We start from the raw sequence: 72,089 nt of genomic DNA on the forward strand, positions 1-72,089 counted from the left end.
TGCAACATTAAATATAGGCTTTTGGCAGAATTTATATTCTGTAAAGGAAAGACTAAACCTCTACCATAATAATTCTACTCCAATCATGTCTTGGGTATTGACAAGATTGGAAGGTACCGATGTTCCTTTCAGAGAGCAGCTAAAATAAAGTGACCAGTTCTTCTAAACCTGGATTCCAGAATGAGAAATAATGAAGAAAAAGAATACGGGCTACTAAATAAATACTTTAAAAGGACACTTATGTTTTCAAATTTGTATAATGTCTAGATCAATAGGAGTACAAACCACTAACACCGGTTTTCCAGACATGCACAGCTGTTAGGAATGTGTGGGACTATCAATTTTTGTTTCAGTATTGCAATCCAGAAGCATCTTTGACTGCTAATCCAACCCCTAAAACAGTGGGGTTTTTTTTTTGTTATTTGTTTGTTTTTCTTTTTTTGTGTGTGTGTGTGTTTTTTTTGGGGGGTGGAGTGGGGGGAATTATTTGTTTATTCTTTTTCCAGTGTAGGAAAGTTTTAGAAGTTTTCAGTAACTGTCATTTAAAAAATGAATGTAATAAACTAAGTTCTTGTGTAAAGCCCAAGATAATTCAATTCATTTATTTAAAAGAATTTGAATCCAATAAGAACCATTACTTGTAGGCTGGATGATTCTACACAATGCTACATAATTTGTTTAATCTTTTTCATTTTTAAATTGACAGCTTTGGCATTTAATAGACTGACAAAAATGCAGGGCTGAATTTAGATACCACTAACAAGTGATATTCATTAGACGAGAAGAAGGGATGTAAACTAAATTAGTTGAAGTATTATATTTTTAATATTTGAAATGTTATCCAGCACTAAGAAAATTATTTTAAAACTTAACCGGGGTCCTAAAATAAATCTATTAGTGTCTGAAATTATCTTGTCCACTTTGCTCTTGGGAAACAAGAAAAAAAAAAAGTAGCGTTTTTAACTGAAAGAATACAGGGCAAGAATTGGAATCAATGGACATTTCCTATTTTTCTTACCTATTTCCTTGAGGCATTCATGTAGTTTAGACAAGTTGTAGAAGAAATGTTTAATAAGGTTTTTTTATAGATATAATTCTAGTGTTTAATTGTTTGCATGTAGTTAGAAAGTAAGAAAATATGTTTTGTTGTTGGACATCTCAGGATTCTTTCTTGGGCAATAGAATGAAGTGCCCCGAGTTGAGTAGAGGAATTCAGGCTTCGACAACCAATAGACCTTGGTTCACGTCTTATTTTTGCTACTTGCTGTAATTGTTTGTTACTTGGGAAGTTACTTGCCCACTGCCATGAGTCTTATGGTCTTATAAAAGATGGGACAGTGGATCAACTTTATAGGCCCAGGTACGGAATTTGTGTCCTTTGTCTGGCCTAGGGCCCAACTGGAGGTATCTGCTGAGGTTATTGCCTCAAATGCTGGATATGCTTCCCCCTCAGTGAGAGAGATCAGCTGTGGGACACAGGGAAAGAGCCTACCTCCTGACTTTTGTGTTTTCTGTTCCGTCCTGTGATCCCCTGCATCTCTACAGCTGTGGATGCCAGCTGCGTTTCCACTGCCGCAGATGCAGGCCGCGTCTCCACTCTGCTCCCTTCCCTCTTCCCCTGCTCGCCCAATTTACCCACCTTCAAGTAATCCTTGCACGAGTTTCTTAGCAGTTCTGCAGTGAGCAGAGAGTCCTTTGATGGGTTATAGATATCCTGTTTGTGATAAGATCTGGAGGAGAACTCAAAAAGTGCTCCCCGCTGCCGCCATTCCTATGACGTCACTTGAGAACAATTTCTTGAATGCCAAATATGAGCCTCTACATGCAGAGGTCCTTGAGTTCTCAGATACAGCAGTTTCCAGGAGCTAGCAGTGCCCTAGCCAGTAATTCTCCTCACTGACTCCCCAATACTGTGGGGCTTAAAAAATTAATTACTTTGCTCTCACCTTTTAAGTGTGTTGTCAGAGAGTGTTTAGGCATTCCAGGATGTAAGAACAAAGCCTCGTGAACAAAGCCAAGCAGGCCAAGCATTTATTAGAAGAAAGTATAGTCCCAAAATGCAGTACATAAGTGCAGGTAGAAAGTGACTCACTTTTTGTCTTTCTATAATAGGTTAAAGGCATTTGATTCTGTAACTCTTTGTGACCTTGATAAATTCTTTGAGCTCTAACTTTCAGTTTCTGCATTTAGAAACTAAAAAAATTGAACAAATAGTTATCTAGATAATGTTCAAATTAACTTTGATTTAAAATAGTATAATTATGTTGTCTATAAACACTAAAAGTGTTTCCGTAATAGCTGGTTCTCTCATGCTGTCCTGCTATATGTATATTCCATGTTAGCACATTGTATAGAATTATAAGGAGTGAAATAAATGTATGAGAATTTAGTCCATTCCTTAAGAAAAATGATTATAAGATCTATAGTTATATGCTAAATGGTCTCTCAATACTTAGGAAAGTTTTCCTAATTTTTTTTCTGCATAATTTCAGTTCAGTTTTCCTAATTCCTTGCTTAGTAAAAAACAAACAAACAAACAAACAAACAAACAAAAAAAAGACTAGCAGTAATAACTAATATTTATTTAGTACTCTGTGCCCTTGTAAAGTGTATTTACCTACCATATTCCATTTGATAGTTCAGTAATATTTTGTGGTAAACATGATCACAATTTGCAAAATCAAATTTAAACAAAACAAAAAACAACCCTGCAGTGTATCTTGTTTCATTCATATACTTGAAGACTACTAGAAATACACTAAATTTTCTCCTTGAGAGAGCGTTCCAGTAACAGGCCATTTCTGAAAGCTAAATTTTTTGGCAATTGCTTTTGAACTTAATTAGCAGATGTTTTCCTGAACATAAGTATAATGACAAACTTGAATCATAGGTGAATTTTAGAGAAGAAAATACATCATTTTAAATCAAAATACTCGAGGACATTTATGATAAGCAGTTTGTAATATTTCCTTTTACTCTTAGAAAACTTTTGTGTTAAATTTCAAAAATACTTTGTGTGAGTTCATGTGTGTGTATGTGTGAAAAATGTGTGTATTTGAAAAAATTCAAACTCATCACTCATCTGAAGAAAGAAAATTAACAGTAACTTTGAAATTCCCTGGGTTGTCCAAGGTCTTCCTCTGTTCCCAAATAAATAATACTACTCTGAATATTATGTATCTTGCTGCATTTTGTCTTTGTAGTCTACCCAACCTCACATATGAACATATGTCAGGCAAAGATTGTTTGGTTTTGCATGATTTTGAACCTTATACCCTATTATCCCGAAAATAAGACCTAGCCAAACCATCAGCTCTAATGCTTCTTTTGGAGAAAAAATTAATATAAAACCCGGTATTATATTATATTATATTATATTATATTATATTATATTATATTATATATTATATTATAATTATATTAAGACCAGGTCTTACATTATAGTAAAATAAGACCGGTCTTATATTAATTTTTGTTTCAAAAGACACACTAGACCTGATGGTCCAGCCAGTTCTCACTTTCCGGGAAACACGATATAAATGAAACCATACTGTATTTTTCTAAACCTGCCTTTTTCTTTCAATTTTACGTTCAAAAGTTTTGTCAATGTGATGTCTGTGGCTATATGTCACTCATTTTCACTACCATATAATATTTTGCTGATAAAATACTAATACTTATAAATGTATTCATCTGTAGATTAATTATATATTTAGACCTACACATATTTTCATAATTGAGATCAAAGTATATCCATAATTAATATGACTTTTTACCACTTACATTTTAAGATTATTCTGCATGTTAATTAAAAACTCCTTGTGAAAAGAATTTTAATGACCATATGACTTTATTTATGTATCATAATTTCCTTAAGCCATTCTCTAATGATAGAACTTGATTTTCCTCCAGTTTTTTTTTCTCTAACAAGGGTAGCATTATAAATATCTTCACATTAAAAATTTTCATTAATGTTTAATTTCTTATTATTTCCTGAGGATAGATTCCCAGAAATAGAAATATTGATTCAAAGGAATAAGTATTTTTATGGCATTTTAATACCTATTGTAAATTGCATTTGTAAGAGACTGAAATTAATTTTATTTCTATAACTTCTATATGAAAATAGGCTTTGGACTGCATCCACTCATTCATGGATATTTTCAAAAACAACAAAAAAATGCGAACAAAAATGTCAATTTGTTAGGCAAAAATTTGTATTATATTGCAATTTTCATGTGTATTAGTAAAAAGAATTGTAATTTATTATTTGTTTTCTCCTCTTATAAAATACATACACATATAATTTTCCCTTTTAATCCTACTATATACTTCTTCTACATATATATTATATATTATATCATATATATGTCATATATATATAATATATACATATCCTTTTTTTAAAAAAGGAGGCAGGACTGCTATTCTTCAGTGACTCATTTAATCATGCAGATGGTGCCAACCATAAAATGGTTTGTTTGCTTGAATTGAATTGATTACTTTCTTGTGAAAGAACCCAGGGAAAATGAATTCTAAGTGATGTGGTTTGTCCAATTCCCAGAAGCATAATCATTTCAGTAGGAAGAGTTATTTTTGATGATGGAGTTTTCAGAAGAAAATATTTATATATCTGAAAAGTCAGTTTTCACATGCAAATTTACTCTTCTACATTATATAAAGAGTCCAGTTGTGGAATTGCCTCATATTTTTTCATCACTGACATTTCAATATCCTTTTATTTCTTTCTAATCTCTTTTGCTGTTCTACTCAGCTTATGCAAACCAACAAACATTGGACCCAGACCAAATTTAAAAAGATATTTATTTACTTAACGTTTTCTCCCCTTCTACAAATGAATAAGAATTGCTATAGAAAGTCCAAACATATGTGTTAAATCTTAGCATTACATCCAAGACACTCAATTTTCTTTTCTAATGACTTCTTTCATATTCCTACGCATTTAAAACTACTCCTATTTCTACTTACTCAGTGTAATGATCTCTTTCTAATCATAATTAGTTTTATTACTTTTCTTTTCACAGATATTCATTAACAAACAGGTTTTTAAGCATGTTCAAACAGATGATACATTTCAGTATTTTATTGATGTTTAGCTCAAGGACATTGGATTGGAGTCCGCCCTGTATCACCTTGAATTAAAAGTCCATCTTTACCAATTTTTAGCTGTGTGATATAATAGTTATAAAACACTGGGTACTTCTCTGAGCTTCATTATTGTGAGGATGCAATGATGTAATTATAAGAAGAGTTATCACAATGAATGGCAAAGTGGAAGCACCCACTAACTTGGCAATAGTGTCATATAAACAATTTTAGTATATTTTATTTGCCATATTTTGGGGGAGGGGACCACACACACACACACACACACACACACACACACACACAAACAACAACAACAAAATCAAACCTCCAAACAACAAATAGTTTATTTAAAGAAATACCAATGATGCCAAAAACATGTACACATATTTTAAGGAAGAAAAAAAACAAACTGTACTAAAATTGTAATACTCAATATATATCGATAACAAAAGATGAATACAAGTCATGTGTATACATGTTTATGGCATCCCCTGTATGTGCCGATTTTAGTTGCTAGATTACTGGAGTGACTGTTTTCTGGATATTTATTTTTCTGTTGTCATTAGAATAAACCCTAAGGAAATGGTTTCCAATGTGTGTTCCATAGATTTTGAAAATTCTGCAGACTTAACTTGGGGCCTCATAGTAACAAAGACCAAATGGGTAGGATTCTGTCTCTTCTCTGCCAGAGCAACTCCACTTTTGTGTTTGTTATGTAGAGAGAGTATTTTGTCATTTGTAGGAGGCTGCTATTTTGCCTCCAGATGTCAAAACTTGTCTGAGATTGGTCTCTCAATTTTCACCCTATCCGAGATTTTGGAAGATGAGCAGGGGAAGCCATACAATGCTTGGATCCCATGCAGAATGGAAACCCAGGGCCCCTTGATGAAAAAAGAAGGATTTTAAGACAGTGACAGCAGAGCATTAAACCAAGTGTGGGGTCTTCTAAGTGCAGGGCCCAGTGGGACTGCACAGGTTGCACACCCATGAAGCAGCCCCGAATTGGGACAGAAATGGTTCCAAGCAGGCACACAAGTATAGAATCCTACTGCTGGGGCTTCCACAAAGTTCGTAGGAAGGGAGGCAGCAAGTTGTCAAGTGCTCATCAGAATCTGCGGGTTCCTCCTCCCCACTGTTGCCACCAGTGCTGCTGAGCTTCTCAGCCATTAACCAACGTGCCAGCAGCATTTACAGGAATCATACCCCATAGCCCTCATCTGATAGAAAACAATAAAATAGTAAACCAGCTTTCACACGTCACTAGGAGAAAGTCAAATATTTGAATGGCTGTTTATAGATTACATATATTCTTAAAGTGCTCTCAGCTTTATTTAAAAAAATTAACAAAATACTTTAAAACACTCAGTTAAAACAGGGGAAATTGACTGTGGAGGCATCTATCCCCTAGTAGAGTCACCTGAGCATGCGTGTCCAGCAGACAGCTGCTTCATGGTTATTTATTTATTTATTTTTAATGCAGGCGTAGTTATAAGTCTTGTGTAGTACATTGGACTGAAGGCCCAGCAGTGTCAAAGCTACAGCTCTAATGAAGCACAGCACACATGAGGAAGTTAAAGCTTTGATTTTGTGTCTCCACCTTAACTTCAGATAAATGTTCTTGTGGCAAAACAAAACAGACAAACAAATCACAGTTTCTTTCCTAGTCAAGAGTTAATTTTTTCAGCCTCTTTCTCCTGGGTCTATTTCAAGGATGTCATATCTAAAAGATTTTCATATCTCACTATCTATAAGCTTTGATTTAGGAGACTTACTCTTTGAGATATCAGGCAGCCAGATGTCAGCTAGGGTATCTTCCGATTTCTCTTTGATGGGCTATTCCCTTGCAATGTGGAAGCAGTATTGCAAGGCATCTTCTTTGTCAGGGGGCTCTCATAGACATACCACAAAATTAAAACAATGACCACTTAAAACTAGTTAGAGAGTTACAGCATTACAACATCTGACATAAAGTCCGAACTCCGTTATTTATTGATCTGGATGCTGTGCTGCTCTGGCCAGATCTCCCTTCAGGACTGATATCAGCTCAAGCTTGCATCCGAGTTCCTCCCTGGGAATTGCCCTGGCCTAGGAGAGCAGTCTTCCCAGGGAAGCCTGCCTTTGTTGACTAGCACACACGGTGTATGAAGGCTGATCCTCTCACCCTAGCTGGAGACACCTGTGAAGGCTATACCAACTTGAAAGCTTCCTGTAGAGTTGGCTGAGGCTTTTGTTGTAGCTGTATCGCAGACTCTCCCTCAGCCCAATCCTGCTTTCTTCCCTTTTTCTCACAGGTGTTAATTCCAACAGCAGGAACAGCTACATAATTTGTGGCACCTAGTGCAAAATGAAAATACAGGCCCCTTGTTCAAAAACCAGGAATAAAAGTTCCAATAGAAGTACTAAAATATTAAGCTTTTACCTTTTTCCCCATGATCTCTCTCAACTTGCCTGTTTTTTTTTGTTTTTGTTTTGTTTTGTTCTTTTAATTTGCTACTTGATGTCATTCTAAGTAAGGAAAAATTAAGCATTTAACTTACTAGCATGAATGCCATTGTTCACCTTCATATTGAACAATGCTTGCTTTAAATGCAAACATGAGAACATTTCACTTTACGAAGAATCACTGAAATTACACAATTCACTTTTTCATGCCTCATGCGTGCATGGATATATGTTCTTCCTTTGTGCTCACTTTATATATTTATATACCTTTCTGCAAAGAATTTGGTCCATAGGAATTACATAGGAGAAAGTGAAGGAATAATTTAGATAATCATGGGTTGGGAATTATGGAAAGCTCAAACTGTTGTTCTGAAAAATCTTTTTTTTCCCACTTTTCTTTCCTGAAAAATCTTTATTAGCTGTGATTCCATACTAAGAGAAGCTTCCCCAGAGAGCAGAAATATTGGTTACCTTTTAAAAATTCCATGCCAGCATATAGTATTATTTATAAAAAACATTTAAGACATCTAACACATTTTGATTGAGCATAATATTTAGGTAATATGAGCAGTAATGGAAACAGTAAGCATTTGTATCAAAGTAATCCAATTTGGAGAATAGAAATTTTAATTATTTATGGGCTAGATAAATGAAATTGGGAACCTATTTTTTATGAGGTAATATTCACCTTTGTGAAGTTTTTTTTCAAGTCTCAAAAATAATGATCTGTATGCAGTATCATTTATCACCAGTTATAAGAATCAGAAAGTTAGGGGAATTTTCACAATTTCAATGCTACATACTTTATTCCAAGGCATATTTTTAGTGTATATATAACATTTCTATTATACTTCATTAACAGAACGAGAAATATATTTATCAGAAGCATTACTATAATAACTTTAGTGGAAATAAAATATAGGAATAGAATCTTTTGAGAAATATTTTAAGTTATATTATTTAGGAGGAAGTATTGATATCCACAACTTAATTATCTAAGAGAGGCAATAAAGTACAATAATTCTATTTATAGATCGGTACTACTTATTACTGGATTAATTAATTAAGTTCATAGTTATGTGCTTTTTTTTACTAAATTCAACAAAGATGTTATGTTTGAGCTTATCTCTAAAGTAAAAAATGTTCTGCATTTTGTTGGTTAGAAAAGAGTATCCTTTTCTGAGGTGTTTCACCACCAATGTGCAGTTTGCACACCCATGAAATCTCTTGGAAGAAGGCAAGCCTGAACATACTAACATTTTAGTGCCTTTTATCTTCCCTTTATGTTAAATTTTAATGATAGTTTTCAGTACCCAAACAGTCTTACTTTACCTAGTCTATAAACAATTATCTTTCATACTAGAATCACAATCAGGACCCTAATTACCTTAGTAATAGATGTTTGTTTCATAGTTAGAAACATTAACATGGTTTCTTTAGCTTCAAGTTAACATAAAAAGGAAAATTTTCAGGAAATTATTATTTAGTTTTAACTTAATGCTTTCTTTAGCAGACAGCATTTGCAGTTTCTTAATATGGTATCATTGCTCTTTCCAGAATATTAATCCTGTTTATTGTTACTTTTTGATTTCTAGGTTTACCCATTTTTTAAGTTGTACTGCCTTAATATAGCAGGAGATCCTCCAGGCAAAGGTTACTGCAAGAGAATAGAAGTCATCCCAAATCTATCCATTTCTCTGTCTTTGATGAATCTTGGTTCTTAGGCTACTCATCTACAAAAATAGACTTATTTGTGGATAGGTAAACAAGACAAAACTCAAATCTTTAAAAATGAATTTGTAGGAATAGCCATGAAAATTTTGATTCAGTGCCATGTAGAAGGTCATGTTTAATGACAGAACAAGTGAAGGAAAAGCAAGATGGGCTAGGACCAAGGCTGGGACCAACTGATAGAGCAGATCTATAAACTATTAATATATCTACATCTGTATCTATACCTATATATGTCTATGTCTATACCTAAAGTCATTGCCATGGAGAACAGTAAGTATAGGATGAGACGTTTGTGAATATTATGCATATACAGAGCCAAGCCAAGGTAGGGGATATCTAATCAGACAGGAGTATAGCAGATAGGTTGTTGAAATCCACCCACTTTACTTCCCTCCATCTGTGAGATGTCAGAAGCAGAAGCTGGACATTAACAAAACTTCCATAATGGGCAATATAGAATAGAGATTGGAAAAACCAAGATTAAGAACAAAATCTTACATTCAATATAGGTAGAACATTTTATTAAACATATAATCAATATAATCAGGGTTAGATTACACTCAACGACTTAGGAAGTACAAAGATGGGATGATCATGTGGTTTCTTATAGATGGCCATATAGAAATATAGCAAATCTTGTTTGGTTCAAGAACTTAATAAACCTAATGGTCCTCAATGGCCTTACATTACATTCTGGATTTGGAATAGGCCACTTATCCTTCTTAAATAGATTTAATCTATCTTATAATGAAAAAAAAAATTGCTGCACACAAGATATGAAATGTTTGCAATGCATTTACTTATAATTAGAAATTGACAGCAATTGCTACATATTTATATGGAGCTTTAGAAATAGAAATTTATTTCATTTGATTCTGACAATACCTGTTTATGAAAAGGAGAAGTGGTATTGTATTTCTATTTTGTAGATAAATAAATGTTTCAGAAATAATGTCCCCAACAAATTTCATATGCCTAATTTGAAAGGAAGCCAAGCTTAAATACAAGGAATATATCTTCTGATCACTGGTTAAATACTACTTGTACAAAGCAAACTTACATTCATTAAAGCTACCAGATTCCCTCCAGTCACTCACTTTTTCCTTACTACTAACCTGATTTTTATTTTGTTTCATTAAAGCTATATAGGATAAATATAACTTACTATTGAATTGTCTTAAAATAAAATAGCAATAATAATCATTCCAGTGGTAGTATGAAAGTAAGGGAACACTCTAGATGAGGCATCAACAATCTTTTAATTCTGTAAAGGGCCAGAGAAAAATAGTATGAATTTTTGTTAACCACATGGTCTCTGTTACAACTATTCAATTCTACATAGACAATGCATAAACAAAAAAGCATGGCTGTGTTCCAATAACATTTAATTACCAAAACAGACCTTTGCTCTAGATGATTAAGTAGGCAATTTTTCTTATTGACTGTCAAAATACCTAAATACTCCTAAATGCAAGGAACTCTCTGGTCTGCTTTCATCCTTTAAGAATGATTTTAATGTCATATACATATATTCAGTATATTCAGTAGCTTCTACCCAGAAACCAAGAACATTGCATGAAAAAATAAGACTGAAATCAGATCACATAGGAAGAAATGAAAAATATTTCTGAGACAGCATATGTACTTTAAATATATATATATATAGATAGATAGATAGATAGATAGATAGATAGATAGATATACTTACAGTATATCTTTTATTAACTATTGTTTGAATTTCAAATTAGATTCTGGAATAATATAATAGTGAACTATTTACATTTTATAAATGGAAAGAATATACTTGAAATACTTAGATGTTGGCAAATTATAATAACAGATCAATTTAAAAAATGTTTCCATGAAATATATGTGTATGCTTACAGTCTTGAGATTAATTTAATTCTTTATTTTGTTATTCTAATTTTCATATTTCTCCAGGGTTATCTTTAATTCCTGAGAAATACTTTAATTCCCCCAGAGATTTTAACAGTTATGGCGCAAAATAGTCCTTAAATAATTACTTAATTTTTTGAACTTATGTAACTATTTGAAATCATCATCTTGACCATATAGCTGGAAAAAGTTGATGCAATTTAGAAATGAATCACCTTTACCTATGACACCAGACATATCACAACAGAAAGGCTTTCAGTATATCCAAGCAAAATGGGAGAGCATATATGTGTGTACGAGGTGTGATCAAAAATTACGGTGAATGTTTAAATTTAAAAAAAATTATTACAGTAAGGGACACATTGCCACTAATCCCCCTCAAAATATTCCCTCTCATTTAGAACACACTTATTCCATTGTTCTTGCCACTTTCTGAAGCAGTTCTGGAAAAACTCTTTTGTGAGTGTCTTTAGTTGCAGTGTCATGGCTGCCTCAATGTCCTGAATCATTTTGACTTTGGGGAAGAGCCAGAAGTAGCACGGTGCCAGATCCAGTGAATAAGGTGGATAAGCACACACCATAATGTTTTTATTTGACAGAAATTGCTGTACCAGAAGTGCCATGTGACACGGAACACTGTCATGATGAAGGATGATTTACGGCACACTTTAAAACACACCTTCTCTCAACCGTAGCTCACACCTGACTGACTGCACTGAACAATTTGAGACTTGTCACACACTGTTACTGAGGTTCGACCAGCTGCTTCCAGTATTGGAGATCCCTGCCTTTTCATTGATGGCACTTGGCAGCATCATTCATTATCTTTTGTGATCACACTTTGTGTGTGTGTGTGTGTATGAAAATCCACGAAGATTTTCTACATTCTTAAAAATGCTAAGATACTTTGATGACTAGTTCTCTACTTAGTCTAATTTAAACACTCTGTCTCACAATATACTCAAAATCATATACATAATTTTTTTTATAATGTATAAATTTTTTATAATTAAAGTTTACTGGGGTGACAATGGTTTGTAAAGTTAAATAAGTTTCAAGTGTACAACTCTGCAATATATCATCTATATATCACATCACATATATAATTCAATAATTTATATTGAATCTAGTAAAGTAGATGTATATGACATAGTGAGAACACAGAAAATCCTTATCAGTGCACCATCATACGAGATCTGACAATTAAGTTCTCGAAATTGTTGCAACGATGCTGTTAACATTTTTGGATATCAGAGGGATTATTCATTATGAATTTGTACCAACGGGACAAACAGTTAACAAAGTTTACTATTTGGAAGTGCTGAAAAGGCTGCATGAAAAAGTTAGATGACCTGAACTTTTCGCCAACAATTCATGGCTCTTGCATCACGACAATGCACCAGCTTACACGGAATTATCTGTGAGGGCGTTTTTAACTAGTAAACAAATTACTAACTATATTGGAACACTCTCCCTACTCACCTGATCTGGCCCCCAATGACTTCTTGCTTTACCCAAAGATAAAGGAAATATTGAAAGGAAGACATTTTGATGACATTCAGGACATCAGCGGTAATATGATGACAGCTCTGATGGCCATTCCAGAGAAAAAGTTCCAAAATTGTTTTGAAGGGTGGACTAGGTGCTGGCATCAGTGCATAGCTTCCCAAAGGGAGTACTTTGAAGATGACTCTAGTGATATTCAGCAATGAGGTATGTAGCACTTTTTCTAGGATGAGTTCTAGAACTTCATTGTCCGACCTCATATATCTAATTTTTTATAGGGCCTTTTCCACATATGTAAAAAAAGCAAGCAATAAATCATGAATAATATTTTTATTTATATATTTTCTTCTGATTTTAAATTAACTTGTGCACACTTTAAATATGTTGAATACAGCATAAAGAAAAATAGTTATTTAAAATATAATATAAAATATATCTATAATCTTACTGTAGGAAACATTGATTTTTGTTTGGTTGGTTTTTCTGCATAGAAGCCATTGTCCTTTTTTTCTGGTAAAACTTCCACAATTTTTCTATGGAAAATCACAACTCCCCACTTTTTATTTCATATGGTAAAGGAGCAAGCATTTAACCTAGCCTAAGTTAATCAGGTTTATTCTTTTCCCAATTCACACTTATTGGTTCAATAATACAGAGGCTACCCAACTGGAATAAAGAAGGGTCAAGCTCTGGACTGGTGTTGGAAATATTGGGAAATAGGTGTTTTTTGTTTTGTTTTGTTTTTTATGTTTTTATTTTTTATGGTATCTGTTAACAATTAGTATATGATCTTGTGTGCTGCCAACACACAGTGTTTGAGAATGAAGTCAAGAGAAGACAAAGAACTATGCACTGATGACACAATTGAATTTTTCAGTTATGTCAGCTAATAAAGCTGACCCTCTCTTACACACTTAGCATTTTGTTTGCTTGTTTATTTGTTATTTGCTTAAGCACGTTCAAAACTTTTTGTCACTTAAAACCAAAAGGATCTTGGCTCGGGTACCTGGAATCTACTAATGATTATTATAAATATATTTATTATTAAGTTTTTCACCAAAGTATATGATAATTTAAGACAATAAGAAAGTAAATTATATGGGTTCATTTTTTATCCTATATAGCTTTAATTAAACAACACGGCATTTGATAGAAAAACATAGGTGAATTTACAAGAACTTTTTGTTATCAGAAGAATAAAAATATCAATCTATCCTTCAATTTAGTACAGAAAAGATAAAAAAAATAGAACAGAGAACAATAGACATAAAGCACAGCAAAGAAATAATCAAGAAGATAGAAAAAGATCAAACTTATCAATGGTAAAATAATATAAATGGTTTAACATTTCTCATAAAAGGGAAATACTCCATAATAGAGACATTTCATTTTATTAGTTTTGAAAAGAAAAAGAATCATCAGTGTCATTAGGGCTTCAATGAATTTATCATTCCTACCCTACTACAGGGAACTGAAATTGTTTTAACCTTTCCAGAAGACATTTGGTGAAGGATATTGTGATCTAGAGGTTTGATATCTGTTTTATTTTACATCTCATTCTCCTTTTTCTCTGAATTTGGGGACAACTCCTAAAGGTTATACTCTATGCTACAGATTTAATTTTGATCAGTATTATTTCTAATATTTATGAGCATGTGTCCAGAATACCAAAGTGCAGAACTCTGAAGGACACTGAATATTTAATAAATTTATATCCACAAAAAAACAGAAAATGAATTTCATGCAGTGTATTGTAAATAACTTTATTTTGATGCTACAATTTTAGACACATGATTTATGTGAATAAAATACATTAATCCATTATCTTAAATAACTAATTCATACGATGCATTTTTACTCAAAACAAAAATTATATGTATTGGTTAATTTGAGATGTGGTTGGCTTGAGATATGTGCCATTCACAGAATAAAGTTAAATAAGCCACTATTTTAATTTGTGTGAGGTTTATGCGAACTTATCAGAACATTTTAACATAACAAATTAAAAAAAAATAGTTACTACATTTTTAATTAGCCTGTGAAACATTTTCTACTAAAATACTTTTACATATTTTTTTCTTTTAATTTTTTGGCAGGTAGATATAATTATCGTTACATTGGTATGCAAGCTTGAGAGCTTCCTAGGTGAAATCTGAAACTCGCCTCCTACTTGGAGAGCAGGAAGTGACCTAAGCAAGAAGCAGACCATTCCAGTTTGATAGGTGAAAGGTTTCATAAGCAAGAAAACATATACAAAGCTTGTCTTGGGTGACTGCAAGGCGAGTAGATCTCTGCCCCTATCTGCCAAATCTTATAAAATTATATAGAGACCTTAATTGGGTTCAGTCACATACACTGCCCAGATGGTCTCCACAATGTCTTACTCTCTCAAGGCTCTGTCCTTGGAACAGCTCTCACTGTGGGAACAACATATATTCCAAGGTCAGAGGAAGGGGTGAGGAGCCTCTGATTGCCTGGATCCTGATCACTGGTCAACAGGTGGTCAATCACATCCTCTTGAACACTTCCTTTAACATTGTGTTTTGCATAGGAGAGCTGAGTTTTGGAAAATTTGTGTAACTTGTTCTTATCATGTGGCTGGTGGAGATGGAAATGAATATGACCCAGTCATCTCATTTTCATTTTTGTATCATGATCTTAACCAATTTGCATTACTATTACCCTGGCTCTGGAGAATTGAAAGGATGATTCTGACATAGAACGGGGAGAAACAGGGGTGTTGGCAATGAGATGAGATAATAAAAATAAAAGGGTTTTTGAGTATGTATATTCAGAGTACCATGTTATATGCTGTATGCATATTCACTTACTCATCACAGCCATGCTAATGAGCTGTATTCTCTTTTTCCCCCAATTTGAGAGACAAGAAAGCACAATTTAAAGAGACTTTGCAGTTTTTCTAAGTTCGCATAAGTAGATTGAAGCCTTGGTTTGTACCTAAGATTGATTGACATCAGAGCCTATGTACATTTTAAGTGATTATTAACAGGATCTAATCTTTTTAACTTTGGCCGGCTGTAAAATTGCTTAGATTCATGCAGGTGTACATACACACACGCGCACATACACACTTTTAGATCGAAAGATGATAAATTATTACTTCAGTTATAAAAATTTCATTACAGAATTATAAGAAAAAGATTAAAATTGATGTTCAATAAAAAAGAAAAGATCTTCAATTAAGCCACTAAACATTTGCTTGTAATATAAATCCTTTATCATACTATAAAATATCAGTTGATGCAAAAAATTTAAAGATTGCAACTATCTGATGAGTCATGCAACATAAGAGGTACTGCTCAATTAATATTTTGGTTGCGTTTTTATCTTATAAGACTTACAAATGTACGATGACATGTAAATTTGCAGCCTAAAAAGTACAATTTATGGAGTATTTTGAATCTTCAACATAACAATGGAGAATTTTATCTACACAAAAAATTAGTTCTATTTTTATGGACAGTGTCCCAGCTATGTTAAGTAAAAAAAAAAATCCAAGTTTATTGAAATTTTATAACACGAGACTGATGTTTCTTTTATTGCTTTGTTCTACTAAGTGATATACATCAAAATATTGGCATTCAGTTTTCTGAGGCAGATTCAAAGAAAGGTATCATTGTTAGTGTTGTTAAAAATTGTCCAGCATATATAAAGTCTGTGAATCTTCACCAGTTTATAGAAATGCGTAAAAAAAATAGAAGGCAATGACTTCAATGATCATGTCCTTTGCTCAGGCTTATTGACTGAACTATGGAAAAGTTTTATAATGAATGACTATGCTGTTATTTTCATTTCAAGATTTTCTTACAGCAAAAGGAATGATTGCCAAATATTCAATTAACCATAGACACAGAGAAAATGGCAGCATGACTTAAAATCCTTTACTGGTATCACACTGTATATGAATAAGATAACTTTCAAAACTCCAAGGAAATGAAAAGCTTATTTGTCACCTAGCTAGATAGGTACAAGAATTTATGTTGAAATTTAAATTTTTCATAATACAAATCAATAATAAAGATTTTACATTTTCCACCATGAATCTATGTGCAGAAGATTTAAATTGTAACCTAGTATTATATAAATTGACAGCATAACCTACAAGAAAAATTAGAAGAACAGTTTTTGATACCAACACATTTAGAGTTGCTTTTCAACTTACTGAATACTTTGAACTCAACGATAATAATACTGAGTTGACACAAGAGTTAGCGAAATTACTTGGGCAGATATAGTTTTGAAACTGATACACTTGTGCTTCAAAGAGCAATAAGTTATTCTAAAAACAGATGATAGTGTTTTGAACATATTTGGTTTAACAAAATGTATTTCAATTAATTTAATGTATCTACTTTTTCATTGTGATTACTAGAACATTTTTATATTATATATGTTGTTCATATATAAATATAAATATAAGTATATATTTATATTGAATGGGCACTCCCTACATAAACTAAAGGAATTCTGATTGTTCTTCTATCACTGTCCACAGATGGATTTTTCCCTCTATCATAATATTTGATTGGAAAATCAGACAGAATTTTATAGATTCCTTTCCTATTTTACTATTTTTAAATATGCACTAAGCAGAAAGAGTCTTTACAGAACTCTGGCTTCGTACTGAATAGTCAGTCTTTGGACTTTTTCAAAGTACAGCACCCAATATACCTTACAAACTGAACAGTATGATACAAGATTGAAAAAAAACAACTACATTTTTTTATATGTGGAGTTACCATAATTGCTAAAGATCATATTCATTAAATTATCTGATTCTCTTGTGGATCAGTTTTTACATTTTAAATCTTTTTGCATCATTTCTTGGCCTTTTGGCTAAGATCCAGTGTAAATCTTTATGTGCTTTATTGCTTAATTCCTTTGTATCTGTTTTCTAAATTGTGGGTTTTCCTCTTCCATTTTATCTGCTCTTTACCTCATTAAAATCCCTCTATATATTTTGTCTTTAGGACTTAGTTAAATTACATCCATGTAAAGATTTTGAAATATAACAAGGGAGCATTTTGTAAATAAATGTACTGATGGCTACATGTTTGCCTACATTGCCAAGCGAGCTAAGTGTACACAGCTGCTTCCTTTGTAAAACTGATAGGATCTCTCAAAGGGGGCTATACAGAATCTGATTTCTCTCTATATCTTTCTTTTCACTTTGGCTGAAAGTTTTTGAGGCACTTACAAAGCTCACTCTCTCTTTGTATGTGTAATGCTACTTTTCCACTTTGCAATAAACAAATACATAGGGGGAAATCGCTTTGCTAGGCTATAGTTTCTTAGCTAAAGTAAAATTGTTTCTTTTCATTCTTTATAAACCTAAAAGGACACCATATTTACACTCCTGTCATATTAGTGCACCTTTTCTGCTTGCCACGTTACCCACACCGACCCTGCAGTTTACTATACTGAGCAATCTTTCCCAGATAAAGATTCACAATTGGAAACCACCTTGAAAGTATGTTTACCTATCATTGTGCTCACTTACCCCTTTGCTTTCTTTATTTTCCTTGTAAGTCAAGAATCAATATTTAACAGGTTTTGTAGTGCATGGTATTGCAATTTGGCCCCATGTGTTTGTGTGGGAAAGTGACAATTAAGGTCACTGATTTTGCTTTCAGTTGTCTTCGATTATGAAACATTCCTCCATTTTAAATGTGCTTTGTAAAACCAGGCTGACAGATACTTAATTTTAGACAGATCTCCTGCAGAAAGTCCCTTAACTTTTTCCTTTTGAAGCCTTAGGGATGTGTTAAATAACATTCATAAACCATTTCTGAAAACAAAGTTCTATTTTGACAGCAACCAAATGAGTGCCCTCAAATAGTTTCACTTAATAATAGTATGTAAATTTTAGTTTGTTTCTAAGGAGATTGAGCCTAGAGTTCTGAGAAAAATAACAACCATAGATAGCTGTATTTGCATTTATAGAGTATTAGCTTATAAAGAGTTTAAAGTATTTGAATAAATACCATTGTGTTTGCCCAGATAAATTCTTGAAAAGAGGCATCCGAGTAACATTACCAAATGGGCTAGTTTTATCTATTTAACTTCTTTATTTGTTAAGGAGAGATTTTTCTTTTCCTTGTGTCTCAGAAACTGAAGCATTCTGCCTATTAAGAAAGAAGAAAACTGAATTTGTGTCAAATATCATAAAGTAGTAGAAAATATTTATTGTCAAAATCTTGTAATTTACAATCATAATAAAAATTATTAGACGATAATGCACTCATAACTGCTTTTTATAGAATGTATTTACTTGATTTCAGTCTCAAAGCTTTCTACTTAGAACCAATGTTTACTAGTTACTTTCATATTTTATTTTAGCAGAAATAACGTTATTCTTGAGTCTGTACTGATAGGAATCCTTTGTAGTTCTGTGGTCTTCTCAGGCAGATCATCATATTATGACTTTGCAATTCATGTTCTTATTTCATTAATATAATTACTGTATTGCTATAAGTACAGAAAAATTAGGACAGACTCATTTCCCTGTTAGACTTTGCATCATCTCTTTATATCTTCCATTGATCCTTATGAATGTACAACATTTTGGACTAAGCTGGAAATTATTTTCTCAAATATATTAAAAGGAAAACCATTTAGTCACAAATACTGTCATAATTCATTTTATTCATGAAGATATATGGATGAATCATAAAATGACACATGTACATAAATGACAATCATAAATAAAATACTATTTTCTAATTTGATAACTTTTTCTCTTACTTTCATTATACTAACTCTAATTTTAAATTTGGCTGTGAATCAACATTGCTGATTGAATAAGTTTGAACGTACCTAGCATATTACTTATCTAATCAATAAATGTGAGTTCCATCCTTGCTTCCAGGAAAAAAAAAAAAGAAAAGACTAGAGAATAAAAGTTGAGATTTGTTTCCTGGGATTAAAACTCCTAAAATATAATTAATTTCAAAGCAAAGAGATATTTCATAACACAGATATGCATCTCTATAAAAAATCACTTTATGCCCTAATTACTTATGGTGATTCTTGAGGAAAGTAAAAGACATGAAATGCTATAAAAGATTAGAATAGGAAAAAAAAATGTTCTCTTTTTTTAAAAATAATGGCTCAGAGAACACAGCATGGGTTCTAAAATGGATTCATAAAAAGGAGATTTTATAAACATCGAAACAGATTGGAGAGCATTCTTCAATTGGGTGGGGCATTTCAGAACACTGTGGGCTGTTACACACTGGAAAAGTTGTTTCTACCCCCCGTGACCCAACATTTAAGGAGCATGAACACCAGGTGGGAAATCATTGCATGTAAAAAAAAAAAAAAAATACTACTACTTGAAGTGTTTGCAGGTACATTCAATGAAATGAAGGCTGAAGTCACTGTGGAATATTCTGGCAAGAACATTTTGCGCATCAGCTTGCTTTCTCCTGGGTCTTAGACACCTTGATCAGAAATATAAGAGCCAACTGTGACTAGTAAACTATGAAAATGAACCTCTAAAGCTAATAATGACAGAGTACAAACACAAAAACCTCTATGACCTGAATTTCGGAGGTGCTGCACCGCCTTGAAATGCCTACTTCAGATAGCTCATTACTTGTGAGCCACTACAGGATTTAGTTTTTAAGACACTAGCTGTGAGAAAACAGCATGATGGGATCCCCACAAAAGCTAATGGTAATTTTGAATTAACGTTTTGTATTCCTTCAGATAAATACCCAGAAGTGGAATTACTGGGTCATAAAGTAGTTCTATTTTTAATTTTTTGAAGAATCTCTATACTGTTTTCCATAATGGCTGCACCAGTTTGCAATCCTACCAACAATATATTGTTGTTTGTTGATTTATTGATGGTAGCCATTCTGACAGGTGTGAGGTGGTATATCATTATGGTTTTAATTTCCCTTTCTAAAATGATTAGTGACATTGAGCAACTTTTTATATGTTTATTGGCCACTTGTATGTCCTCTTTGGAGAAATGTCTATTCAGATCCTCTGCCCATTTTTTTTAATTGGACTGTTATTATTATTTTTTTTTTCTGTTGAGTTGTATGAGTTCTTTATAAATTTTGGATATTAACCCCTTATCAGATGTATCATTGGCGAATATCTTCTCCTATTTTGTAGGTGTCTTTTCATTTTCTTGGTGGTTTCCTTTGTTGTGAAAAAACTTTTTAGTTTGATGTAGTCCCATTGGTTTATTTTTCTTTTGTTTACCTTGCCTGAGGAGATAGATCAGAAACAATATTATTAAGGGCAATGTCAGAGAGTTTACTGCCTATATTTTTTTCCAGGAGTTTTATGGTTTCAGGTCTTACATTTAAGTTTTTAATTCATTTTGAGTTTATTTTTGTATATGGTGTAAGAAGGTGTCATAGTTTCTTTCTTTCTTTTTTTTTGCATATATCTGTCCAGTTTTCCCAGCATCACTTTTCACTAGACTGTCTTTAGCCCACTGTACCACTTGCCTCTTTTGTTATAGATTAAATAACCATATAGGTGAGGGTTTACTTCTGAGCTTTCGATTCTGTTCCATTGATCTATGTGTCTATTTTTATGCCAATACTATGCTTTTTTGATTATTATAGGCTTGTAGTGTAGTTTGATATCAGGTAGCATGATATCACCAATTTTGTTCTTCTTTCTCAAGATTGCTATGGCTATTTGGGGTCTTTTGTAGTTCTATACAAATTTTAAGATGATTTGTTTTAGTTCTGTGAAAAATGCCATTGTTATTTTGATAGGGATGGCATTGAATCTACAGATTGCTTTGGGTGGTATGGATATTTTAACAATGTTAATATTTCCTACCCATGAGCACTGTACATGCTTCAATTTATTTGTATCTTCTTCAATTTCTTTCTTCAGTGTCTTACAGTTTTCTAAGTGCAGGTCTTTTACATACTTGGTTAAATTTATTCCTAGGTATTTTAATTTTTTTGATGCATTTTTAAATGGGATTGTTTTCTTAATTTCTCTTTCTAACAGCTTGTTAGAAAATGCTGTGTATAAAAATGCAACTGATTTCTGAATATAAATTTTGTATCCTGCTACATTACTGAGTTCATTGATCAGTTCTAATAGATTTTTTGGTGGAATCTTTAGTTTTTTTTTAATATAGTATTAAGTCATCTGAAAATAATGACAATTTTACTTTTTCCTTTCCAATTTGGATGCCTTTTATTTCTTTTTCTTGTCTTATTGCTTTGGCTCAGACCTCCAATACTGTGTTGAATAAAAGTGGTGAAAGTAGACATTCTTATCTTTTTCCTGATCTTAAGGAGAACACTTTTAGCTTTTCCCCATTGAGTTTGTTATCAATTGTGTTTTTTTCATATATGGCCTTTGTTAACAGTGAGATATAGTCCCTCTGTTCCCACTTAGCTGAGACCGTTTATCGTAAGTCGATGCTGGATTTTGTTAAATGCTTTTTCTGCATCTATTGATATAATCATATGATTTTTATCTTCAATTTTGTATGTGTTGTGTATTAGTATTAATTGATTTGCAGCTATTGAACCAAACTTGCATCCCAGGAATAAATTCCACTTGATCATGTTGTGTGATCTTCTAAATGTATTGCTGACTTCAGTTAGCTATTATTCTATTGAGGATTGTTGCACCTATGTTCATCAGGGATTTTGGCATATATATATATGCCAAAAAGAAATATATATATATATATATATATATATATATATATATATATATATATATATTTCTTTTTTTTTTTGTAATGTCTTTGTCTGCCTTTGGAATCAGGGTAATAGTGGCCTTGGGAAATGAGCTTGGGAGATTTCCTTCTTTTTGAATTTTTTTGAATAGTTTGAGAAGGATAGGTGTTAGTTGTTAATTCTTCTATGAATGTTTGGTAAAATTCTCCTATGAAGCCATCCAGTCCAGGACTTTGTTGGGAGTTTGTTGATTACTGATTATATTTTATTAATAGTAATTGGTCAGTTCCGATTTTCTGTTTCTTCTTGATTCAGTCATAGAAGGCTGTATGCTTCTTAGTATTTATCCATTTGTTCCAGATTGTCTGGTTTGTTGACATTCAATTGTTCATAATATTTAATCATAATCCTTTGTATTTCTGTGGTGTCCATTGTCACTTCTTTTGTTTCTGATTTTATTTTTTGGGGTCCTATTTTTTTCTTGATGAATCTGGTTAAAGATTTATCACTTTTGTTTATCTTTTCAGATAACCAGCTCTTGGTTTCATTGATCTTTTGTATTGTTTTTTTTAGACTGCATTCTGTTTATTTCTGCTCTGATCTTTATTATCTTCTTTCTTCTACTCACTTTGGGCTGAGTTTGCTGTTCTTTTTCTAGTTGTTTTAAGTGTAAGTTTAGATCGCATATTTCAGATTTTTCTTGTTTCTTGAGGTAAGCCTGTATTGTTATGAATTTCCCTGTTAGTACTTCTTTCACTGTGTACCATAGATTTCGGGTTGTTGTGTTTTTATTTTCTTTTGTCTCAAGGTATCTTTTGACTTCTTCTTTGATCTCATTATTGACCCAATCATTATTTAGTAAAATGTTATTTAGTTTCCATGTGTTTGTGTGTTTTTTAGGTTTTTTTTCCCTTGTAACTGATTTCTAGTCTTATATCATTCTGATAGAGAAGATGCTTGATATGATTTCAGTCTTCTTAAATTTGTTGAGACTTTTTTTGTGGCCTAACATGTAGCCTATTTTGAAAACTGTTCCATGTGCACTCAAAAAGAAAGTATATTCCACTTTGGGATGAAATGCTATAAAAATATCAATTAAATCCATTTGGTCTGTTGTGGCATTTCAAGCAATTGTTTTCTTGTTGATTTTCTGCTCAGGAGATCTGTCCATTGGGGTCAATGGGGCATTAAAGTTAATATGATTGTATTACTGTCAATCCTTCCCATTATATTGGTCAATATTTACTTTATATATTGAGGTGCTCCTGTATTGGGTGCATATGATTACAAGATTTATATCCTCTTGTTGGATTGATCCCTTTACGTTATGTAATGTCCCTTTTTGTCTCTTCTTATAGCCTTGCCTTTGTTTTAAAGTCTATTTTGTCCGATATAAGTATTGCTACTCCAACTTTTTTCTCCTTTCCATTTGCATGAAATATCTTTTTCATCCCTTCACTTTTAGTCTGTGTGTGTCTTTGAATCTGAAGTGGGTCTCTTGTAGACAGCATATGTGTGGATCTTGTTTTCTTATCCATTCAGCTACTCTGTGTCTTTTGATTTGAGCTTTTATTCGATTTACATTTAAAGTGATTATTGCTAGATACATAGTTATTGCCATTTTATTATTCATCTTTACATTCTCCCACCTTCTTCTTAAATAAGTCCCTTTAACATTTCTTTTAATAATGCTTTGATGGTGAGGACTTGTTTAGCTTTTTATTTTCCGGGATTCTCTTTATCTCTTCCTTTAATTTTGAATGATAGCCTTGCTGAATAGTCTTGGTTGCAGGTTCTCGCTTTTCATCACTTTGAATATTTTGTGCCAATCCCTCTGACCAGCAAAGTTTCTGTTGAAAAAATCAGCTGACTATCTTATGGGAGCTCATTTGTAAGTAACTAGTTGTCTTTCTCTTGCTGCTTTTAGGATTCTCTCTTTGTCTTTAAACTTTGCCATTTTAAATATAATGTGTGTTTTTGTGGGCCTTTTTAGGTTTATCTTGTTTGGGACTCTCTGCACTACTGAGCATGTATGTTTATTTCCTTCACTAGGTTAGGACAGTTTTCAGTAATCATTTCTTCAAATAGATTCTATTCCCTTGCTTTCTCTCTTCTCCTTCTGGTACCCATATGATGTGAATGTTGTTACACTTGATTTGTCTCCTAAACTATCCTCATTTTTTTGGTTTCTTTTTGCTTTCTGCTGTTCTGATTGGTTGTTTCCTACTATCTTGTCTTCCAAATTGCTGATCTGATCCTCTGCTTCATCTAGACTGCTGGTGGTTTCTTCTAGTATATTCTTCATTTCAGTTGTTATATTCTTTATTTCTGACTGGTTCATTTTTATGGTTCCTATGTCTTATTTTATGCTTGCTATCACTTTGTTGAAGTTCTCGCTAAGTTTTTTGAGTATCCGTGTAACCAGTGCTTTGAACTCTGTATCTGGTGGGTTGCTTGCCTCCATTTTATTCGTTTATTTTTCTTGAATTTTCTCCTGTTCTTTCATTTGGGACATATTTCTTTGTTTCTTCATTTTGTTTCCCTCTCTGTGTTTGGTTCTGCAAATTAGGTAGATCTGCTATATCTTCCAATCTTGGCCAGATAGTTTTATGTAGTAGGTGCCTTGTGGGACCCAGTAGCACAGTCTCACTGGTCATCTGAACCTGATCCTCCATGAGTGTCACTTGAGTGTGTTGTGTGTGCCTTCCTGTTATAGTTGAGCCTTGATTGCAATTGGCACATCTGTGGGTGGGATTGACTGGCAGTAGGGTTTGGCCTTGTCCACAACTTATGTGCTGCTGTGCAGGGGTCTTACCTCTTAGAGCAGAATTTGCCCCAGCAGGCTATAGTGCCTGCTGAGACTGCCCTTTTGGTGTGCCACTTTTGGAGCTAATTGGGTGGTGTACTGCTGTGTGATCTGAAGCTGACTTCTGGGAATGTTCATTCTGGGGCCTCTTGCATAGTGCTCTGGGACAGGCCTGGCTCAGCCATTGCCTGTGACTGGCCAGGGACTACCTGGTGGGTGCTACGAAGTGATCCATGGTTGGTCACTGCCTGTGCTGGACCTAGAGATATGTGGGGGAGACCACGCTCTGATCTGAGGATGACTCTTACCAGTACTGGGCCTTGAGTTGCTCTGCAAAAATCCAGGACACCCTGAGGGCCACTGCTACCTGTTGGATCCCATAAGGGTTAGCCACTGATAGAGCCTTGGGCGGTATGCAAACTGGGTGAGGCAGGGTCCCAGGAAGTCACCAGGGTAGAGTGAGCCAGGTTCACCAGGCCAATGAAGATTCAGATATGATTGTGTGGGGGAGGGCTCAGAAAAGAAAAAAAATGGTGGCTGCCTGCTGGCTGCAAGCGAGGTAGATTCTATGCAGCAGAAATAGAGACTGTCCATCCAGTTCTCACCCTGAAGCCAAAGAACTCAACCTTTCCCTGTATGTCTCTGACACCTCATGAGTCATTGTCCCTCTGCCAGAGACCAGGTGAGTGCATGTGATCAAGTGAATCTGGGCATGGGCTCTTTAGGAAGATATCTGGGTTTCCCACAATCTTCCTTCTCATCCAGGCAGTAAGAATCCCCACTATTTTTCACAGCCAGATGTTGTGAGGGCTCCTCTTTCCAGCACTGCTACTCTGGGCTAGGGAGCCTTGTGTGGGCCTGGGGTCCCTTGCTCCTCCATGGCTGAGATATCCCTCCTAACTCTCAACTGCCAGGCACAGGTATGAGGCTAGCACTTTTTGTGTCTCTGCCCTTCCTACCAGTCTCAATGTGGTATCTTTTTTATATCCTTAGTTATAAGACTTCTGTTCAGCTAGAGTTCATATGGTTCTCCAGGTTCTATCATTTAGTTGCAATTTTAATGTGGTCATGGGAAGAAGCAAGCACAGCCTTTATCTACTCTACCATCTTAGATAAACCTCTCTCTAAGTTTCTTTTTCAGAGTTGTTTTTGTTTGTCATTTTCTACCCAAAAAAGTCTACTGACTTTTAATTGGAATTTTATTGAATCTATTGTCCAACTTAGGGATATCTTAACAATATTGAATCATTGGAGCCATAAAACCCTGTATCTTTTCATTTATTCATCTTCTTTAATTTCTCTCAGCATTTTGTATTTGTAAGTGTACAGTACAAGTCTTGCACATCTTTTGTCAGATTTAACCCTAAATATTTTATTATAAATGGTATTTGTAAAATTTCATTTTCTGATTTCTCATTTCTATTATATAGAAATACAATTGATTTTGTATATTGATCTTGATTCTTACAAGCAAATTTATCCAGGGAATATTTCTCCAAGAGAAATTCAAACTTACGTCCATACAAAGACTTGCACATGAATATTTAGAAGTCTTTATTTGTGATGTCCCCAAACTGATTACAACCTAAAAGTCCATCAGCAAGTTGATAGATAACCAATTTGTGATATATCTAAACACTGAACTATTAAACAGCAATACCAATATATGTACTATTGTTACACTAAAATACATGGACAAATATAAAAATATTTATACTGTATGAAAGAAGTTAGACAAAAAGGAGCATACTGTATGATATTATTTTCACAAAATACTAGAAAATGCAAACTAGTTTATAATGACACAAAGCAATTCAGTGTCTGCCTGAGCATTGGGGTGAGAGGAGAGGTAAGAGAGATTATAAAAAAGCATGAGTGAACTTTTATGGTAGAGGATATGTTCAATATTTTGATTGTGATTATGATACACATATGTAAAATTTTACAAATGGGACTAGTTAAATATGTGAGGTTTATTGTATGGCAATTATACAGGAAAAGAAGCTGTTAAGTTTCCAAAGATGTCTCAAAATACCAAGACTGTAGAACCTAATGTAAGAGCCTAATAGATGTCATTAGTAGAAAAAGAAAGCACCATTATGTTCTTGGCTATTTTTCTACTCAATCATAAATATCTTGAGCAATGAAAATAAACTATTGTAAAATTCAGGATATCATTATAGTTGTATTTCTTAGGAGACAATCATATTAATTACTTCTTTCTAATCTCTTTTTCATACTAGTGAAATATTAAAATAAAATACCATGTCCAAAAAATCAGGATAGCTTAGGGAAAGCAAAGACCCAATTTATTCTTTTATTGTTTTAGACAAAGGTATAAGATTAAGTCATACTTATTGCATTATTGAAGGTAAGTGTTAGTGGAGCAAAATTATCTGACAATATATGTATATTATGTGAGTGTCTGCCTCATGCTAAATTTATACATAAATATCCTGAAGCTATCCATAATGACTTATATTAGCCATTTTCATTTCAAATTTTAAAATAAATCCAAAACATATTTATCTGATAACCCTAGTTATTTCTATTCTCTAATTACTCTGGTAACATCATTGACAGTGCCAAATATTCTATGAGTCTATTGGCAGAAATACAGACTTTTTAAAAAAATTCAGAATCATTTAGAATGTGATTAACTGAACTATATAAATGCATTAGTGAACAATAATGAGGCTAGTCAGGGAAGAGCATATTCAGAAATATTATACATTATACCTTCCTTATATTATTTTTATATGTTTTTATAACAAGTACCTCAATATACTGTATTTTTCTATTGCAAATGATAATCATTATCAGATTAATAAAAAACTTATTCCAAATATGTGTTTATTATTGTGTTGCAGAAAATCCCTCCTTTATGGAAAAAAGGATTTACTGTACTCAATGTAACTTACTGGAAAACAAAACAAAATAAATTTATGCTTTAGGCTTTTTATTTCTAGTTTAAATGTATTATTTCATAGGTAAATGTAATTTTTTTGCTGAGAATAATGATTAATCATGGAGTATTTTGCATAGAGGTACACAAAGTGAATTTTAAATACTGAGGCAAGATGAACGTGGGGACACTGTCACAGCCATACATTGTTGAGTATGCTGACAAGTGCTTAAGAAACTAATAAAATTCTAATTAATTCCCATAAAGAGATAAAAACTTATCTGACTAAGCATGCAATAAAGGGCATTTTGACTTATATTATTGGTTCAACTTCAGTTCATGTTAGTAATGATTAAAATGTTTAATATTCATGAAGAATGGATTTTTTTTAACATAGTACCCTTTTGAACATTTTCCACTACCAGGTCTTTATTTAAGGAAGATTCAAATCATTTGAACGTACAGATTTTTTTTTCTCTTTCCTAGAATCTAAGCCTTAAATCAAATTATCAAGGAATGACAATAAATTTCTGAATAAATGCCCTATGGAGAGATGTCTTTTACTTAATTTTCAGGCAAAACAGACTTACTTTATACATAATCATTATTCCGGCAGAGCATACAATTATTATATATCCAAGAAACCCAATAGAAATTGTAGAAATTTTGTGACATTGAATAATTAGTGTTAAATTGATTTTGAAATCATTTAATTTTATTTTCCTCTAAAATAAAAAAAAAAATGATAATAAAGAAGACAGCATTTGACTGCTCATAGGGTACTGGCGTTTTCCAGTATGAAAGCTTACACAGGATTGGACATTTTTAGCAGATGTGAAAATACTAAAAAATATTTTGTTTCATTTTCAACAGTGTGCAATAAATGCTTTTTACTGGAAATATCCATATCATTAATATTTTATAATAGTTGTTTTTTTAATATAGATTTTTTAATATAATCTATGATAAATCATTTTGGCAAAAGGATAATATATAGAGTCTATCCTTTGAAACTGAATGAGTGAGCATACTATGAAAATATTAATTTATAATATGACACTGATTATAACACATGAATACTTCCTTAAGTACCTCTGGCTTAAACACTTGGGAGGAGTCAACAAATTTTTTTCCCTGTCATATTCATTCAAAGTGTATATTGCAGTCACTATGTACCAGGCATTGTGTACTTTACCTTAATGTGTTACATCGTTTTATCATCATTACAACTTCATGGGATGGATTATATAATAGACAGTCTATGAATATGGAAATGGAGGAATGAATAGTCAATTCATTTTGCTAATATTCTAATGTTTGTGATTCAAGCCCATTTCTGCTTTGTCTCCAAAACCTGTACTCTTCCTTTTTTTCATCTCTTACGTTCTTGGAGTAAAGACTAAAAAAGAATGTTACTTGTCCTCTAGAAACTTCAAATAAAGTAGGTGATCCAGATAAGTCAATATGAAAAAAATAAATGAGAGTTTAATGTATCATAACATAGAGTTTAGGAGAAACGATATGTCTGGTGGGATAACAATTGGAGGATTAGAAAGTGAACATGAAAGATTCCTTGGTGACATCCTGAAGGATGAGGGACATTAGCCGCTCTAAAATAAAAGGATATGAAGTATCAGGAAAACAGTAGGTGTGATGGCTCATAGAAAGGATTAAACAAGACTCCTGGGTTCTTGCTAACAGGTTAGAAAACAAACAAACCAGGACATTGTATGGTAAGGACAGTGTTAAGAATCTGGTCTGTAGAGAAATTCAGGATACATGAAGTAAGATTGATGGGCCATAGTAAGGAGGTTCATCTTTTGAGCCCTGGCAGAAACAACTAAAAAATTTAAACCGGATGTGCATTGCGTTGTGACATTAAGGAGGGACATAGAAAGTTATCATTATATTTGTAGACTTTTTACTCTGGAGGCTGTGTAGTAGGTGGTTGAAGATGGCAAGACTATAGATGAAGGGGTCAGCTGGTTCACCCCACTATGCAGACCTGCAATGGTTTACTTAATATAAGTTGTTTGACAATAATGGAGAGATAGCAGAGTATTAATTAAACAATTTTTGGTTGCCAAAATACTGGAGTTAATATCCTTTTTTTTTTTTCCTTAAAATGCCATAGTTTAAATCACATTCTTCTTTCAAGGATTATTTATTGAATTCTTACTGAATGTCAGGCAATCTTATAAGGCATGACCAAGACTGCCTTCAAGTTTCCCTCAGATCGACTAAAATTTAGACTTCTTTTCAGACTCTAGGTCCCTATCTATTTTTCTTAGAGCATTTACTTTAGAAAACTTGAAAATACTTTCTCTGCCTTTTTGAAATATTTTTAAATCTTCTCCCAGACTCTTGCCAGTTTTACCACCCAGGAAATATCTTTCTCAAAGACCTGTGAACCATCTCTTTGAAATATAATCATTGAGGATGATGGAGTCCAAATCTCTCAGTTTCTATGGGAGGGTTAGAGTTTAACTTGGGAGTGACCTTCTTACTCCAAGTTGTAAAACTGTCTCCAGTCATGCAGGTAAGGGAAAGTTTGCTTCTCCTTTGGGTAATGCCAATTAGCAAACATAGATGGCCTATTACCATCCAACCCCAACTATCATAATCTCTCCAGCCTTTTACCTCTCCCTAGAGCTGTGTATCCAGACTTGATCTTGGCCTTCTTACCTATTACTGGCAATAATGTCAGAATAAAATTAACCTCTTTCTGCTCATCCTGTCTGGTTTGAATTTCTTTTTTTCTTTAACAACCCTCATGGCATAACAATTAAATATATCATATATATGAAGTGAGAGGGCACAAAAGATTGAGAGTATGTATGAAGGAGGTATTGTTAGTATAAGACAATCAACTTAAAGTTAAGCCATAAAGAAGAGTGGCCATAAGTTGGGTGAGTGTTTAAAAAAAAAAAAAAAAAATGTCAAATTGTCTTTAATGGATTGTAGATTCCAGCTGAGTTGAGGCATTGATAGAGTTGAGTTATTAGAGTTTGCTAGAATAACAGAAGCTGATGGCCAAAAGCTAACTCATGAAATTAAAATTGTAGAAGTATAGCACTTATTGTTAATGATATGGTGTAGGCTGTTACCATACAAGCAAATGGAGGAGGTAACATAGAAGACATGATCAGTTGAGGGAAAGAATTTAAGGAAGTAAAAGGCCAGTGTGTTGAAGAAACTGTTGCATATGTTTAAAACTTTAAATTTAAGGAGCACACTCTAGGGGGCACACCCCACACTCTAAGGGGTGATAATATTGCAGAAGCATTTTATATAATGTGAACTTAATTCAGGGCTGTAAAGAGCCAAAGAAATGCATGAGCCTAAGGGTGAGAGTAAATACAAGAATGACTATGGGGAAGAATACTAAAGACATGGTGGAATCTATACCTATTTGCCAATAGCCAGCATGAAAAGAACAATACTATGGGTCTGAGATTTTGCCCAATTTGCAAGATAATGTATTAGTTTGTCACCATTTCATGGATGCTGAAAGAGAACAGAAGACTCCTGCGTCAGAGGCTACAATTTATTATCCACAGCAATAGCAGTAGCCATCGTGAGGGCTTGTACTCAGAGTCATGGTTCCCCAGGGTAATGCTAAGAGGGCAAAGTGACAGCTGCACATGCAGTGTTTGCATTACAGGAAAGGATCTGAGAGCTTAGTGAACCTGGTCTTTTCTATTGGGCAGTAAACATGCCTACCCTTTGCTTCTGAGGGAAACACTGCCTCGATCTCCCAAGGCAATTTGCTATACAAACCTCTTTGAAAGGTTGTCCAGGACAAATCAAGTCAGTGCCTCACTCAAAAGATTTGGAGAAATATGAGAGACTTACAAAGAATTGTCTTGGAATACCAGCCGTTATGCCAAATAATAAATTAGCTGTTTTTAATCACCGTAGCTTATTGATATTTCTGTGGGCAAAAAGATTGATTGATTTTAAATAGAATATATTTATTAATATAAATGAACTATACAATCATTTAAAAGAACTGAACACAAGTTACAGTTAGTTTTTACAATTTTTAAAATAATTTTCTTTACTTTGGGATGTTGTAAAACTGAATTTAAAACATTATCTGTAATTACTATTTTTCAATGTCTGACTGCTCTTCCTTTTCATGTATTAAACTCTTACTGTTTTTAACAACACAAACAACACAACAGTGAATGCAGGCTTTTCTCATTTTTCCTCAGTCTTTTAAAAAACATTTAACTTCATTATTTCCTTTTAATTTGGTCATCAGATTTGACACCTTGTGGTTAAGTGTCTACAACTTGAAATCTTCATAACTGGCTTTGTAGTTGTTACATATTAACTATAAATTGGAGAATTTTAAAGCAGTTATTACTGTACTTGTACAGGAAGAACTATACAATTAGAAGCACCATATATGAAATGAAATAAAAAGGGAGTAAGAGATTTAGAAACAAAATCTTTTAAGGGCAAGCTCCAGCCAGTTCCTTACACACATTTGAGAAAGAAAGTGACACAGTTTTAATTAGAAACACATTGTAGTTCAGGGAACAGTGGCACTTCACCTAATACTACTGAAAAGACAAAGCACTTCATTATATGACCTGATGTCTTCATATCTCAGAAGCAATAGTAGAAACAATTTTATATTTTACACTGAATGGGACTGGTGTTCTTTACATAGCATCTAATTTCTTTCACTGAGCAGTGGGTCAATAGTTCCAATCAAGTACAACCTATCTTGCTGGCAATAGCAACTTCTGAAATATCTTATTATAATAATGCTATATTTAGAAATCACCTTGCAAACAGAAGGGTCTCAAGGCATTTTGAAAAACTTTGACAACCAATTCACAATAGACTAATATAGGAATGACATTGCTTGCTTCTGGAATGCAGACATCTCTTGGGTGAAACATGACAAGTGATTAACCAAGTACAGAAATGTTGCACAAGTGGCGAAACATTCTCCACTTAGTGGGAACCTGGAAGGTGGAATAGACAGAATTAGACAGAATACACATTAACCAGTAGTGGTTGGCCAAAACACCTGCATTAACATTCTTACGTTTGAAAATTTCCATAATTGTAACGTGCACAAAAAATTTTGAGCTCTTAACAAGAGAGACTACAAGAGAACATTGTACCAAGTAAATAGGAGAAATACCACTTCATTGAGCCACTAGACTGTGAGGCACAGGTCTCATGTAAAGTTTTCAGTGTCCCTTTTTAAAAATGTGCATTTGTGAGTGCTCTTATAAACAATAAATTTCAAGTCAATGAATATTTTGGGAGCATGTACAAAGGAACAGACATAGTAGAAGATAGTAGGACTATAAACATGAATAAGACGTGGATTCTAAGCTTGAGAAATTCATCTCACCTCTATATTTTATAGGAAGTTTATAGTGTCAGGATTTTCCAGGTGAGATGTTAGAAATATTTGAGGGAAACAGGCATTTATAAAATCATTCAATTATAAAATATTAGTATGCATATTTTCAGAATAAAATTTAAATAGTGTCACTTTTTTATTTTAGGGTTTTTATACTAACTGTAAGTATTTCTTTTTTTTAATTCAATTTATTGGGGTGACAATTGTTAGTAAAATTACACAAGTTTCAAGTGTATAGTTCTATAATACACCATTTATACATCACATTGGGTGCTCACCATTCAGAGTCAGTTCTCATTCCATCACCATGTGTTTGACCCCCTTTACTCTCTTCTAACACCCCCCCATCCCCCCTTACCCTCTGGTAACCACTAAACTGTTGTCTGTGAGTTTTTGTTTCTTTATTTGTTTGTCTTGTTTCTTTGTTGCTTTCAGTTTTATATCCCATATATGAGTGAAGTCATATGGTTTTCAACTTTTTCTGTTTGATTTATTTTGCTTAGTATAATAATCTCAAGATCCAATGGACTACCACTCTTCCATAAGAAAAGATGAAATTGTAAACATTTCTTAGCATTTACCAGAAATCATTCATTAAACAATGAAAAGGAATTTTTATTTATTTTTAAATTAAATTTACCAGGGTGACATTGGCTAGTACAATTGTATAGGTTTCAAGTGTACGTTTATATAAAACTTCATCTGTTTATTGTATTGTATGTTCACCACCCAAAGTCACTTCTCCTTCCACCACCATGTATTTTGACCCCCTTTTCCCTCATCTACCACCCCCTGCTCCCTTATCCTGTGATAACTACTAAACTGTTGTCTGTGCCTATGAGTTTTTGTTTCTTTGTGTGACTTGTTCATTTGTTGCTTTCAGTTTTATATCCCACATATGAATGAAATCATATGGTTCTTGACTTTTTCTGTCTGACTTATTTAATCAGTTAACATGATAATCTCAAGATCTGTCCATGTTGTCACAAATGGCAGTATGTAAAAGAAATTTTTGAACCTAGGGGAGGAAGAAAGGATCTTTTGAAATTATTCTTCTGCCTCTTTCTACTACCCTAAAACCAACTGCTGTACTCTATACTGGGTGCTTTTACATCCTGAATTACCACTTTTGTTTGAAATTGAGCTGAGGTGAACAGAAGGTTAATGTTTTTGTGATTGCAAGTTTGCAAACAGAGTGAACTCTTAATTCCTAGAATTTATTAATATGTTAGCTTACATGGCAACGGGATTTTACAAATGTGATTAAATTAAGGGTTTTGAAGTGAGGAGATTACTCTGGATTATCTGGGTGGGCATAATGTAATCACAACGGTCCTGATAAAATGGGGGTAAGAGAGGCAGAGTAAGAGGAGGTGATGTGATATGTGACAAATGATGCAGAGGTTGGAATGATGCAGCCACAGACCAAGGCATGTTAGTAGCCCATGGAAGCTATAAGAGGAGAAAGAACATCCCAAAGGAATGTGACCCAGCCAACACCATGGTTCTAGGATTGCAGACCTCCAGAACTATAAGATCACACAATATGTCTTGTATTATGTCACTAAGTTTTGAGTAATTTGTAACAGCAGTGATAGGAAAAAATACAGCAGGCAAATATTTAAAGGGCACTCTAGTTAAATATCTTTACTCTTTATCCTGGAAAACCATCTAATGTGACATTCATCACCTTCATTTTTTTTTTAAATGGTGGTAGTGTTGTTGCCCAGAACAATACTTATTATACAAGGTTAATCACTACAGAAAATTATTGGCTTATAGATGAACAAAGAACTTGTCCTATGTTGCATGTGTGTGTGTGATTATTTTATACATACCCCTCCCGTGAATGACATTTGATCTTATGAAAATGTATTCATCCATCCAAACCCATCGTGAAAAATTGTCCTGATAGTTTAGGACTTAAACACTTTTCAAGATTATACGTTTCTCCCACCTTCTTCTTTAAAAATCCAGATAGTGTTAAATAAAGTAGCTGCCAAACTGCTGGAATAGTCAAGATCAAAGTCATAGTCAATTAAAATATGACTCAAATAGGAAGAATTACCACAGAGCTGGGTTATAGAGAGAACTTTAACGGCAATAACTTCACTTTTCTTAACTTAGCAATATGAATAGTCTACAGTTGGGCATTAACATGCCAAAATGGTCTAAAAGATTAATGAGCAACTTCAAAGAACTCTTACTGACAAAATGAAATCTCTCATGTTTTTTGTTTTTTTTTTCTCCTTCTTCTGTGCTTTTCCAGATCACACCAAAGAGGTGCTCAGATGAGAATGGGTATATTCTTGGCCAGATCTTTTCAGTTTTTGGTCCTTTGTTTTTGGAAACACCAGATAAAGGGGAAATAAACAAGTAGTAAATTTTACCGCCTGCAACAGATACTCCATCAATTGTCTTTCTTTTTTTCACTTTCCTTTTGAATAGTGAAATACTTGAAGAAAATAACCATTTTTGTTCTCTGGAATATTCATTGAATGACTTTCTATATTACTGAGTGTTTATATAAATAATCTGAAAGTCTGAAGTTTAAGCTCACCAAAACTTTTAAAGTTCTTATTATGAAAGCTGGCAGTCATTTTCAAACCTTGCAATATGAAAGATCAAATCTGAAGTTTAGATTATTATCAATTAATGTGTTGTTAGTTATATGCTTAATGTCACTCTATGTTCTAGAGATGGCAAAGGGAGGTGAGCAGCATTGAAGAAATCCAAATGCAGTGATGGAAGCCTGCAAAAGAAGGCAGTGGTGAAATTCTGACAGGATGAGTGACATTAGATGAATAATACCATTATTATGTGGCTTGGATAAATCAGTGGCAATATTGGAGGAGATAAAGAAGCCAATACAATATAATTCTTTTTGATTTTACTTTTCACTAATCCTGTCAATTACTATAATTACTGAAAAGACTAGTGTTATTCTTTTCAATCATTTATTGTCTTCAAAAGTTCCTTATGTGGATATATTTTTTTTAACAAGAGAAAATAAGCAAATTTAATTACATGCATATGCATGGGAACCCCCATATACATGACTGTGTCAGAGACAGCAAGAGAAAATGAGGTATGTGTGACATTCTGAGCTAAGGGCTTTGGGGATTAAGAGGGGGAAAAGGTCATTGCTTTTAAAGGGCAATAGTTCCCCCTGTGAAATTCTCTTCTCCCAGTGCCGTTAATTTTTCAGGTTTGAAACAACCATAGGTTGCTTAAAGACAGTACTCTATTTTGAGTATAGGCAAAAGATTAAATTAAAGGAGCTGCTAGATTTTTCTCACAAGCTAGTGTAAGAGGAGGGTACTACAACTATACACTCATTTGTCTCTCTTTACCCAGCTGCCATTCTTATTTTCTTCCTCCTTTGTCTTTGTTTCCTTCTTCTCTTAGGCTAGGAGTAAAAGTTGTTGAAAAATTTAACATCCTTCTAAATCTGATTGGAGTAATGAACTAGGGCAATAATCATTCTTAATCTTTCATCCCATGAGACAAAAGTGTCAAGAAAATTGGCATTGTAAAGGAAAGATAATTCTAGATGAAAATACTACTTTGTAATCATTTTATGAATCTTGTCAGTTTTCCTTCTGCTCTATAGTTTTCACAAACCTGTATAATATGTAAAGAAGATTTTGTTCTAAGACATTCTTCAAGAACCAAATAATTGCTCAATGAAAGGAGAACTAGTAAAAGATCTGCTTTCTACTTAGCTTTGCTACTAATTGCTGCGTAATCATGGGGAAATAACTGTTTCTAGTAAATGGGAGTGAAAAACTCCAAGGTTAAAGATGATAGGTAATCAAGTGTTCACCAGAATCCAGTTGTTTGAATAATACTAAACTTTAGGATACTATTGTTTGAATAATTCAACCATCGCTGTTTTTTAAGTCGTTCTATTCTGACTTGAAGTAAGTCTAGGCATGTGGGGATGCCTAAGATTACACGCAGAAATACATGATATGTGATCTCCTTTAAGAAGAAAACCACATGGAAAATAGTCTTAAAATGCCAAAAAGTATCTTAAAAACACCAAAAAATTACATTTACCTGAGCATTACATCAAAATACTTAAAATTATGTTTCCATTCCTCGGTCTCTTAATAGTTTATTAGAGATCCAACTGTTTTGAACACTCCTCTCTCCCATTCTAAATTCCCTGAAAATAACTCTCCACAGGTCTCACTTTGGCTTTCTTTAAACTCCTCCCCTCTCTTTCTCCTGAATATTTATTCTTCTCTCCATCAAGTAATCTGCTTTCAAATATAAATCTCTCCAGTTTTTCACCAACTTTATACCTCCATCTGCTACATAATAAAACTCAAGACATAATATGCTAGCATCATCAATAAAAAAAAAAAAAAAAAAAAAAAAAAAAAAGAATGTAATAGGATTGAAGAGAAATGTCCAGAAGATATCAATGAATTTTCCATAGTTTCAAGGGAAGGAGATGCCAAATCCACCGATGCTCTGATTTCTTTCCTTTTTTTTTCTTTTTTCCTTTCTTTCTTTATGTATTCATTGCCTTCCTGCCTTCTTTCTGCCAATATTACACTTGCATTGTTACATTTTTAAGTTTTAAGGCAAATTATACCTACTTTAATAAATTGTATGAGGTCTGACAATTAAGTTCGTGAACTTGTTGCAACAATGTTGCTAACCTTTTTTTGATCAGAGGGATTATTCATTATGAATTTGTATCAACTGAACAGTTAACTAAGTTTACTATTTGGAAGTAAAGGCTGCATGAAAAAGTTAGACGACATGAACTTTTTGCCAACAATCCATGGCTCTTGCATCACAACAATGCACCAGCTTACACGGCACTGTCTGTGAGGGAGTTTTAAGCCAGTGAACAAATAACTGTATTGGAACACCCTCACTACTCACCTGATCTGGCCCCCAATGACTTCTTTCTTTACCCTAAGATAAAGGAAATATTGAAAGGAAGACATTTTGATGACATTCAGGACATCAAGGGTAATACGACGACAGCTCTGATGGCTAATCCAGAAAAAGAGTTCCAGGATTGCTTTGATGGGTACACTAGGTGCTGGCATCAGTGCATAGCGTCCCAAAGGGTGTACTTTAAAGGTGACTGTAGTGGTATTCAGCAATGAGGTATGTAGCACTTTTTCTAGGATGAATTTGCAAACTTAATTGTCTAACCGTATATATGATGAAATAAAAAACAATTCTTAGTATGTATCTACCTATCTGTCTAATTTTTCATCTACCTCCCTATCTACTTTGTACAAGTATCCTTAATTTTTGATTATGTACTGCACTTTTTCTCCCCTGATTTCTCATTATATGCTCTTTGGTTCTTAGATAAATTATTTGAGGATAAGGCCATGCTTTTTATTTTTATGCCCTAGAGTATCTAATGCAGTGTAAGGCATGACATAATGAGTGGTTAATGCAGCTTTATTTCATTGTGAAAACGTGTGTAAAGTGTTTGCCAAGGGAATGGTAATATTTGTCTAGTTTTAACTAATTACGTTCTCATGAATATCAGCCTTAAACTACAGCTCTCTTTTGGCTAATTTAAATAAAATTGATGCTTTCTCTGTTTTGTAATAAGCTTAATTTACCGACGTATATTCTAAACTAGTAAAGTGGGTGAGTTTATAATTGGGACTGAAAGGAGACATTGGCGATGACAAAAACTGTGGAAAATATTGGTGTTGAAAAGGATGAAAAAAGGAGAGAGGTTGTATTCGAGACACTCAGAGAGGAAGTGACCTCGTGATATGCTACAACTCTGTTTATAAGTCACTTGGGGGTGGTCTCCATTTTCTCTGCTTTTCCACATTTTCAAAGACAACTGATTTTACATCAGAAAGCGTGTTGGGATACATTTTTTTTGAAAAGAAAGTTGCAATTGATCCCACCTCCACCATTTATAGTATTGTCCTATTTGTGTCTTCCTCATGCTAAAAATTCTAACCCCGAGTGGAGGATAGAGTAAAACTTTCAGTGTTTCTTAGGTGACAAACATGGATTCCTGTGTTTTAAAATAACATGGGAAAGAAAACATTTGAATAATGGAAGGAAAATACAAACTTTTGTAAGTTCAAATTTAGGACTCAATTAGGTAGTTGCTTTGTGCCTCTGGAAATACATGAGCTACTAATACTTTTCCTTTCTTGATGTGTGAAGTGTAATACATGACATCTCTACACTTTGTCTTAAGTAGAATTGTCTGTCATATTATTTCCGTGTGTTGCTTATTGAATCATAGTACAAGTACAGTTCTTGCCCAGTTAATTCAGTTGAATAAAATAAATATCAGTTATTTCACATAAATATTATGATTGATTATGACTTCAGATTTATCCACAGTTATATACTTGGCTCAAATATAACTGAGTGATATGGCTAAAGAGGATGTCTCTAATTTTAGCTAATTAATATGAATACAAAAGCTTTGAGGAATGTGGCTATGAAGTATAGCATAAACTTCACAGTTGTAAAATACTTTTGAAATGATGTTGCTATATTGTTTCTTAATTTTACTGTTTAAAGTTGATGTTTTCATTTAAAGAATTTCTGAATATATAACTTGTGTATACGGTACAAATATGTTAACCACAAAGATAAAACGTATAACAAGATTTCTCTTGTATCTAATCCAGGATTAAAATCTTTTTGTCAATCCAGTTGTAATGGATTAAAATAGGATATCAGTTTGTACAAAAGCAAATAAGCATATATAAAAATCAACCAAAACTAGACCTTGAAAAGCTGGAGAGACTCCAATATCAGTTACCTGAACGATGCGTAGTACGATAGAAGGAAAAACTGACAGATGCACAATCAAGCCATCATACAACATTGGAGCCTGTTCTAAATCTGGGCAGTTATATTTGCCATTTCTTATTTTAAAAGTGCCTCTTCTCATCATTTATATTCCCAAAGTATATATCTCCTGGCAATCTTCTGTAGAACCACAGAATTCTCTACTTGGTTTTGAATTTTGAATTTTTAAAAAAGTAATCATTGTCACCTAGAATTGATAATAATCTGTCCTTTTCATCTTGTACACTTCTAAACTGCTGTTATAATGGTATGATTCGATAACTGTGGGTCAAATTTCTAAGGAGAAGAAAATAGAAAGGAAGTTTCAGGGCAAAATGACTCATCTCCTCCATTTCAACAGAATAAATTTCTTTCTGGCTGAACATTTGAGGCCCTCCTTATGAATATGAAATTACATAATTTTAATATAATAAAATTATATTAAAATTATTTAATATAATATAATAAAACACCTAATTTTAAGTATTAAATTATAAGATAGTTTTATAGCTTATATGAATAGTATAGTAACACAAATTATAAAGAGGTAATATAAAAGTAATTGATATCAATTTTTGCTGTGCTATTATGTGTCCACTTGATATTTGCTTTATACACATAGTCTTTTTTGATGTTCACAATGAAATAATTGTGCAAAATTGAATACATTTAATAAAATAAACAAATAAGATACATTTAAATGCAAATCTTAAAAATATAAATTCATTTAAAATCTGTATTATCATAAATAAATACTCACAAGGAAAGAGGGATTGGAATTGTGTACGTGGTATGAGAATATTATATATAAATTACAAGAAGGAAAAAAAGCAGGCTCACTGAAGGAACAATATGAAAAAAAGGTTGGAGATGGAAATTAATAAGATGTTGAATGAATATCTAAGCATGGGTTATGTAAAGCATGCATTCTCAATGAGAATAATATTGACCCAAGAGGACAAAATTTGTTTGGAGGGGTAGGAGAAGGTAAGCAAAAAATCTTAGATGTTACAGTGGTTTGTGGTCCTCCAAAGCACAACCGTATTTGACAAAATCTTCTTTCTAAATATTTAATTTCTTTTATTGGGTAGATATTACATTAAATTTAAAATAATTAAATTAAAATAGATTTTTTTTTTCATTAGGGGAATGATATGAAAAATAAGTTGAGAAACATTGATTAAAAGATTTAAAAAGTTTGAAAAAAGTTTTATGGTCTTTGAACTCTGATAGTTTTCCAAGAAAGAGGGCGATGTGGGAGGGGCTGGCTACTTGTGGAGAAAGTGCCTCTGGCGGTGGATGAGTTGGGTGGGGCAGGGTCCCAACTGAGTCAGCAGGGTGGAACTATGTAGCTCACCAGGCCAATCAGATTCAGATTTGGCCTGTGGGGGTGGACCCAACATAGAAAAGATGGTGCCCACCTGCCAGCTGCAGGGGAAAAAGACCCCTCACAGGGAAATGCCAATTCTCCTCCTGTCCTCCCCCTGCAGCCACACAGCTCAGTCTGCCCCCTCTATGTCTCTGAGGCCCCCTGAGTCACTGTACCTCTGTTGAAGCCCAAGTGCCTGTGAATGAGTGAGTGAATGAGTGAGTGAATGAGTGAGTGAGTGAGTGAGTGAGTGAGTGAGTGAGTGAGTGCAGGCCACTTCAGAGGACATCTGGGTTTCCTGAAGCCTTCTGTCCCACCCAAACAGTCGGTATTCCTACTATTTTTCACAGCCAAATGTTGTGGGACTCCTTCCCAGCACCAGTACTCTGGGCTGGGGAGGCTGGCATGGGGCTGGGGTCCCTCGGTCCTCTGGGGGAGCTTCTGTGGCCAAGATATCCTCCTGATTCTCAACTGCCTCAGGGAGGTTTGGGGCCCATTCTGTGTTTCCACCCTTCATACCAGTCTCAACATATCTTCTTCTTTATATTTTCAGTTATAGGACTTCTGTTTGGCTCGACTTCAGATGTTTCCCCAGGTTGATTGTTCTATAATTAGTTGTAATCTTAAGGTGTTCACAGAAGTTAGAAGGCGTAGTGTTTGTCTATTCTGCCAACTTGGGTCTCTCTCAACAACTACTCTTAACTCTTCTTTGTAAGTGCTATTAATTTACACACTCAGTAACCAAGGTAGAATATGTGGTAAATAAATTCAAAGGAGAATACTTAAAAAAAATAATAATGAAATTGCATCTTAATAAATTTAGTATACCATTCATATTTCTTTTTTATTTTCTTTTAACATGAAGCTTCCACCTATTTGACTTCTTTCAAGAACCATGCTATTTAATAATTTGATAAGATTTGACTCATGAACATTTGAGAGAAATGGTATAAGCAACCTTACTGTGCATCTTACACTGGGCTTACATTCTTTCATTACACATTTATCTTGGATAGAGCCATTTCATAAATTAGAAATGCACTGAATCATATCATCATCTATCTCACTTTTAACCATCTAAATTTCAATGATCTAATAGGATACTTTAAAAAATACATTCACTTTGGCAAATGTAGAAAGGCTTACAGCAGTCTGCTGATATACCAGTTCATCAACACTGACCTTCCCCCAAAATGAGCTTGAGCTCTTATATTTAGTGAGGATTTTCTTTTCCTAAATACTTACAAACCATATTTGAAAATAATCTATGTTATTAAAATCATTATCCTGTGTTTACCTTCCTGTTTTTTAATAAAATGAGAAAAAAAAAAAAGCCATGCAAAGGATAACATTGGTGACAAAAGAAAAAAGAAAGAAAGAATAAGATGCCTAGAGTAAAAAGTAAAAAATTATCAATAATTTATTAATTTACTAAATTAATAAAATAAAAATTTAGTTTTATTTTGGTGGACACCCACATTGATACTACTGTTAAAATGCATAGATTATTGAATTTTGTTACTTTCACCATCCCCCCAAAATAAGAAAAAAACTTTGGCTATATCATATTTACAAAAGATATGCTTAAAACAAATTGTGACATAAAGGCTAAAGTAAAGGAATAAGGAAAATGCTGCAAAATGCAGGAAAAGCAGCACTAGTATAAAATTAAAGACAACTCAAAGTAACAAAAGTCATTTATTTTAAGAACAAAAAGGTTAATTTCACTTATATATGTTAGAGCATATATACTCTAATAAGAGAATTTACCTGTAAAGAACATTTATACAACAGTAAAATGGCAAAATACACAAAGTAAGTCTGTCTCTACATCAATGATCAAATGTTCTTCAATATTAGTTTTGCTTTTAACTGTCTCCATCGTGAATTTGATTTCCACCATTGTATTCTTAATTTAATCCATACCACTCCCAGTCCTAGTCATCTATTTACTGGACTCATACCCCAGTACTCTCAGCCCAGACAGCAGCCTCCTTAACCCCCATCTGTTTCTGCACTGGTTGTGCTCTTATCAAACCATAATTTCATTCATGCTCAGCTACGTGATTCCTCCTTTCTCTGTCTCTGGTCTATAGTTCTGCGTACATTGGGACTGCAACGTCCAGAACACACAATTTCTCATTTTCTTTTGGTAATTTCTGTTCAAATCTCTTCTATCTAAAATGATGTGGTGTTAGGATAGAGGATGAAGTGTCAGGACCTTGGAGAAACTATTTCACTGAAGAGTCAGGACTCACTGAAGAGTGAGATATGAGTGCTCCTCTACGTTCCATCTTTCCCAATCTCTAATCACGAAAATAGTTTGGAAATGGTATGCAGCTGATGTCTCTTGTTCTGAATTCTAGTTAGATGTTTTAATTACCTATCTAGTTCAAAATTCTTTATCTTCATGATCAATTTTCTCCAGAATTCACTTCTTACTTAGCAAGATACATAATACATATGTAATATGCCCTAAAGTCTCTGGGGATTTCTGGCATAAAACAAATGAACAAATAAACAAAAATAAAATTTCTTTAACTTTGTTTAACTAAGAACTTCTTAGCAGTATTTGCCAAAGTTTCCTTTTAATTAACAACATGTACTAGAATTCTAATTTTAGAATTCATGGAGATCGTTTAGGACAACTCTGATTTAGAGCAATTGTTTTTTTGTTGTTGTTAAAAACAACAACACTTGGGCTATTTAACACTTCCCTCTTTTTACCTGACCCATGAAAATGTCAATATGTGGGTCATTAAGAGCTCATTTCATAATTTTTCCTACACACAAGAATTTTTAAACAATTTACCTAACAGATGGCTGTGTATCTAGTTAGGAATGTTTTCCTGAGAAGCTATTCCATAATCTTCTGCAACCACCTGCTCAAATATCCAGCTGTCCCTCCTAATCAAAAAGTATTTATTTAGATTTAACCAAAGAAGGAAATGAAATGTTTAAAATTAAAAAAAAAAAGAAAAAAAATCACAATGATTCCTTGACATGTCAGTCTTGGCAACTGATCCAAGAAAAATGAGGGAGACATAGTTATTTTTCTAGGAGATTTAAAATCTGTGGTTCCATTTGGAATGTCTGTTTTCTGATTTTGGCAGTATTAATCCTGAGATTTAAAAAAAAACAATAATGATTATCTATGTCTGCATTAAGGCTGTCCAAAAATCTATAGTCCTCAATGTGTACAGAAAAGATTTGACATAATTCACAGAATGGTGCTAGAATTAAAGGTCCCCTGAGAACTGCTTAGTACACCTCCTTGGATCCTAAGATATTACTAGTTTTGTCAAAACAGTCAGAAGAATGTAATCAGAGTAAAAGCACTTGAACTACTTTCTGGCAATGAGAGAATATCTGAATAAGGACTTGGAAGTCTGAGTGGTAGGAACCAAACCTCACATCATTACATAATGTGGAAGAAATGCCGAGATGCTCAGTGGGTTTCTCAGAAATGTCTCTATTCTTGTTGATGACATCAATGTTTCATGGTTCTTTGGGGATTTTTTTTTTTTTTTAATCAATGTTTAAGAGTAGAGAAGTGGTGCTATAAAATCATCCTCTTCTCCCTCATTCTGAACTCTCAGCTATAACCAGTTTTGGATATGTTTGCCTAGACACTTACGCATTCTCATTTGAAAACATATTCCTTGGAGGGCAGGTATCCCCTTTTGAATGTTGGATTTTAGACCTCTGTTTAGCACCTTATAAAGCATAATGTAAGTTTAAAGATTTAACATATATCATTTAAATTATTTTGATTCTGAATTTATTCTAGTCATTTTAAACAACTTATTCTTCAGTCACTGGAGATAGATGAGATTAATTAAGACTGCTCTTCAATTCAACAAATATATGTATAAGCTTAAAGTAAGCTCCTTGTATTTTAACCGCTATTATTCCCCCAACAAGAATTGAATGTGTTGTTCTCTTCTCAGACATTTTCTTTTAATCAGAGTTTCTAGCCCATCTTTCCAGAAGTTATATCTACTCTCTTCTAATAGTCCTATAATAAACTTGTCTCTATCAAAAAGATTTTCCCGATGAGATATACCAGCTTCAATCATTTTATGTCATTTCCTTTTAGTATATTTTAGTATACTTTACTTGTTCTCATTTTTTATCCTTCTTAACATATGTAATTTATAAATATAACTGGAGCTTAAAACCTTGTCCTAATAGAAAGCACAATATTACTGGTGTCTCAGTGCTTTGTATCCAGTGTTTTAAGACTAATGTCTCATATCTCATATCGTGTTACCTATGAGCACTATACTTATATCTCCCTGAGGAGAGCTTAGCTTTTCTTCACTAGCCATATAGTCTCTATGTTTAATAATTAGAGTGAGGGCTGATCTAAAAGTGAGAGAACAAATGAATTCTGAGAGACACCTCATACCCATACACCATTATTCATGGAAGATGATATATTCTCAACTAAAATTAAATGTCCTAGAATTCAGGAGTTTACAAAAATCCATTAAGAATTCTTGCAAGCTTCCAAAATTTAGCCTCCTGTGTCCCTAGCTCCTTTCCCATCTCTTTTAGTTTAATAAGGAGAACAATTTGTATTATCAAGAGTTTCAAGGAAACCTAATTAATAATCTTCCAGATTCAGAATAAAATGATAAATCCAATGATAACAATCTAGGAGGGTGCTAGAAGAGGTTAAATGGGGTCAAATATATGGTGATGGAGGAAGAACTGACTCTGATGGAAGAAGAACTGACACTGGGTGGTGAGCACATAATATGAGATATAGATGATGTATTACAGAATTGTACACCTGAAACCTATGTAACTTAACTAACAATTGTCACCCCAATAAACTTTAATTAAAAAAAAGAAAATGAATGAATAAAAATACAATTATGAGATATAAAAAAAGAATCTAGGGTGGAATTTAGTTAGCTTTAGCTACCCCTCCTCCGCCCCCCACCCCAGGCTCTAGTTCAAGCTTGGGCCCTAGAAGTGGATCTCTTGCTTCTTACCCAGCTGAATTGATTTCATTCTCCGCATTGCAAGAGAAGCAGCTGGAGAGCTGCAGAGGCAGAGTGGCCCTGGTGAGCATGCAGTATAGAGGAGACTTGCCATTAACAGTGAAGTAGATCTCAGAGATGAAGCCACACAAACAATAACTTCTAACACATTAATCTCACTTGATGGAGTCATCAGAACTGTCAGTCTCTCTAGTATTAATGAAGGTTGGGTTGACTGAAACAGGTGGAGAGAGGACCCAGGAGTTTATCTTTTGTTTTGCGTCTGCTGAGAAGTCTATTCATGAAAAAGTGAGAGAGGAAGAATAATGTTTCCTTTAACAAAGTGCCAAGGGAATGTCTGAAGATATTCTTAGTTTTTGGAGGAATGGCTGATGTGGAACAGGACTTTCCAGTTTAAAGATAAACAATAAGGATACAAAATATATACATGGCACCAATACAAAATTTAGAGCAAAGTATAAGGAATAGAACATATCACAATAAAGAGAGAGAATCTCGGATGATTGCTTCTAGAAAACAGTTGAAAGTATTATTCTCAAATAAACAGTACTTGCAAAGAAATTAAAGAACACGTAGACTAAATCAAACAGGAGTTGAGAAAGCAACAGAAATAGATGAGAAGTGTTCAGTATTTTTCACCAGCAGTTCCAGGGATGCCACTCATATCGTTGTGTATATGAAAGGTACTTGTGAAGCTATGCATTAGCAATCTGTGAGCTTCCTGTGCTTCAAAACAAAACAAAAGCAGTAAGATATGATCCAGTTAGCCAAAGAAAGACAAATCAGATCATAGTAACCACAAATGAGAAAGCTAAAAGTTAATACTGAATCTAGAAAATAAATGCAATAAGGACATTAAATATTGTTACATTAAAAAAATCATAGCCTTAGTGCTTTTATAACAAAAAAAAGTGAAATTATTAGAACTCACAAATTTGGGGGAAAAATGTTATTTAGAAGAGAGAAGGAAGACATTAACATACCATTGGAAATTAAAAAAGCAAGAAAACAGAAAAACGGTGAATTTAAGAACTAAATCTTTAAAAACATTGGAAGAGATTTAAAACCTCCTTGGATTTATCAAGGAAAAAAAGAGAAGATAATACATATGCTCATAATTAAGAATCAAAAAGTACGCAGTGAAAGAGAAAGACTAAGAACAATTATATTAAAGTGATTTTTATAACAATATATTACCAGAAATGAAAGTCTGGATACATAATACCATTTTCTCAAAAAATTGACCAAAATACCTCAGACATTAAATGGTACTGTATCTATAGGTTGGTGCAAAAGTAATTGTGGCTTTTGCAATTATTTTCAACCTTTTTTTTTTTTTTTTTTTTTAAGATTTTTTTGGGGAAGGGAAACAGGACTTTATTGGGGAACAGTGTGTACTTCCAGGACTTTTTCCAAGTCAAGTTGTTGTCCTTTCAATCTTAGTTGCGGAGGGCGCAGCTCAGCTCCAGGTCCAGTTGCCCTTGTTAGTTGCAGGGGTCGCAGCCCACCATCCCTTGTGGGAGTCCAACCAGCAACCTTTTGGTTGAGAGCCCACTGGCCCATGTAGGAATGGAACCGGCAGCCTTCGGCATTGGGAACACAGAGCTCCAACCACCTGAGCCACCGGGCTGGCCCCTTTTTAACCTTTTAAACCTCGATTACTTTTGTACCAACCTAATATTTTAATATTTCTTATTAATAAGCTCCTAAACAAGACAGTGAAGCAAATTAAAATTTCTAGGTCCAGATAGTTTTAAATATTTAAACAAATAAATATGCTGCTGTTTAAACAAAATTAGAGCATATGAAATGAAAGAAAGCATTCCATTTATCTGCGGTGGCACAATGTGCAGACTCAGTTCCTGGAGAAAGATGGTGACAGCACAGAAGCAGAAACACAACAGTCCTGGTGAAGTTCCCTCCTGATGGACACACTTGGGGGTCAGCACCTCCAGCAAAGTGAAGGTTGGAAAACATGAATAGACTGGGCATGAGATTGCTGTGAAGATACTCAATTGACAGAAAATTAGAAGCCTTGATGTGGTAGGAAAAATCTGCACAGAAATTCGGAACATCAAGCTTTTCAAGGCATCCTCATATGTTAAATTGTACCAGGTCATCAGTGCACCATTTGATATTTTCACGGTGATGGAATACACCTCAGGAGGACAGCTATTTGATTATATCTTTAAAAATGGGAGGCTGGATAAAAAAGAAAGTCAACGCCTGTTCCAACAAATCCTTTCTCGTGTGGATTATTGTTACAGGCATGTGGTGGTTCATAGAAATTTGAAACCTGAAAATGTCCTGCCTGATGCACTCATGAATACAAAGGTAGCTGATTTTGGTCTTTCAAACATAATGTCAGGTGGTGAATTTTTAAGAACAAATTATGACTCACCCAAATATGCTGTTTCAGAAGTAATTTCAGGAAGATTGCATGCAGGTCCAGAGATAGATATATGGAGCAATGGGGTTATTCTGTATGTTTTATTAGGTGGAATCTTTCCATTTGATGTTGATCATGTGCCAACTCTTTTTAAGAAGATATGTGATGGAATCTTTTACACCCCTCAATATTTAAATTTTTCTGTGATTAGCCTTTTGTAACATATGATCCGGGTGGATCGCATGAAGAGGGACACAATTAAAGACATCAGGGAACATAAATGGTTTAAACAGGATTTTCCCAAATATCTCTTTCCTGAGCATCACAGTTCACCATGATTGATGATGAAGCCTGAAAAGAGGTATATGAAAAATTTTAATGTGCAGAAGAGGAGGTTTTCAGCTTCTTTTGTAACAGAAATCACTAGGACTCTTTGGCAGTGGCCAATCAACTCATAATAGATAACAGGAGAATAATGAATGAGGCCAAAGATTTTTATTTGGCTACGAGTCCACCTGATTCATTTTTCAATGATCACTATTTGACTTGGCCTCACCCTGAAAAAGTACCATTCTTGTTTGCTGAAACACTAATGGCGCATAATAACCTCCATGAATTAAATCCACAGAAATCCAACCACCAAGTTCTAAGGAAAGCAAAATAGCATTTGGGATTTAGAAGTCAAAGTCAACAAAATGACATCATGGCAGAAGTTTGTAGAGCAACTAAACAACTGGATTATGAATGCAAGTTTGTAAACCCATATTATTTGTATGTTCAAAGGAAGAATCCTGTGACAAGTACATACTCCAAAATGAGTCTACAGTTATACCAAGTGGTGAGTAGAACGTACTTATTAAATTTCTATAGTATTGATGATGAAATTCTTGAAGCCAAATGAGAGACTGCTATACCATGGAGAATGGGATCAGTTAACAACTATGGATCTTGCCAATCAAGTGATTCAGATGTTGAGGCTCAAGGAAAATCCTCAGATTTTCTCATCTGTGACCCACTCAACTCTCCTGTTGACTTTAAGACCTGGAATTCAGACAACAGACTTTTTTGAGATGTGTGCCAGTCTTATTAACATTCTTGCACAGTAAACCGAAAACACACACACACACACATACACAAAAAACAAAAACAAAAACAAACAAACAAAAAAAACCCTAACTTTGATATCTAAATAGTATAAAAGATAGCATAAAATATTTAACTGTAAATAAGATATTAGATAAATTCCAGCAGCATATCAAAATCTAAATAGTATAAAACTTTGATATCTAAATAGTATAAAAGATAGCATAAAATATTTAACTGTAAATAAGATATTAGATAAATTCCAGCAGCATATCAAAATCAACCTCACTTAATCCCACCCGTATCCTGATAGCCCTGTGATTTTATGATGTCTTAATATTAGTGAATAAATTATTGTAACTTACCATAGCAATAGGTTAAATGAGGAAAACTGCATCATTAAATTTTTATGCCAAAATAGTATTTGATTATATTCAAAACCAGTCCTGACCAAAGTCAGTAGTGAAATAAGGCCAGAAATATTTTTTTTAAAGGGAAGCACTATGTTTAATAGGGAAACAACAGGAACATTTTCTTTAAAAGAAGAAAACATATGATTGTCACCCTTTATCATAATTTCTGCACAGAACCGATCAGACAAAATTGAGAAGAAAAATGAGGAGATAGAAATGTTAATTATTTGCAAAGAAAATCAATTAAAATATTATAAGTATCAAAGGGGTACAGTAAACTAGCTGATTATGAATTAAATACATATAATCTAAATTCTCTCTTTTCTGTAGGTTTTTTTAATAAAAATTTAGCGTGTACATAGTTTACAAAGCTCAGTAGTCATATAAGTTTTCTTATAGCATGTCTGTATGAGAGTGTATGTCTTTTCTAATCACAGAAATATATCAAATAAACATTTCTTGCAAGCACATGTATTTCTATTTTTCTGCATACTAGATTTGGGTATCCCATCCCAGTTTTAACTTTTGATGCAAGTTTCAAATCCTTACATTCCTTGTTTAATGCAATCCAAAATTATTCTTCAGTTAATCGGCTTATTTTTAAATATTGGCCTTGAATCCTTCTCACCTACAGATTATTTTGTATAATTTTAAAACAACTTGATACTTTTAAAATAATTTATTGAAAATTGATACCTTTACAATGTATTCAACAATGTATTTCACTGTTCAAAAAGTATGCTAACAAAATCTAAGACCTGCATCTTCTAAATTTTTTGACCTCAGATTTTGTTTATAAAAAGACAGCTGCTTTATTTTGATGAAGTTGGCATTTTCCATCTTTTACTTTTCTTGAGTTCTGTTATTTGCCTCTCTCCTCTAAGTTTGTTTCCTTGCTCTTTATTTTTGCAAATGGCACTTCTATTTACTTTTGTCCTTTCTTGTCCTTTTTTTTTTAATCAAAGTAGTAGGCCTTCCTTGTATTTATTCCTAGTAATCTGAGCTAGTTACCTATTTAACTGTCACGCTTTAATAGTATCAGCTTTCAATTTAGCCAAGTTGATTTCTTCTTACATTTACTGTTTCTCTTATTTATTAGTGTAACCTTTTCTTGAGCACATATCTTAAAGAATGTATTGCTCCTCTGAAATCATCTGTCTCTTAGGGTCTCCCTTCTTGGAAACTGTCCCCACATTTTTCTAAGCTTCTCAATGGTTGACATAATTAAAATTCACTATCTTGGTGTTTCTGATCCCTTGTCCTTTTCTTAAAATCACAAAATTCATTAATCTATAATCGTGTTAATTAAGTTTATTTTCTTTGGCTTTAATTGGCATAAACTGTAGAAAAGCAACACAAAAGAACAGTATCCATAAAGAAAATCTGAAGCAATAGGACCCAGAAACCCAATTCACTTTACTCCCCCTTCCCAATATTTTTCTATACAGATTAAATTACTGAGACATTCAGCTCTAACAAAACATTATTTCATGGTTTTATGTCTTGTCTCCCCAGTATGGCTATACAAATTTTAAGGGAAAAATGTCTGCTTAGAACATGTATCTCTTACAACATTGCTACTCAAGGTGTCTACCCAGACATGCACATCTGACATCATTTCCAGAAAGCTTTTTAGAAATAAAAATTCCCTAGCTCACTCAAGATATAACAAATTAAATCTGCTTTTTAACAAATTCTTTATGCAATTTACATGCAGAGTACAGATTGACAAGCATTGCCATATAGCATGGTTTGTATGTGACAGGCACTGGTAAAACCATTGTTGTATTTAGTCATCTCTGAACTAATGAAGATTAATAATCATAATCTAATTGCTTTCATAGGGCAATTAAAATGTTTGCCTTCCAAATTCCCAAATACCTGTATCTGAAAAAGCTTTGGGTTGCAAAAATTAACTTATAATTTTAATTAAAAAAACACTAAATTTTCATTACAAGCTTATTTTTAAACTTACAGTAGTCAAATTTTAAGTTTGATGTTACAGAGTGAAAACATGAATTTCTCAGCACTTTTAACTGATGCAATTATTTTGTGGTCACTTTAATGAATATTTTCGATTAAATACAAGTTCATTTTCAAGTGATGTCAGTTGCAAAGCAGGCAACTTTGGTGATACCCAGTTTTCCTCAAACACTGTCTTCTTTTTTCCATATGATTTCTATTGTTTATTGTGTCCAGATTAAAAAAAGTTGATTATGGATATTGTCATACAGGATTTTGGAATTATTTTTTGTTCTTCCATCACTTAACTTATGACCTAAACTTAATTAAGCGACAAAATGTAATGAGCTTTAAAAATGTTTTACTTATTATGGTATAATAGAACAAACAATTCTGCAAAGATTTGCATCATCTAATCTCTAGTTTTCTCCTGTTTCATTACTGTTTTACAAATAATTGTTGAATCACAAAGGCATTACCCTTAAATTATTTTGCATACAACTCTCTTAATAGTTATATTGTCAATCTAGTTCTCTATTTAAAGATTTGCATCATCTAATCTCTAGTTTTTTCCTGTTTCATTACCGTTTTACAAATAATTGTTGAATCACAAAGGCATTATCCTTAAATTATTTTGCATACAACTCTCTGAATAGTTGTATTGTCAATTTATTTCTCTATTTAACTGTTTTAAAGTGATCACTAATGATTTTGTATATAAATAGCTCTTACAATCATTATTTCTTGTTGCATTTTACCCTTGCAATAACAACAAATATATTTTTTAAGATTTTTATTTAAAAAGTTAACAAATATTTTATTAGTTTTAGGGGTACATCATGGTTTTTCAACATTTATATACCTAAAGTGATCACCATGATAAGTGCAGCAACCATCTGACACCATACCACACTATCACAATATTATTGACTATATTCCCTATGCTGTATGTTACTTCCTCATCATTTATTTGTTTTATACCTGGAAATTTGGACCTCTTATTCCCCTTCACATTTTCCCCCCTTTTCAAATTTTTTCAATTATAGTTGACATTCAATAATATTTTATATTAATTCCAGGTGTACAGCATAGTGGTTAGACATTTATATAATTAAGAAGTGATCCCCCTAACTAGTCTAGTACCCACCTGGCACTATACATAATTATTACCATATTATTGACTATATTCCCTGTGCTTTTTGTTCATCCTCATGAGAGTTTTGTAACTACCAATTTGTACTTCTTAATTTCTTTGCCTTTTTCACTCTGCCTCCCAAGTCCCTCCTGTCTATCACTCCAACAAATCTAGCACCAATCTGACACCATACAAAGCTGTGACAACATTACTGACTATATTCCCTGTGCTGTACTTTACATCCCCATGACTATTTTGTAACTGCCAATTTGCATTTCTTAATCCCTTCACTGTTTTTACCCAGATCCCTACCCCCCTTCCACCATCAGTTTGGTCTCTGTATCTATGACTTTGTTTCTGTTTTGTTTGTTTATTTTGATTTTTTAGATTCCACATATAAGTGAGATCATATGGTATTTGTCTTTCTCTATCTGACTTATTTCATTTAGCATAATACCCTCTAGGTGCATCCATGTTGTTGCAAATGGTAAGATTTAATTCTTTATTATGACTGAGTAGCATTCCATTGTGTGTGTGTGTATATATATATATATATATATATATATATATATATATATATCACATCTTTATCCAATTATCTATCAATGGACACTTAGTTTTCTTCCATATCTTGGCTATTATAAATTATGCTACAGTTAACATAAGGATGCATATATCTTTTGGATTTCTTCAGATAAATACCCAGAAGTAGGATTGCTGGATCATGTGGTAGTTCTATTTTTAAGTTTTTGAGGAACTTCTAATACTGTTTTCCATAGTGGCTGCAGCAATTGGCAATCCCATCAACAGTGCACAAGGGTTGCCTTTTCTCAACATCCTCGCCAGCACTTGTTTGTTGTTTGTGATCTTTTCAATGCAGAACAAGGAGGGGCTGGTGTAAACCACCATAAGTCAGAAAAGTGTCGAAAGAGAGGAGGAGCTAAGTTTAGGTACACAGAAGAAGCACCGTAGGGAGAACAGAGTGTCTAAAGGGAAAATGTAAATGCGTGTGATGTAAAAGTCTTCTCATCTCCCTGACGCAATCTTTAATAAAACTAAAAGCAAAAATCCTGAAATAGTGGGTGTGATAGAATTGAAAATTAAAACAGTGAAGGGATTGATTTTTGCACAGTGGTTTGAATGAGCTAGACAATGAGAAGCTGTGAGGATAAGGGAACACGTGACTTTTGGGGTACAAACTGATTATTAAGGTAGCTAAAATTTAAGTTAATCATGATCCCAGTAATTAATATGCAATTAGAGACCAAAGTTAATATTTATCTGGGCAAAAAATAGATAAACAGACCACACTAATCTTTCTTTCCTTTAAAGGAAAAATGAAAATACACATTATGTGTGGGTATGTGTGCATGCGCATGGGCACATGCACATGTGAGTGTATTACTTTTGAAAGTAAATTTCTGTCTAGTGGTTGCTGATTTTTTTTTTTTTTTTCTATTGCATTGACTTTATGTGAAAAGCTGTATGCCATATAAATGTTTTAGAAAGGAACAAAGACAATAAAAGTAGCTATATGTTTTGGTAGCTAGAATGGTCTATGACATCTCCTGTTCCTGAACACCTCCTGGGCCCTTTGATTGTGTACAACAATATAAAAAACTGCAGTTTTTTCAATGTAGTAAGTTCAATGGAGACCAAGTCTTGTTATAGCTTTTATAGTATTATCATTTGTTTTATAAACAAGAATTTTTGTCTGTTTGCTTGTTTGTTTGTTTATTTGTTTGTTTTAAGTGTATTACTGAGATTTCTCCCTGGGCTTAGAAATATAGGGAAAATAATATGCACATTTTCTATGCTGCAGCATTTAGTTACTATCAGTCATATATTCTTCTCCATTCATCATCTGAAGACTTTGACATTTACAGTTTGCCAGTGAATGAGTCTTACAGGAGAGAGATGCGTCAGTTAGAAACTAAAATCAGCAGAAATTATAATATTAATACCGATAGAATTGTCAAATGATCTTGACACTCCTCCTTAGTCCCTTGGTTTTACTTTTCCTGGGAACCTGGATGCTGACATACTTGTGCAATACAAACCTTGGAATCATTTCATGAAACCACACTTTATTTCACAGCCAGAAGTTTTATATTACAGTTATGTTATGGAAGGGCAAAGTGGGAAAGAAACTTTTGGGTGTGTCTCACGACAAAAGTTTGTTGTTTTTTGCCCACTAAAAAAGACTCTTCCATGGTATAAGTACTTTCTTTGTCACTTTAAAATGTTCAAAACTAATTTTAGATTTAAATCTTGCTCAATTCCTAATTTTACAAAATAGCAGGAAAAATATTGTCCAAGGAGGAGTTGAAGAGGTTGGCGAGAAACTAAATTGAGAGAGACGCAGCAGCAGAAAGTTTTTAGAATTTTAGAGAAATTGCTAGGAGCAAAAGTTAATAGCTATATTTTCTATGAGAGAAAAAAATATATAGAATGCAGAGTAGAAAATAAAACATATGCTAATTAATTAAGTCTTAGTCAACTGACAAGGTCTAGTCCACTAGGTATTTACTGAACTTCTCCTGAGTGTACACTGAACCGAGGACTTGTACTTACATAGTTAAAATCATGTCAAGGAAATAAAACATGCACAGGTAAAAGAAATTAAATAATGACTAAATTCATATAATACAAACTAAAAGTCATGGCAGTGAAAATGAATTCATAGGACTTTGTTTTGGGGAAGAGATGTTTGGAAGGGTGAGAATCAACAGCATCTCTCTTCCCAGGAGCAAAATACAGATGAGCCTTTGATAGCCAGTGGGTAGTCTTTGAATGATGGCAAAAGCAGTCAAGAACTTTTTCCCCCCTAGAAAATAGAATACTATTGTTTATTCTTGAAAATGGAGAAAATAATGAAAAAAAAAATGGCACTTTGGGAAGATTGATCTGACAGATATTCAGAAGGGATAGAACGGGGAGAGCATACTGTATATAGAAGAATATAGTCAGTTGTGGTAGACTACAGCAAATGATATCGAGGAAAAATATTGTCATAATTATCTTTGCTTGATAATGAAAAGCAAAGCCAATCCTATCTTATGGCCTCTTTGTTAGGTGCTGTGCTTCACTCAGTGCTGATCTGAAACCACCTTTGAATTTGCATGGTCTCTGCTTACTAGAGATCCCAGGGGGCATGGGTTCCCATCTATGCTAAGGCCTATGACACCTGCAATAATCTGCCCAGAAGCACAGCACAGAGTACACATGTCAAGTCCTTAGGCTAGAAAGCCGTCTCATTTATGCTGCAATAAATGAATTTATACACATCTCTGTCAGATGTTGAGACCTTGTTCATTTTTGCAGTTGGGCTGTTCTGAATTCCATTTACCACTCGAATTTTAATGCTTAGTTTCAGTTATTTGATGTTCACCCTCATATGCCACTGCCTCTGTACTCATGACCTGTCTCTACTCGGGACCAATTCAAACCCCTGGATGCGCAAACTATGTTCTGAGCTGACTCCTAAAAGACTTACACAGGCCCGAATGAATGCAAATCCTTACTTCCTCAGTAGAATTTAACCTGAGCTCATTAGCTTTAAACTTGCCTTTACCCTTGGGAGACATACTATATTCATATTCCTCTTTCTGTACCTGACTAATTCCCAGTTGTCATTTTTGGCTTATACCTTGGATATTCTCTGCTGATTTTGAACCCTATCTTCTTTGATCCCCATCAAACTTTTTGCTGTCTTCTGACCACAACTTGCTCATGCCCATCTTTACTCCTATAATTGCCTTTTATTTTTATTTTTGGAAGTGTCTTTCTATACTCTTATCATTCTGGATCCCTTAAACATGTCAAAATCTCACTGACTACAGAAAGCATTTTTGTCTGTTTACTTCACACTATCACGCATTTCATTTAATTTTTTATTTTGTTAACACATCCTAGATAGATTTAAAGTACACATTTACATTCATTCCTAACCCAATTTATCCAAAAAAAACCTGGTTTAATGATTATTAAATATTTATACAGCAAGGTAAAATTAAAATATTTTTAAATTAAGCAAATCAAAAAGAAGGGGACAAAATAAAATCAGCATTATTATGCCCTAAACTTTTGGCTAGAGATTGGACACATAAATAGTAAGGAAGAGAAAAATATGTCAGTTATCAGAATCAGTTTCTAGAAACAAATTCTTCAGAAAAAGTACTACTGACACCAGATAGTTACATATGAAACTCCCCATAGAGAAAATGCTATACAATATAAGGGTAAATATTTTTAATAATACCCTTACAATAATCATCTACAAATTCTTAATAAATAACATAATTAAGCTTTCTAACCTTTCCTGCATCTGTTTAATTTTGTAGGTATGTCAAATGGCTAGCTATATTTTATAAAATATGTTTAATAACACATTAAATTATAGACTATTTTATTCAAATAATTGAGTAATTAACATATTATTTTTATTTCAAGAAATTAAAAACAAAACTTCAAAATTAAGCTGCTAAAGTATGAGTCCAGAACACTTCTGAGCTGCCCTAAAAAAAAAAAAAAAAAAGCAGGCAAGTCCAGCTCTTAAAATAGTGTTTTGCAAGATCAGTCCTAAAGATTTCCTTTTTACAAATTCTTTCTTTTCCTCTGGCCGATTCACCAAGTCTGAGTTAGAAGAACTAAGGACTTGATACATTGGATCAGTGAGAAAGCCAACTCTGAGGAGTTCAAAGAAAAACAATGAATTCATTGGTTAGCTTCTCTGGCAGCCTTCTCATTTCCTGTAGGCTTTTAGGCTTTTCTGACTGGCTGTGAAGTTGTTAGCCAACAACTACTCATTTATTAGACTCCAAAGCTATACGAGTGTCTTGGTTTATTTATATATACTTCCTATAGACCCACATGCATAAATATACTCATGCATATTTCATTTTCTTTCTTATACAATGTATCAGGATAGAAACCCTCTACTTCTAAGCCCATAGTAATTGTGCAATGAACTACTATGCGTGAATCCAGAAACAATTGAGTGTTTTTTTAAAAACTTTTCTAGATGCCCTTAAAAATCTCTGGATTTGAATTTTTGTTTTAGTTAGACAAAGGATTCAAGTCTAAAAATCCCCAGATTTATTTTTTTTTTCAGTGCTGCCATTCTTAGCTACTATATTGTTTTCTCTTATTAGAAATAGAAAGTTAGGTGGTGTGACTTGCCCAGATTTACATTAATCGTTCATAGAAGAATCATAGAAATGAGCCTCAGTTTTCTTTCTCTTTTCTTGGGGGAACAATTTGGCTTTTAGGTTAATATTTGAAGACTATTTTATCTTCATTCATAGCTTTCAATGGCTTCCTATCCAGCCCTGAGTAAAATCCAAAGTCTTTCTTAGCATCTACAAAGCACTACTTAACCACTGCCCACTGCTTCAGTGAACTCATTCTTAGTTCACTGAGCTTTCATCACTCATACTGCTCCAGCCACACTGGCCTCTTTGCAGTTCTGTGATCTTGCTGAGCATCACCTTATCTCTTAAGGTCTTCTCACTTCTTGTTATTTCACTTTGGAATGTCCTTCTCTAAATATGTACAGGCATTGCTCCTTTTTTCATATCTGTCCTAAATATTATCAGTGAAGTGTTCATACTATGACATAAAAGGGACAGCCCACTATGCAATACTGGTCAGATTTTATTCCTCTTACCCTACTTTATATTTGTTTATAATTTTTATCTTCACTCAAAATTTTATGTATCTGTTGGTTTATTGCCATCATTCTTGATAAAATCCAAGTTCCTTAAGAGCAGAAACTTCATCACATTTTTCACTTCAGGTACTTGGTACCTAAGGTAATGCCTGACCCATAGTAGATTTGCACTAAGGATTTCTTGAATAAATAAATAAATGTATTTATTCATCCATATAATTAATCCATATTGAATACGTACTGTGTGCCTGGTACTGTATTATGTAAGAACAAGAAATAAAGCAGATAATGGGCCTCACCATCAAGTAAGTTTGGCAGGTGGAAGACAGATATTGGACATGTTAAAACACATATGAAGATAAAGAAAAGTCAAGGAAAAGACCAGGTTGCTATGGGAAATAGTAATAGGGTACAATCTAATTTAGACTGAAATTAAAGAAGAGATCTCTAAAGATGTGACATTTACATTTATTTCTGGATAACGAGGAAAAGAAAACCATGCAGAGTAAGGGCAAGGAATATTCCATGTATGGGGAAAAAGAACTTAAAATGTTAGAGGGACAGACAAGGCTGGTTTCACTGCACTGTCTGCCAAGTGGTCCAACAGTCTACAGTTAGATAAGCAAGTCTGGAACCCAGAAGACATGTCTGAGCTGTATGATGATTTGGGAATTGCTGGCATAAAGCTGGTTTGTAAAAGCCTGGAAATTGATGAGATCCTCTATGAAGAGACAATAGACAGAAAGGGTCATGACCAAGGCTGAGGAACTCCTACATTTAGTAATTAGGAAGTGAAGCATAAAACAAAGGAGAATGCTAAAAACAGGCAGAGAGGTTGAAAGCTACTGCAGATTTCTAATTTGATGAGACAAGGAGAGAAAGGATCTCAGAAGGTGCTATCTGGCTGCTTTTAATAACTGAAAATTTCTAGAAAAATCTCAAAATTGACAATGGATATGACAGAATTAAGGCTATGGTTATCTTTTCCCAGACCACATTTTTGCAGTGTCATGAAGAAGAAAGACAAATGTTTGTGAGAGGACTATAAAATGGAAATGGAAGAAGAGGAGACTATATGTATGTAAAATGTGTTCGAGGAGTTTGATTATAAAGAAAAGGTGGACTTTAGGGTGTGGAGAGTAGAAACTTTTTATGATAGAAGGGACTTTTCTGTTAAGAGGTAGTGTATATTTGTTTGCCAAATAGGAGAACCTTACCCAAGGGAGAGAAATTTCTTTATAAAAATGTGGCTATACAAATACCTAGTAATGAATTTCAAGGAATTCATTAACCTCATTAAATATTTTCAAAATTCATGGCTCCAGTTTAAAAGCAGATGACCTATATAATATTGTGATTTGTGATAAGAAATACGTATTTCGTCTTAGTTCTGTTTCTCGCACTCCTAAATCCTTTGGAACTTTTAAGCAATGGGAGTGGCAAGGGTGTCTTTTGTTATGTTAATGAGGTGACTTTAGGTTTTCACCTAAGGACAGGGGCTGGTTGCCAGGGGAGACAAACCTGTGATTTGAGGGTTGGAACTTTCAGTCCCACCCCTGACCTCCAGGGAGGGTAGAGGGTCAGCAGATTGAATTCAATGACCAATGGCCAATGATTTAATCAACCAAGACTATATAATGAAGCCTCCGTGGAAATCTGAAGGACACAGTACAGAGAGCTTTCAGGTTAGTGAATATGTGGAGATTTGGTAAGAGTGGTGTTAGAAGAGGTCTTGGAATATCGAAGCACTTTCCCCATGGTGTGCCTCATCCATCTCTTCTATCTTGCTGTTACGGAGTTATATTCCTTTTATAATAAACCAGTGATCTAGTAAGTGAAATGTATCTCTGTGTCCTGTGAGTCACTCTAGCAAATTAATGGAACACAGGGAGGGAGTCAGAAGCACAGGGCATAAAATCCTGGATTTGTTACTGGCATCTGATGTGTGTGTTCATGGGGAGCTGGCAGTCTTGTATAACTGAGGCCTTAATCTGTGAGACTTGACACAATCTCTGGTTACACAGTGTCCAAATTGAGTTAAATTGTAGAACACCCACCTGCTGTCAGAGCATTGCTTGGCGGTGTGGAGGGGAACATCCCTCTCCCATCACACATGTTGGAATTTGATTTAGAATCCCTTTACCCTAAGATATACTTAGTCAATTAAAAAAATGTATATTATGAGCTTTCACATATAATTTTGAAATACAAGATTGGTATATTCATTCAGCTACCTGTAATAGATATTTATTTATCAAGAAATCTATCTTTTCTCATTTTGTACATTTTCTTTCCTAATGTTACTTAGTTACTCAGTTGGGAATCAGCATGGTACAGTGGAAACCTCATTTCTTTAAATCAGAATGAAATACCTATCACATAGGCTTATTTGAAATAATCTTTCACTAACTTTGGACTCCTAGGGGGAAAAATGCTGACCCTACATAGGTGATCCAGAGATTGCTAGTATTTCTGTTTCTGTAGTTCTGGGAAATCTACAGAAAAGGGTTATAAAGCATAAAGATGTGCTCTCTATTTTAGGAGAATGACAGGGTGAACAGTTTAGTATCATGTTCATTTTTAAATGATTTCTACTAGTAATAATAGCTAAACTGATTATAAATTGAGAGTGCATATGATCCATTGGTCGCCTCTGTGTTGAACAGGTCATCTATGATGCTATGGGAATGTATTAAGGAAACTTGAGTCCATCTAAATTTTGTTGTAATAGAGATCCAAAACTTCTTCCACCCCAGCATGATACTATTAAGTTCAAATGATGTTATTAAGTTCAAATAAGAGGAAACATGCTACATTTTTTAAATTATTAAATGTAATTTATAAATAAATGTTTTCCAAATGAAGACAGAAGAGACTTCCATCTCGGGACCCACAATGGCAGAATTCTTTATTTTAGAAGCAGAAATTATGTGTAAACTAACCCATAATTGGGAAGAAAGTCAGAATGAATGTTTTATTTTACTTTTTCAGCCCATATGTTTTCTGGTATCATTCTGCTAAAACTATTATGCATATTTGAATGTTGCTATGAATTCATCTTGGGGGAAATAGGACAAAACACCATTTTAATGAAACTAGAACCCAAAGTAATACACACCTGCGTCAATGTTCTAATGGTGATGACCATGGAGAATGCAGCGTGGCAGGTGGCAAAAACAGGAACTGGTAGATACCGCCTGATGAATTGTTTAGGCCCTGTTTTTAATTCTCTATCAGTCTCACATGGAGGTGAAATGTTAGTAGGAATTAAGGGTTGGCCAGGTTATATCAAGTCTTTCATCCATCAAACATGTTATTCTGCTTCTGTCAGTGACCACCAATACCTGATAAAAAATCTTATCATTTACCCAGAACTTCATATTTTCAATGTACTTTACAGTTATTACTGTGACATGAGTATCTTTATGTGACGCTCAATTTGTATTAAATCCATTGCACTCTCTACCGTCTTGTGCCATTTGATCAATAAACAAGTCTATATCGGTAAGGTTGGCTAATAAAGTATGTTCATCTGAAAAATAAATGACAGTCTTTAAGTCTTAATCATTTTAAAAGGATCTCTTTATAGGGAAATATTTCAATGTATTTTTGTTTCAACAGGAATGGGGTCATACAGTACAAACTTATGGACACCTTTTTTAAAGACCCATCTATATAGTACATATTACCAAAATATTTGATTTGAAGGACAGTAGTTTTTTACTTACTGAAATTATAAGCAATACAATTACCTATTAAATTATTTTTATCATTACTTAGTCACAGAAATAAAATCACAGCCCCAAACAACATCCTGAGAGTGTTTTTTCATAGACACATGAACTTGACGTGATGTGATTAGTAGGTTACATCATTGAGGCAGATATGGGATTATGTGAGGGTATTTGAATTGGCAAAAATGGTAAAGTTTACTGAGAAAAATATTATGTTAAATTTTCACAATATTACCAATGACTGGCTTTTTCAGTAAATCACATAATTTTGGAAGCAGATGTTATAGTTATTAAAAAAATAAATCAACATCAATTGTTGATTTGCAGTAGGAATCTTCAGAATAAAATTAAACACCACTGGTAATTATAAATTTAAATATTTTATAACCTTAGCCTAAAATTTTATAACGTGTATGATTTTCAATGTGCTTCAATAATTAGGAAACATTATTATGAGAGAACTTAGAATTAAGTAAAAAAGTTCAGGTAGACAAAGAGTTCGTATGAATATATGATATAGAGTGTTGAAATTTTTATTTTATATACTTTCTACATGTTAACAAGTTATTAGTTTCTTTATTTTATGATTTATTTTAATTTTAAAATGACCCTATGTAATAGGTATTTTATTCCCATTTGAAAAAATTGGGACTTTCTCACAGGGCTTTCTACTGTACACTGATCATTCCCAACTGAATAGGAGAAGAATGAAACAGCAAGAAATGAAATGTATAAAAGAAAGCAAAGTAAATAAATGCCTTACCATTAAAGAAAATATGGAAAATAGTAACTATAGAATGTTACCATTTGTAAAGAAGAGCAATCATTTTAAAGCATTCCTTGTCAGAAACTTCATTACTTATTTAATCTAGGAAGTATAGAGATTATATTCTTGAATGTCAGAAAACCTAGGTGATTGTAGAAACATTTAATGATATGATAATATAAATTTTATCCAAAGGATAAATACTAAACTTTGGAATCTAAGGCAAGGGAAAAAAGACTACTTAGTAATATTAGGAAAACAGTGAAATGGTACTTAGGAAAATCAGATGGGGCTCTAAATGAGGAAAAATAGTTAAGGTATATGGTTCAAGAATAAGTTGGTGATGCAAGTCTATGGACTTCCTGAAGGTGCCCCAAATGGGCTTTAAGAAGCTGTTTATCATCAAATGAAAGAGAGATTTCTTGGTTGGACAGAGACCATGGACAACACAGCCATCCTCTAATGTAGGAACTATTATTTCAAAGGGCTCTGAGCCTTACGTCATTTACACATACGGTATCCATAGCCATCTGATGTAGGTGTTATTTTCCTCTTTTCAAAAATAAGGAAACCAAGACTCAGTGATGGTGAGTAGCTTGCTCAGATTCAAGCAGAAAATAAATGCTGGAAACTTAAATATGAGGCCAGACTTTGATAGCAAAACCCTTGTAATGCATATAACCACTACTTTGATAATCAGTCTCAGTAGTTGTTAATTAAATCAAGAGTTGAAAACCTGCAAACTTAAGTTTAAAAAGTAAGAATCCAAAATTTTAAATTATGATCCATTTTAGAGCAGCTAGATATTAGCATTGAGTTAACTGTTGAGTTATAGCTGTGATCTTAACATATGAAATAAGAAAGAGACAGATAAGGATGAAGTACACAGTGGTTAATCAATGCTAGTTATTGTTGATTTTTAAAACTTTGCTTTATAATCTTGGATAAAATTTTAAAGTAAGGAAAAAAACTGAGTGTACAGAGTAGGAGAGCTCTGAAGCAAGTGTTCAGATAATCTGTGAATAGGTGCTATCCCACAAGCAATTTGTAAACAAAGTGAGTATGGAAATTAAGAGTAAGCATTTAGAAACTTTTATAACAGTTTGCAGAGTAATTCTATGTCTGTTCACACTAATAATAAAAAAAAATAACTTGCATTTTTTGTCTTCAATTTTTAATTTATTTATTTCATAATTTATTTTAATGTGTATTATAGAAGATTGGGTCTTCGATAGATAATGAGTTCAGCTTTTTAATCTGTTATTTTTTAAAATTTTATGTTTCCAACATTTTCATATATATTATAGTAGTATTGGTCTGCAGTGAATTGGGGGTGAAAATCATCCTTCACTACAAACAGTTTGAGACATACTGATAGAAGGTTTTGTGGATACGGTAAATCCTCAGGACAAAATCAAGGTCAGCAATTACATTTTTAAATGAATGAAGAGACTGAGAAATAAAGAATATGAGGAGTTAGACTAAGATCTTCACACAGGGGTCTACGTCATGAAGGGGAGCACAGGCAGACACTAAGTATAGTTGCAGGAAGAGGCCAGCATCCAGAAAATCAAGTTAGGCAGGAGGGCACAGGTAAAATATACAGTGTACGGAGAGAGGCACCCATGCTGAATGCAGGCAGGTCTACCAATATTTCAAACAAACTACAACAATTGCTACATCTGAGTTTCCTTACAATCTGCTCCCTCCTTTTCCGGTGTGGGCCAGGAAGAGCTATCTGGGACGGTTTTTCTCCACAGGGAGACTGGACCATCCAACTTCCTGTAGCTATTAGTTCCAAGTCAGAATAAACCACCTTCCTCTGGGACATTCCATAATTTTATTACTACCACCACCAACAAAATATTAGCAAACTTTAATCTTAAACAGAATAGTGAATTGTAGGACTTACGAAAACAACCATATTTTGGAATAGTGCTCATTTTTTTATTTTAGAAAATATTTTGTGCTTATGAAAAGTAAATCTGTGTTCCCAAATTAAAAAGAGCTATAATCCTACAATCTACAAACAAAAACATAATTTTAAGTGTTCCTGTACTGTCATTTTCCTTGTTCGTGTACTTTTTTAAAATGTATGTTTGTCTGGATTTTTGCCTGTATATGTTTTTGTTTAGATTTTCCAACACATACTCATATAGTAGTTATATTAGTTTGCTAAAGATACCATAACAAAATAACACGACTTAGTCACTTGAGACAACAGAAATTTATTTTCTCACAGTTCTGGAGGCTAGAAATTTGAGATAAAGGCATTGGTGTGGTTGGTTCCTTCGAGGTCTATGAGGGAGTCCAAGGCTTCTCCCCTAGCTTTTGGTGGTTCTTTCGCAATTTTTAGCATTGCTAGGCTAATACATGCATAACCTTGACCTTTGCCTTCATGTTCACATGGCATTCTCACTGTGTGTGTGTCTCTGTGACCAAATCACCCCTTTTGATAAGGACACCAGTGATAATGGATTAGGGCTCTTATGAATTCATTTTAAATTAATTATCACTGGGAAGATCCTATCGCCAAAATAGGACGTGTTCTGAGATACTCAGAGTGAAGACCCATATCAGTTTTGGTGGGGGACATAGTTTTTAAACTTAGTTTTGCAGCTTTTCAACCCTTAACAGTCATTATTTTTATCAATTCTGAAACTATTCTCTGAAAATCTCTTTAATTCATTTTATTGCTTATATAAACCATGTTTTATTTAACCATTACCCATTAAACATTTATATGTTTAACTTCATTCAGGTTTATACATAATCCTGCTATGAATATTCTTACACAGAAATATTTTGTGTATCTCTGAGTCTATACTTAATTTAAATTTTTAAAAGTGAAAATACTTACTATAAGAGTATGGATATTTATAAGACTTTTGATATTTGTTGTCTAATTCATCCCATAAAAATTATAGGGGTTGTCATTTAAACTATTTAAAAATCTAAGTGCAAAATATTGAAACTTATTGTTTCTTTAATGTGAATTTTTTGCTTATTATGAGGTTGAATTTTTTTATGTTATTGTTCTTTTTTGTATGGGCTACTGAATTACTCTACCCATTTTTCTATAGGTGTGTGTTGGTTATCACCTTGATGATTTGTAGGAAAAAGTTTCAATATATTATACATCACTTTCATGTATATAGAGATTATTTTAATTGCTATGCTTGCATATGCAATGTATAATCAAATATAAGATTACTCAAACACATGTATAGATTCATTTTTCACCAATAAAATTTCAGTCTCTAAAAATATCCAAACTCCACTCCATAGTAAATATAGGAAATATTTAGAATTTCATATTCTAATAGGAAATATAATTCTAGTTATCCAGCTGTTGTAGAAAGTGGCTTATATATTAATGAAAGTTAATTATAAGTTTTCTTTGACACAGGAAGGTGAAGTGACTTTCCAATGTCATGAAATTAGAGAATAGCAGAAGTGAGAATATAATTCAGGTCTACTGAATCCCAATGAAATACTTTAGTGAGTAGACAACTGTGATTTGTTGTGAAATAATAATTGCTAATTACTTTGGGGATTCCTTTCATCTTTAAAAGATCTAATAATGTTCACAAGTTCATAAAGGTGTTTTATCCAAATGACAGCAATGCCTTATAAGAGGATTTTCCTTTAATATTAAGTGAACTTTTTTAATCTGATAATTTCAGTAACAGTTCCAACTGAATTCTCTAATGGCAACTGTTGACTTTCTAAAGTTGGTGATGGGAGCATACAGGGTCTGTTCACCAAAGATGCAGAATGTTAACATTTATTGTGTTTCTACTATGTGCCAGGTGTTTACCAAGGTATCTCATCTATGTTCTATAAAATTACAAGAGGTAAGAATTTTACAGATTGGAAGCTGAGGCTGAGATTGGCCCCAAGTCAAGCAGATCAAATAAGAGAGACAAACTTTGAAATCATGTCACACGCCACAAGATCCCATCCTTTCCAGGACAACACAGTCTTTCTGCATTCTACAAATGAGTACACATGGTAGTTTATCTTCCCACCTGAATAGCCATTGAGGAATGCAGAGACAGGAACTCAGATGGTGTAATGGATTCTGTGGAATACATTTTTTAATAGCTTCATTAGAGTTGAAGCAGAGATGAAAGAAAGTAACATTTATTGAAGGTGTCTAAGATATCATTTAATCCTCACATTCACAAATTTATTATGGCTGTTTCATTGGTGGGGGACATTGAGTTTCAGAGAAGTTAAATAAACTACCTAAGATCATAAAACTAGTTAGTGATAGAACCAGGATTGAAAGGACATATGTCTAACCCCACAATTCGAGAACTTTGCTGAACTCTTTCATATCTCCTCCATTGTTAAGGTAATTTTTTTTCTTTCTAAATTGTAGGAGACGTGGAAGTTTGAAAAGAGCTACTTCTGACTAATAGATACATACGCAGTTTTACTTACTTGTCAATACTCTTACTGTGCAATTTGGAAAGTGGTTTTAGGTTTTTAATCTTTTAAGTGTGTATTTATTAACAGATAATCAGAGTTCAGAGTGCATGAGCAACTATAATTGCTACAAGATAAATCCTAAGATAAATCTTAGAGACAGGTATAGTTGTGGCTTTATCTATATAATACTTGTGTTTTACTATTATTTTTAATGTCTTGGTTAGTGCTGTCTCTTATGGTAATGGCACTTCAATATTAGTATGCATAAGACTTATCCAATTCACATATTTGTCTTAAATATCTGGGGAAGAGCCTCATAATTTTTAACAACTACCCCTAAATAACAAACACTGCTGTATTCTGGGAAAACAAAACAAAACAAACAAACAAACAAAACACAACAAAGTTTATATAGAGAGCTATATTTTAGAACTTGAAGGGTATTTTAAATGGAAATTCCATTCTAGAGAAGTAATTTCCAGATTTTGGTGTACATCAGGTTCAACAAGTTTGTTAAGTTGACAGGGAGGGGTTAGGCTCCTTGAGATATCAATTCAGAGGAGCCTGGGAACGGACATGAGTGGGTTAGTCATATTTATTGCTAACAAACTTACCAGGCTATTCTACATTATATGAAAATTTGGAAAATGGTGTGATAGAGTTATATGGATTAAAAAGCTACTTATAAGATTGTTGGTGAAATGATTTGGGAACACTTGTGTTGGGTGGTTTTGATAGAAAACATACACCTGAAACCTATGTAACTTTACTAACAATTGTCACCCCAATAAACTTTAATTAAAAAAAAGAAAAAGAAAAAAAATTGTACATTATATTCTGCTTAGTCACATCTAATTGATGATATCTGAAATCTGTAGTGAAAACTCTATATAATGACAGAATGAGGGCTGTTAAATACACTTGAAGACTTGGCTACTATATGTTAGTGGCTCTTGCAATATTCATTTCCTAAAGTAGACCTCAAATTTTTATTTGGTGTTTCAAAATCCCATCTCCCCAGCACTGTAGAATAGTAAATACAGGTACTCTTCATTGATTTCAATTTTCAGGTATCAACCATAGATGTAAACACCAGATACATTTCAAAAAAGAATTGTGATTTTAATACAAATACTTCAGTGGGCATCTAAAACACATTTTTTTTTTGGCATTGAGTAAGAACGTAAGAGCTCAGAATAAAAAGTCTGCATAATTTTAGAGCATCATAGAAAAACTTTTACTTGACTTCATTTAGAGGTTATGTAGTAAGGCTGCATTGAGAGACATCACAAGAAACATCACTAAACAACATATTGTTGACTTTTGTTTGCTTTAAGTATGGTGATGAATGTGTTCACTAAACAAAGTGATGTTATAAAGAAACACTGGGACTTTTTCTTCTCAAGGAGTAGAATCAACAATGATTAATCTTGACCAAATAGTTTGTTTTTATTTTATAGACACTGAGGATCATATAAGTGATTGAATTTTCCACTTTGAATTAGCTTAGACAGCTTACAGTGAATTTATGACCCACTTTCTAGTAGGAAGTTATGTGCCCTAAGTGCACCCTAAGCTTTATCGTGACTTTTTCTAGTCTTATTTTCCTCCTTGTTTCATTTCATTTATTTTAAGTGCAAAATCAAACTGGTGCTATGAATGTTCATAAGGCACTATAAAATCATAAATTGTGACAGGGTCAAATAAAAGTAACTTAAATAAGCTAATGCATGTTAAAATATATTCTAATTAAACTAACGTAATATTTTAAAACTTTTTTCTATGTATAGTTGCTTCACATTAATTTAAAGATTTTTTTAAAGAACACAATATGTTAGCCATGGTTCAATACACTTATTAACATGCTCTTCATAGCATGAGTACGTATATTTAAAATAGGTCTTCACTCTCTTCATCACTTACAATTTCACAATGTTAAAAAAATATTTGTCATCAATTATTTATCTGCTTTCAAAAAAGTAACAAAATATCAATGTCAAAAATCATGATCAGATTTTTTTAAAACACTTATGAGTAAGAATAACTTTATTGTCTAGACAATGAAAAACATACTCAATAAATAATTTATAGCCATTCTTTCATTGCTTACTTTGGAAAACCCATGATGGGTCCCTCAGTGGAGGAGGATGGCCCCTTTATTTTTACAAGTATTGACTATATCTCCTGGATATTACCAGACCAGGATTCTTCATGGAGGTGTGGAGGGAGGGTTAAGTTTAAATAATTTTAATATGTGAGAAAATTCATAAAAGAAGCTAACATGTATGTGCATACCATAATAATTAAGTATTAGCATAACTAACTGCAACCCTTTTTAAACAATGTGCCAAATGCCAGGATGTTTTGCGTAATGGATGTGGGGGAAGAAGACATAAGCACACCAAAGTGATGGAACACATTAATAAAAGTTTGCACAGTGTGTGTCCTTAATGCAGGCTGTGGTGACAAATATCCCTGCCTTTACAAACTACATGACATTATGTTGCTCAGTCCTCTGGGATGCACCTGCCAGTTTGCTGTCTATCATTTATTTTCTGCTGGGGTGTGTATGCTTTGAGTGATCTCAACAGAAGGTCACAGCCAGTGAAGTTGCCGTACCAAACATTTCTCTTTTTCCTGTCTTGGGATTTCAGTGGTTTGCTTTTAAAGTTTATTGAACTTCATCTTAGTAAATGTCCCAAGGAAATTCAGTGTAGGTCTTAGGACCCAGGTCTTCCATCAATGTGTTTGCTCTGTGGACTCCTGTGGTGTTTCCAGATCCTGTTTCTATAAAAAAAACTGTTGAAACATTTGTAGTAACACTTTTATTGTCTTTAACCTTATCTTTTTTCACTTTTAAGGTTCTTATAAAAAGAAAAAGGAGAAAAGAAGCTTTTCTCAGTCTATTTTGATGCCCATTGCCTTTCAGCTGATGGGAAGGAGTACTGTAATTCTAATCTTAAAACTGCATCCTGGTGTCCATCAAAGTTCTCCTCACTCAGTCTGAGCCATCAAAGCCCAGGTGGGTGACTGACAGTTAAATAGCATATCACCAGAGATCAGGACACAGTGTTCTCACTACATAAAATAACTTTGCCTGTTTAAGCTGAACAAGCACAGCAAATTAACTTTATTCCCCAATTTTATTTCCAAGCCAACATTTAACAATGGAACTTTACAAAGGAACACATTAAAACATCACCCCATCATCGCAGGTCTTATTTGTCCAATGGTGAAATTGAAAGAGTGCACACACAGGGGCAGGATACCATGTCTTTTCCAGAAGAGGCAAACCTGTAATCTTGTCTAAGGCACTCAATTACAGCTCTGTGATGCGGGTAGTGGACATTACCACCAGGGCTGCTCTGAGCCCCCAAAGTCTTCAGCACCTGGATGTCTTTTATCCTCTGCCTCATCATTTCCCGTGTGCTATTTTTAGCACATCACAAAGCTGGCATGCTGGGCATCTGTCCCTCCTACTTCACTATCTCTTGCCCTCTCGCATTCTGCGGCGGGTGCACACTGATATAACAGCGAAATAGTAAGCTAGCTCCGGAAAGACATCTGCACTGCTTCTCTTAGCTCCTATGCAAATATTCTGGGCTTGGCCAGAAGAATCAGAGCACAGGAGGAGAAATTGGTTCATATTGGGGTCAGATATGAGCAAGCCTTTGGGTTCTGGTAGTCATTTAAATTGGAAGGAGTAACAGTGTGATAAGCAAGACCTTGATTAAACCCATTACTTGCAATGTCTTTGAGGCTTTACTTTACATGAGCCCAGGGGACGAGCACTACCTGTGACAATAAATCATTTAAAAAT

At 33.6% G+C, this 72,089-nt stretch overlaps 1 pseudogene; it reads left to right on the forward strand.

Moving 5' to 3' along the window:
- Positions 1-48,524: 48,524 nt before the first annotated feature.
- LOC109452045 (5'-AMP-activated protein kinase catalytic subunit alpha-1 pseudogene) lies at positions 48,525-50,174 on the forward strand (annotated as a pseudogene).
- The last annotated feature ends 21,915 nt before the right edge of the window (positions 50,175-72,089 follow it).

This window comes from Rhinolophus sinicus, chromosome 17, assembly GCF_057876585.1.
Source record: "Rhinolophus sinicus isolate RSI-liver-muscle chromosome 17, RSI-T2T, whole genome shotgun sequence".
In the NCBI taxonomy this organism is placed as follows: domain Eukaryota; kingdom Metazoa; phylum Chordata; class Mammalia; order Chiroptera; family Rhinolophidae; genus Rhinolophus; species Rhinolophus sinicus.